This window comes from Macrotis lagotis, chromosome X (genome assembly GCF_037893015.1).
Source record: "Macrotis lagotis isolate mMagLag1 chromosome X, bilby.v1.9.chrom.fasta, whole genome shotgun sequence".
NCBI lineage: Eukaryota > Metazoa > Chordata > Mammalia > Peramelemorphia > Peramelidae > Macrotis > Macrotis lagotis.
In genome coordinates this window covers 289,156,824-289,228,912 of record NC_133666.1, presented here as the reverse complement: position 1 = coordinate 289,228,912, position 72,089 = coordinate 289,156,824, and the positions used below count along the sequence as shown (strand labels likewise).

The 72,089-nt window shown below is 36.3% G+C and overlaps 1 long non-coding RNA gene across 1 annotated transcript; it reads right to left on the bottom strand.

The window, feature by feature from the left end:
- Nucleotides 1-13,891: 13,891 nt before the first annotated feature.
- LOC141503041 (uncharacterized) lies at nt 13,892-67,163 on the bottom strand. The gene is made up of 3 exons (XR_012472750.1): nt 66,556-67,163; nt 64,476-64,578; nt 13,892-14,069 (listed from the first exon to the last, which is right to left on the bottom strand). It is a non-coding gene; the product is annotated as an uncharacterized LOC141503041 (long non-coding RNA).
- Between the last annotated feature and the right edge of the window lie 4,926 nt (nt 67,164-72,089).

Below are 72,089 nucleotides of genomic sequence, written 5' to 3'. Positions count from 1 at the left end.
CTTCTCCCCAGGAACTATCAGAATGCATATGGAAAGAGACTTGAAGTATTTGAAACCAAACTCCAGAGTCATCAGAGAACAGTAGGGATTTGCATTTTGCCTGTCCCTCTCCTCCTGAGTCTCTGGTAGCAGACACAGCATCCCTGGATCGCTTGGCACAGTTTCAGAGGCCTCCCCAAAGCCTAGCTGGAAGATAATGCAGGGAGGATTTGGAGTAGCAAAGGAGGTGCTGGGGTTGGGAATTGTCCATTCTCAGGGGATCATTGCTATACCATGGGCACCAGCTTCTCTAGGTTCCCAAAGACAGCTCCTTCTGACAAATACCTGTCCTCTTCCCAGCAATACTTTTGTATCTAAATCTGTGTTTTCTGAGGTGAAAAAGAGTATTGGGTGAGGAACCTCCATTTACTAATGTAGATCAGCGACTGATCTGTAACTTACAGTCTTAGAAATGGTCAGAGCACTGAAAGGGGCTGAATGACAGGACCAGGCGGTATGTATAGAAAGGCAAGATTCCAATGCAGGGGGCTCTTGATTGAAGCAACTATTAATCTACCAAGTTGCTACATTGCATCTCCTTAATCATCTACCATCACCCTAATCATATCCTATCTTCAGACAAGATACGAGAGGTATAAAGCTGCCAAGAAATCTATAGCTGTACATATTTGGAGACTGGCATCCTGAAATGAATGGTCAATAGGAAGAACTTGCTTAGAATGATTAACACCTTTGCAATACCAGGGCTCTTGGAACATTAAAAGGAATGGATGACAATAGATTTAGAAAACATTTAAACCAAAGTCTGCCTATGATATAAATGAAAGACAGGGCCCATCATTCCAAAACAGCTATAGAAAGATGGTCAAAAAGGAGGAAAGGATTGATTGCTTTTCTCAGAGCCTATAATAAATAGTTTGAAACTTTACAGAGTTATATATGGAACAAAAAAGAGTTATGTCTGGAACAAACAGGTACCAAATTATACTATAAATCCCTATTCTATAAATTCCCTTCCTCCGATTGGCTTCCCAGAACATGCATTTTAAGACTGGTGCTCAGGTCAGCCAAGTCTTTCTTCCTTTTTGAGCTCCAGTCTCACTTGATGGACTTTCTCTGCCTAGTAGAGAAATTTACATTTTCTCATAATCTCCTTCTTTTCTCCCCTTACCTCCCTATAGACCTTTCACCTTCCTTTGATATGCTCTGTTAAAATGTAAGCTCTTTGAAACTATCTTCCTGCTGGTATTTGTATTCCCAGCCCTCAGCTCATAGTAAGTAAAAAAATTAATGCTTGCTGGCTTGATCTGACCTGAGGAAACTGAAAAATAGGTGACTTGCCTTTTTGAACATAACCATATAAACTCCAGTCTTTCTGATTCTAAGACTATCAGATGAGGATATAATCATTATTTGTTGGTTGATTGAGAATAGTAGGTAGTTTTTCTCTCTTCCACCTCCCTAACCATCTCAGTCTTCTTTGTCTCTCTCCCTAATTTCCTCAAATATAATCTACATACATACAGAAGATACTTAAGGCATAACCTGATTCATAGAGGAGTTGTGCATGTTCTGATGTCACATTCTACTCTACTTTCTCTTTTTTATATTAAAATATTTTATATATTTGTTTTTCTAACTACAATGATGATAGTTTTTACCAGTCATTTTTTGCAAGGTTTTGAGTTTAATATTTTTCTCTCTCCCTCCCTTCCCTCCCCTCCCCCTTCTCCTCCCCCTGCCCCCTGGCAGAAAGCAATCTGATAGAGGTTCTATATTTATAGCCATAACCATGGTAAACAGAGAACTATATAGAATATATTGTGAGAGAAGAATCAGATCCAAATGGAAGGAAGAAAGCATTAGAAAGAATAAAATGACTTAATCAATAAGACAACTTTTAAAAATTGAAGATAATAAGCTTTGATCTTCATTTAAACTCCACAGTTCCTACTCTGGATATGGATGGTATTTTCTATCACAAGCCTTTTAAAATAGTCTTTGATTATTGTACTGCTGAAATGAACAAATCCATCATGGTTGATCATATCACCCCAAATGGTTGTTAATGTGTGTGATGCTCTTCTGGTTCTGCTCATTTCACTCAGCATCAATTCCTGCAAGTCTTTCCAGGTTTTTCTGAAATCCTGTCCCTTATGATTTTTTATAGAACAATAGTATTCCATCACATACATATACCACAGTTTGTTCTGTCATTCTCCAGCTGATGGGAATCCCCTCAATTTTCAATTCTTTGCCATTACGTGCTATGAATAGTCACTTTGTACATAGAGGATCCTATTATTTCTTATGGGAGATTATCAGAGACTGACAATTTGGGGCTCTTGTGAAATCATAATTTGAAACATGAACTGCACTTGGCATTGATTCATCTTATACCCTAGAGATATACACACTCTGCCCAGGAGGAGAATAGCATTTTTTTTGTTAAGTGACCAGGAGTTTGGGTTTGACTAAGAGAGGCAATGCAGGGAAAAAGGAAGACAGGGGCTGCTGTATAAAAAAAAAACACCAAAAAAAAAAAAAACAACAACAACAGTAGAATGGGAAACATCTAATAAGTTTCCACATCCTCTGGAATACTATTCCCTGGCACTCTAGAGCAATTCTGAATCTCTCAGATCCAAATGCAAATGTTGATACTCAGAGGAAGGCCAGGAACTCCCACAGGCAGCTGGTGAGCTGCCAGAAGCCACTGAGGCAATCACTCCAGCATGTTTACAAACCTCTTTCTCATTAATGCTCTGAACCTTGTTCACTGCTACACATGACCATCCCTAGGGGATGGAGGGGAGGAGCAGAGAGTGGCCCAGTAAAATCCTTTATCAGTATCTGGGCTGTGGAATATGCACCCAACTTAATGTTTTCAAGATGGGTGGGAAGGCTAAAAATGAACCTTAGACATAATCCTAGCACTCCATATCTCTACTAAAAGGATGTGGCTCTGGCACTAGAAACCTAGGTGACTGAGAAAGTCATTTAAACATTCTAGGGTCAACATCCTCATCTTTGAGAACAATGACCCTGAGAGAGCCAAGATGACTTTTAAGATCTCTTCCATTTCTGAATCTGTGTTCTTATAAAAGGGAAAAGGTTTCTCAACTGGTAGTTTTAGACTGAAGGATATGAATGGATTTTATCAATTAATTTGTAAGTATTTATTAAGCACCTATTATATTACCTGTCAGGATCAGCTAGGTGCATCACAATGGGTACAGCACGGGGCCTGGAGTCTGGAAGATTCATCTTTCTTAGTTCAAATCTGGTTTCAGACACTTACTAGATGTGTGACCATGGACAATTGCTTAATCCTATCTGCGTCAGTTTTCTCATCAATTAAATGAGCAGGAGAAGGAAGTAGGAAACCATTCTAGTTCCTCTGCCAAGAAAGCCCAAATGTGGCAACAAAACGTTGGACACGACTGAAAAATGATTAAACAACAACCTGACAGGCTCCTTATGGCCTGCTACAAAAACCCTGCCCTTGAAAAATTTACATTCTATGGAAGCCAGGAGCATATGTCCCATTCACTTAGCCTTAGCCAGAAAGGTAGGAAAACTGTAGGTTAATTATATGCCATTTTTTGAGGTTCAGCTGGCAAAGTTACCTTCTTTGGCACCTCCTATTCAATCCTAAAGCTGCCTTTCTGAATCTCTACCTGCCTGAATCCTAATTTTGCCCCTAAACTGTAGGACTTCATGGATTGCTTGGATTTTTCCATCCTTAAGAATATCTCTTTTAGTTGATGCTTCATTTTCCTTGAGAACCCCTCTGCTCACTTACCTCCCACTGGTCTTTGAAGGTATCATATAGATTACATTTGTAAAATAAGCAGGCTGGACTTTGTATAACTGACAAAATTCTCACTTAACTGTTAATTTCTATGATCTGATCAGTCTAATTAATTAAACCTGAAGTCCTCCACTTTCTCTCACCTGTCTCTGTTGTCTCTGGTGAAGTTTTGAATGGCTAAGGCCTAATGTTTTAATAGGAAAGTTAGGATAATTCTTTTGAAAAGGCAACTTGTTTTTTTTCCTGAGAAAATATTGATATATCCATGACTAGTTGACTGCTGATTAAAGAATACTCTGAGAGGCTGAAGTCATAGTTCCAATCTCTCTTCTAAAGTTCTTATTGACATTAGAACCTAGTCCACAGAAGCATAGGTTTAGAGATAGAAGGACTCTTAGAACTTACCTTATTCACCCCATCCCTGGTTAGATAGTTGGAATTGAGGAACTGAGGGTCATTTATGTGATTTGATTTGTACAAGGTGACATAGTCGGAAGTAGCAGCATCAAGGTTCAAGCCCTAAATCTAGAACAATTCTGTTCTAGAGTGACATATACCTCACAATCTTGGCCAACCATTTTATAAAAGTATGCTTTTTGCCACAATAAGGAATATAAGAGTAGGAATGGATGGGTAATCGATGATGAAAACCTATTCAAAATGCCTGCCTTAATGGTGAAGAGTTGCTGCCATCTTTATCTATGAAAGTAAATATGATCCATTTAATTAATCTAGAAGCTGTCTCCCATGCCTTTTTTCAATGGTTCAGTTGTTAATGCTCACCTATCACCCCTTTTCTCCTTTGGATTTATTCTTTATATGCTTTGCATTTGCCCATCAGTTGCCCAATGTTTTCCCAGTGGATTGTAAATTCCTTGCATGTCTCATTTTGTTTTTTGTATATTACTTGTCTACCAAAATGACTGTCAAATAGTTGGTGCTTAATAAATCCTTTTCAAATTAAATTTAATATAATTCCACTCCTTGTAGGTGATCTCCTATCTCAGCATGGATTAATCAGAGGAATGGTAGCAGGGACTTCATCCCCTATGACTTTATTCCTCTTCCCATGCAGTGTTAGCAATTGGCTTATTTAAGGTAAAGTATTATCAACTCTTAAAATTAGCTTGACATGCCAAGAAAAATGTTCAGAGCCTTTTATCATCTAGTTTTCTTGACTGATTAGGAACTTTCCCCAACATACCTGTAGAGCTGTAAAGCTGGTAACTTATAGGGATCTTCCTGAAGAGTAGAATCAATCTCTGCTTGGAGAGGTATTTATATCCAAATGCCCGGAAAAACAAGGGCATATTCCTTTGCATTTTCTATCCCTTCTTTCCTTTTCTGTTAATTAAGCTAGTATTGATTGTTGACTTCAGTTTCCCTGCAATCTTTTTTGGGAGCCTGTCCTTTAATATTTTTTTTTAATTTTACTTATTACTTGTGATTACTTTGGAGACACCCATTTTCTAAATGGGAAAGTATTTTGACTGCTGAAAGAACCCTTGCTTTTATTTTCTGTTTTGTTTTCATTAGTAAATGCCATCCCCTCTTTGTATTCTTCACATCACTTCCTAATCAACTATTGGGGAAAAATTTAATTATGCTTTATTTAACTTATGAATTTGGTCACTCGGAGAAGGTTCTCAGAGCAGCTCTAGTCCAGAATCAGACATGTAGTCTTACTGAATTTTGGAAACTTTTGCAGCAACTTGATGACCCAGTGACTCACTTATAGAGGGAAAAGCTAATGAGCTAGCCCCCTCTAAGGGAAGTCTTTTGCCAGCTTTGCAGCTCAGCACAGACTGAAACCATCTTGTCTCTTTTCAAAACATGTTTTCTTTAACAGAAGGAGTTAAAAAATCCACATATGCTTAAATGAGACAAACATATGCCTTCTGTCTGTTAAGGTAAGGCGCTTCTGTCAGTCTGGAGCTGTTCCTACAGTGTCTAGCCTTGAAGCAGTATTTCTATGGAAGATATTGTTTCTGAGCATAAGGATCAATTCTGCTCACTTATCCCACCTACTCTTTCCTCTGAGAACAGCAGAGGGCAAAATAAGAGAAATCTCTCTTATTCTATCCTGCACTAAATTTATATCCTTGCCTCCTCCTTCTATCCCTCCTTCATTCTGCAAGGGCTGAATTCTCATCTATGATTTCTATTCATTAAGTGTAATTGTTGAATTAAGAAAGAGTTTTGGAGTTTTTAGTAATGGTTGCTTCTTCACTTAGAATTTGCAAAGTTCTGCTTCATCTCTACTTCTCTTTGCTGAGTTTCTTCCCTCTCTTTCCCCTCTCCAGACCACCACCCTCTCTTCCCCAACCTCCATAGCCTTCCTTCACCTTGGAAAAGTAGGGACATGAGTGGAAATCCTGACAGTTCTGGCTGGTGCTAGTTATTAATATGGCTATAGAGAAACTTGTCCAGAAAATAGCAAATAATTGGGAAGTTTATTTTAACCCTGCCTAGAAGTTGGGCTTCCATGACACCTGGAGGTCTTTCTAGTACAGTGGCTGGCAGTCAGTGATGTGAAGTGGTTTCAGTCACAAAGTTCACTTCCTTCCTCTTTTATCTCCTCTGAGATATGTATCTGATTCAACAGGCTACTGTCTGAAATAGTTTCAATCAATAGTCCTTATCCATTTGCTCCTTAAGTTCTATTGAAAATTGCTTTGGGAGAAAAAAGAATAATACACATTCTAGGGTGAATGAACTTGTGATACTTTCCTAAAAGCTAGTTTTTAGAGGGAACAGGGAGGAGAATTTGAAGGTCTTAGGAAACCAGGAGGTAAGGAGATTTCTGACTTGGTACTGACTTTTTATGGGTTTCCCCCCCACCAACAGACTGGAAGGGAGAAGTGAGGGTAGGGGAAGAGGATGGGTAGGACTTGTGACAATATCCCAAGGAATCCCATCATTCATATTCATTGGCAGCTATTTCTGCCATGCTTCTGATCTGGTAAATTTTTCTTTTTCATCCCCATGTTATGCTCATGGCTTCTCTGTTCCTTAGCTTATAAAAAATCTTTCAGATTTAAACACACTCACCCCCAAAAAAAGCCAAGTCAAAAAAAACCCCTCAAAACAACCAAAACCCTTTTTGTTTGTATTTCTAGCAATGCATGATTATTTACTTTCCTTCTTTTCTCCATGACAACAAAAACCAAATCTGTCTTTAGGTTCACAAGGAAACTAAGTCAGTGAGTTTTGAATGATATCTGAGTTTAGGTGAGAATTGAAACATTCAACTTCTAGACTTCTTTCTTTAAGTCAACAGATTTCTTCTAGTAAAGCACTGCTGGCAACTCTGAGCAAACATTATGAGATTACAAGTGGGCCTTGTAATTCTTACTTACAAAACTTAAATGGAAAGAAATCAACCCCATTTGTGTTAAAAGCTGGGAATACAAATACAAAAAAAAAATTCTTTGCCCTCATAGGATAATTATTTTCTTTATGAAAGAATTTATCTCAGGGATCTTCTAAATTGTGAGATCCCTTAGGGCATATAATATCTAATTCAATTTCCCTTTTCTTTACCCCTTTATCCTTCTTTACCCCTACTGATGAACACAAAATTTCTCAAAAACCAATTGTTGAGTATTCATTGCATATTTGTGAAACTGTGGATGTCAGAGCCTGGGAACACCCAGACTGAAGTACAAACCATCTTGCCCCATAATTTGTGCCAGAAATTTGCGTCATAGTTGCCTCCAATTTTGCACCATATTTAGCAAATTTTTCTTGATACTGGTAACTGAGTGGGTTTGGTGGTATACTTTAGTACCTGTTTGTGTGTGTCAGATGTTCATGTAGGGTTAGAAAGAATTATTTATGAAGAGAAGCTTGGAGTGGATATGGAACATAGCAGTGTGAAAAGTGGGAGAGTAGAAGAACAGAGCATCACTATGTGTTAATGTTGCTAGTATGAGCATGTCCTGGAGCTTGGAGTCCAATTTCTGACTTTGTGAATAGAAGAAAGTGAGCCAATGTATCCAGGATCTTGGGAATTTGTGTCTAAATCAATAATGACCTGGAGGGCAGAAAATATGAAGATTAGCACCAGTACCAAAGTTGAATCTTAAAACTCTGGGTTCTAGTGCCTTGCTAATGCAGTAATGATGGTTTTGGGAATAGTGTTGAGAGATCGATAAGATTTTGTATTTGACTGGTCTATTTCTGCCTCCTGTAATTTTTCTCCCTTCGGAAAAGTTCCTAGAACTTGGGAGCAGAGTGAAATTAGCAGGAATGGGTTCATGACAATAGATGAGTATAGAAAATATAAAGTATGATCTTTTACCTTGAGGAACTTTAAATTTGGATGGGGAAAAGACATGCCCCACCACCTAAAATAGTGGCTTAAATCAAGTTCTAAATTATGTGGGAGGTAGTCTGGTGCAATGAAAACTATACTGGGTTTGGAGTCAATGGAAATGAGTTTGAACCTAGACTTCAGTACTTTCTTTTTTGGGATTCGGCAAACCACATATCCTGTTGGAGACTCAGTTTCCTTATCTATAAAATGAGAGAGTTGGGCAAGAAATTCTCCTATACTTTTTCTACTTTCACTTAGGTATAAAGAACCTGGCCTTGGAGAACACAGAAAGACCCAGCTCTAAGTCAGCCTTGGTCACATACCCCAATAGTGGAACCAGTTACCTTCTCTAAGACTGTACATATGGTAGAACAGGTACAAAATTTTCATTGGTAGAGGAGATTTCCCCATCTAGTGCTCCCTATCCCTGATGAAATGATAGTTCTGGACACACACACACAAACACATACATGCACACCCAAACACACAAATATACACATACACACAAATATACAATGCATATACACAAACTCACATACAAATACACACACACACACACACACACACATGATCTGGAACCCTGAGATGATCTGGAGCAATCAGAGCTGGCTTCATATTGTAATTGGTAATTGAGCTGGGACATCTATGACACAAAGTAAGGCACATACCTATGTTCAGCAGGCAAAATTTATAGGGTGTCTAAATTACTCTCCAGTTGTGAGGAACCCTCAGAATTTACATCAGCTCTTCTTATCTTCTAGGATGTTCACATCCACATATATTTAAGCTGGAAGGTGCCTCAGGGGTCATTGAGTCCATCCCTAACATTATGATGGGTGCCCTTCATTCTCAAAGAAGACCATGACATCAGGGAGATGATGGCAAGACAAGCACATGTATTAGTTTTGAGTGAGGGGGTGCTATGCCAAATAACATTATAAAGAGGAGGAAGAGGCAGCTAGGTGGTTCGGTGGAGAGAGCACCAGCCCTGGAGTTAGAAGAACCTGAGTTCACATTCAGATACTTGATACTTGACACTGTATGACCCTGGGCAAGTCACTTAACCCTGACTGCCTCAAAAAAAGATGAGGAAATGGAAGCCTAGGATGATGGGGACCTAGTTCACATGGGTAATAAGGGTCAGATGATAGGATCTGAACCCAGCTACTGTTCTTTCTACTGTAATACAACCAAAAACAGTATTTTATTTTGGAGAGGGAGGGGGATGGAGGCAGAACTTTGAAAGAGCTTCTATATCTGCCTGCTTATATATTTTACAAGATCAGGAGAACTTGATTTATAGATATGGAAACATTTCGAAGTATCAGAACAAGAAGAGCTAGTGTAACTTATGATACAAAGCTTCATATTGAGAAAGTGCTTAGCATAGAGTTTAGACAGATCCTTCTTTTGATTTAGAGAAAATGCTATAATACAAGGAAGGTATTTCTCTGGTTCAGTGACATGCTATGTTGTGGGAAGTGGAGTCAGAGATCCCAAGAGAGAGAGAATGAGGGCGGGGAGAGGGAGAGAGAGAGAGAGAGGGGAGAGAGAGAGAGAGAGAGAGAGAGAGAGAGACTGAGACAGAGAGGCAGAAAGATAGAAACAGAGAGATAGAGATGCAGAGAGTGATTTGAGGTAAAGTCAGCTCCTCACAGAGAAAGAGAAGCAATTCAATTGAAGATTTGATGAAACTATAAAGAGAACTGTCACTCATAGAGGGAAGAGAGAAAAGCCAAGGGGAAATCTGACAAGAGGAGCAGAGATAGGCCCAACAGAGGGTTGAGTACAGATTAAGTGGATCACAGAAACAAGGTTCTAGACTAGATGAAGCAGGCAGATGTATTGGACCTCAAAAGAGGAGAGCTTGCTGAGAGTGATGATATAGGGAAGCTGTAGAAGTGATACTAAGGAGCAAGTAAGAACATGCTGTTCCTTATCTAGTTCAATTTGTCAGTCTCTAGGAGATGCTAAATAATTAGCATTGAATATGGTGGTCAAACCAGCAAAGTAACTATAGAGAGTTGGGTTTCTGTTGAATAAGAGAATAGGAAGATTATTAGAAGAAGAGATTTAAGATAAAAGGGAGACTGAAAGTTCACTAAGGAGAATGAAAATAAGTAAATAGAACTTATGAAGAAGTTAGGTCTGTGTTTGACCTTAGAAATTTCTAATATGAAAAGTTCATGGATTAAATCTCCATGGTGGATGAAGAAGACTGAGGAAAAAATGCCATTTTAGTCAAATTCATTGTTGGAGTCAGTTAACAATGGGGTCAGGCCATGATAGGAGAGGTGATACTTGAGTCACAGAATGGCTTCAATTCAACACTGGTCTTGAGTTGCTTTAATTCTCCTCTGATAGTCATGTCTGTCATACTCAGCATATTAAAACCCTAAAGATAAGGCACCGGCTTTTGGTTTGGTATCTAAATATTGTCTTATCCTACACCCCTAACAGTACTTTGGAAGGGAACATTTAATTTCATTTAATAAACTCCTAGACCACAGAGATTGAGATCTCAATAAACCAATCCAAAGGTTATTCGAACAGTTGTCCTGGGTATGGAAGTTCTGATCTTATAAGCACTAGGTCAATGCCAACATTGGATAAAGAAGATGAAGAATACAGACCCCGAGTTCAAGTTTTACTACAATTATCTATTAGTTGTGTGACTGGGAAAGTCAGTTGATCTCCATGAGTTTCAGCTACCTCTCCTATTTTTTTTTTTTAGCTTTTGCAAGGCAGTGGAGTTAAGTGGCTTGCCCAAGGCCACACAGCTAGGTAATTATTAAGTGTCTGAGGCCAGATTTGAACTCAGGTACTCCTGACTCCAGTGCCAGTGATCCATCCACTGCACCACCTAGCCACCCCTACCTCTCCTATAAAAATGAAGATGAAGTAACATTTATAGAGGCCCTTAAGGTTTACAAAGCATCATATATAATAATAATAAAAGCTAACATTTATGTAGAGCCTACTATGTGCTAAATACTTGAAAATTATTATTTCATTTAATCCTCAAGGCAATTGTAAGAGATAGGTGCTATTATCTTTTTACAGGTAAGAGAACCGAGGCAAATAGAGTTTAAATGACTCATCTAATTCTGAGACTGGATTAGAACCTGGGTCTTCCTCATTTCATCCTATGGTCATTTTTCTAAGTGCTGAGGATACAAAGAAAGACAAAAGATAGTCTTGTTTTCAAGAAGCTTACATTCTAATGGAGAAAGATAACCTATAAAAGGAAGCTGAGAAAAAGGGGGAAAGGGAAGAGATACCAGAGAAAGTGAGGCAGAGAGACAAAGAGATTGGGTAAGGGGCCATCCACTTAAAACATAAATCCTTATATCATTTCCCCAGATTCTGCTGCTACCTTTATAGACAAAGATGCATTATCTAATGAGGCAATCGATTTCAATTTTGATGATCTAAAAGCTGTAGTTTTGGGCAGCTAGATAACACAGTGGACAGGGCATTGGAACTAGAATCAGAAAGATGAGTTCAAACCCTGAGCAAGTCACTTAACCTGTTTCCTCAGTTTCTTCATCTGTAAAATGAGTAGAAGAAAATGGTGAAGCACTCCAGTCTTTTTTTTCCAAGAAAAGACCAAATGGAGTCACAAAGAGTTGGATACGATTGAACAACATAAACAAGATTATAGTTTCTTTTCATATTGTAGAAAATCAGAGAAGTGTTCTGAAGGACTTATGATAGAAATAAAGTCTTAATTTTCAGGAAGGGAAATAAGTTGGAATTTTCAAACTAAAGCTGGTTTGGTTGCCATTTGTTGAGACAGAACTAGAATTCAGCCCCAGCTCTTGCTCAGACCAATGTTCACTCTACTACCTCACTATTTTAATTGATAAGACCTTAAATCTTAAGAAATATGCCTCTTATAGTTGAAGTTTCACATACTTGTGACCAGACAATGGAGACATTTTACACATAGGTAGTCATTTGATTTATTGGTAGGAAAGATTTTAAAGAGATATTATTATTATCCTCATATTACAGATGAGGAAATTGAAGGCCACACAAATTCCAAGTGTCAAAGGAGGATTTGAATCAATGTCTTTCTTAACTTCACTTACCATTACATTACAGGGGCTTCAGAATGTTCCTCTCATGGCATTAATACTGAGTAGGAAGGACACTGGTCAAGGACATACTAAACCTAAACCTCTGTCACTAATTATCTGTGTGAAGGTAACTTTGACTTTATTTGCAATATGAGAGGACTGAGTAGATAATCTAAGGCTGTTTGTTTAACCCCAACATTTTTGAATTCACTGTCTAGGAATGTTCTAGAAGTAGGGTAGGGTTGTCAATCTGGTTGTGGCTATATAGGAGAAGAGGTTGCTCCGAAGCTGAGGTAGAAGGAGTTGATAATCACAAGTCTCATTAGGAAAATAGAGGATATATCTTATGGGCACCTGTGTTGTTCAACAAGAGAACAGTGGTAATGTGGAGACATTTCTTAAAGGATCAAAGGATCTGAGTTGTAGAAATTGTTTTAAATTCAGCTGATAGAAATTGATTATATCCTTCTTTATTCACTTTTGGCTTCTGAGAAGGTAGGACACAAAACATAGTAATTGGGTATATATATATATATATATATATATATATATATATATGTATATATATGATTTGCAGGGCTCTGATATAATTGTGTGGCTTTCTCTGGATACTTAAGAATCCTTGCCCTTCCACATACCCCTCCTCCTCCCCCCATGACTTCCCTATTCCTTGCCAAAAACCCTTAATCTTACCAATAAATCAAATGACTACCTCTGTAAGATGTCTCCATTGTCTGGTCACAAGTATATGAAACCTCCACTTTAAGAGGTAGATTTCTTAAGACTGAAAGTCTTATCAATTCAAAATGGTGAGGTAGTAGAGTGAACACTGGTCTGAGCAAGAGCAGGAGCTGAATTCTAGCGTTGTCTCAACAATTATATATGTGATCTTGAAGGAGTAAAATGCCCAACAATACCTTGATACTTAATAAATGTTTGATGAATAAATGGGCTTTATGCTCTTGTCTGTAAAATGTGTGGAAGATCTTTTTTTGATTCAAAAATCCTGTGACTTCTCTATTACAGACTCATTTGTTAATAATACATTCCTGTATTAGATAACACATCAATCACCCAAGGGTGAATTTGTTAACTGGTATGAAAAAGTAACTAATTGAGAGGATTGGGGCTTTAAATTACTACAGACACCAACGTAGGGAAAAAGCATTAGAAGTCACCAAGTACTGACCTCCATCTCTTTTCTTTCTCCTTGTGTCTTGAAATGTGCTCCCATTATATATTTTTTTCTGCCATTTTCTAAGGAAATAAGGGCTTGATTCTCTTGTAGACATGGATAGCATGTCTAGTTGTACTACATGCAAGGCAGGATTCTTTCCCCATCTTGGGTGTCTAGGTGACTCAGCCTTCCTTTGAATACTAAAATGTTTTCAAATGATTCAGCTCCAAGGGCCCTTCAACTAAGATCATTGAGGGGGCACTGAGAGGCATGGGTTGGGACAGATGGACTGCCAATTTGATCCCAGGAGTTTTTTAACTGCAGCAACTTTAATAAACACTATTGGAGCTGGAATTACTGTGGTTGCTGGCAGCAGACTTGGTTCTGTTTTGTTGGTTTACAGAACTGGCGCCATGATTAAGAAGGATGGTAAGGGCTGTTCATATTGTGCCATTAGAGGTGAAATTCTTGAACTGATGCATCATGAACCAGAGTGAAAACATTTGTCAAGAATGTTTTTATTAATCAAGTACAAAAGTTGGAGGTTTGAAGACAGATCCCCCATAGTTCTGACCATAAATGAAGTTGATAGTGGTTCAGTGGCATTATCCTATAACCTGTTGGGCAGCTTCTGGGAAACCACAGTCTTTAGGTTCTGGGGATGGTATAGTTGCAAAGCTGAATAAAATAGAACCATTGTGAAACAGGTTAGGTCAATACTATCATACTGATATTATGTCGCCAAGCACAAGTGGAACCATAATTCCATATGTTCTATACATAAGATATATCTATACATAAGATATACTCTACAGGGGTGCAGCTTTGACTGAATTCAGTCAAATCCAAACCCCTAAGCCTGGGATTACTGTAATGCCATGGTGCCTCTATGATATGAGAAAGACCTACATCTAAAAGGCCAAGGTTTCTCACTGTATCCAGAAGCTCTGTTTCCTATACTATTAGGCTACAGGCTAAGGCAGTTCTAGAAGAGGAAGGTGAGAATGATGTCTTTGCACAACACTCCCCTCACTTTAATCAAAATAATATTCATGTCATGATATCATTTATTTGATGTCCTGGACTTCTTTGTATATGAAGGACAATACTCAATCCCTTTTGCTTTTCACTGAAAAGATTACTTAATTTGAATTTAAAGGACTGGAATTCAAATCTAAGCTCTGATATTTTGATATTAGCAATAAGATATGGATATGGTTACGTATGGACATCCATATGTAGCAACTTATTCCATGGAACAATCTTCAAAATTTTATGGGTCTTGGTTTCCATGGATGGAAAATAAGGGGTTTGAACTAGATGGATCTTCAAGGTTTCTTTCAGTTACAATTTCTGAGAAAAAAAAGTCCTTGAAGGTGAATTCTGAAAAGGAGGGCTTAGAGTGGTACATTGAAGAATTTTTTTTTTGAGATGGGGAAATGAAAAAGCAGGAAGCTATATAGGGAAAAAGGAAGAAGAAATAAAGATCAACTGTACCTACTCAAGTCTTGTCAATGGTAGACCCTTTACATACATACTCATGATATTCCTAATTTTTTTTTTTTGGGGGGGGAGCATGGTTCTTTTTATCCAGCAGCAAAACCCTCAGGATTAATATAAACTATGCTGGAAACTTCTCTTTGTATTTCTCTTAAAGGGACAGGCTAGAGACATTTCCAAGGTCTTTGCTAAAGCAGGAACCTGTGTTCTTTAAGACTGATTCCTTATTGACACTAAATACTAGTATTTTTCAGATTTATTTTTACTGGCAACACAAGAAACTGTTAAACACACAGACATAACTTTAAGATCCTAACACTTACTTCATTACTTCCATTGGAACCTATGAATTCAAAACAGAAGAGTCTGAGTGATCAGAGTCAGCAAGAATTTATAACCAGGAGATAGATATTGGACTGTGATGAGAGTACAAAGAAAAGCAAAGACAGGATCCATGGCCTTAAGAAGCTAATATTCCAATGGGGTGATAACAAGTAAATGATTGTTTATTTATAAGATATATTTAGAATAGAAGGAAGACAGTCTCAGAGGGAAAGCAGTGGGGTATGAGGGGAATTTGAATTTGAACTGAGTCTTAAAGGAAGTAGGAGAGACTGGAGTCAAGAAATGAGAAATTCTAGGTAGGGAGAGAAGACGATTGAAAAGGCACAGAATTGGGAAATGGAGCTTTTTGTGTGCTTAAAAAAACAAGATGGTAGGTCAGTCTATCAGTAAGCATTTATTAAGTGCTTACTATATACCAGGCACTGTGGTATCACTTGGTGATCTCATCAACCACCATGGGTTTAATTAGTGTCTTTTAAAAATATTTTAAACATTTTTATTTAAAGTTTTGAGTTCCACATTCTGTCCCTCCCTTCCTCCCTCCCTCCTCATCCTCCTCCTGAGATAGTAAGTAATCCGATTTTGGTTAACGTGTGCAATTATATAAAGATTTCCATATTAGTCATTTTGTATGAGAAGACTTAAATAAAAGAACAAAATAAAAGAAAGTGAAAAGTAGAATGCTTCAGTCTGTTTTCAGTTGATTTTATAAGGTCTTTCTCTGGAAGGGGTTGTATGCTTACTCATTAGTCCTTTGGGATTGTATTGCTATACAGCTATTCCTCAAATAGTACTGCTTTACTGTGTAATACATTTTGCTCACTTCACTCAGCATCAGTTCATTTGAGTCTTTCTAAAGTTATCTTGCTTTTCATTTCTCAGGGCACAATAATATTCCATTAAATCATATATCACAATTTATTTAGTCATTTTTTAGGTTTTTTTTTTGCAAGGCAAATGGGTTTGAGTGGTTTGCCCAAGGCCACACAGCTAGGTTATTATTAAGTGTCTGAGACCAGATTTGAACCCAGGTACTCCTGACTCCAGGTCCCATGCTTTATCCACTGCACTACCTAGCTGCCCTATTTAGCCATTCTTTAATTGATGGACATCCCTTTGATTTCCAATTCTTAGCCAGTACAAAAAAAGAGCTGTAATATACATTTTTGTACAAATAACTCCTTTTCCCTTTTTTGAGATGCTTTTAGGTATAGAGGCAGCAGTGATATTGCTGGGTCACAATTATACCATTTTATAGCCCTTGAGGCATAGCTCCAAATTGCTCTCTGGAATGGTTGGTTCAGTTCACAACTCTACCAATGGTTCATTAGTGTCCATTCCAGCATTTCCTCCAACATATAACATTTTCTTTTTTTAAGATACAAGTCTCTCTGAGAGGTGTCAGGTGGTACCTCAGAGTTGATTCAAATTACATTTTTCTGATCAATAAGTGATTTAAAACACTTTTCCATATGATTATAGATAGCTTTTGATTTTTTTTTCTGCAAAAAATATGTTCACATTCTTTAACCATTTATCAATTGGAGAGGGACTTGTATTTCTGCAAATTTGACTTGGTTCTCTGATGATGTTTCTCTTGTGTTCTCAAAAAAGAACATGACATCAGGAGAGATGAACCATGACAAGCACATGAATTGATTGTGAGTGAGGGGTGCTAGATTAAGTCATCAGCCTCACTTTCTCCTCCAGAGCCATCTGGGTCCTGCAGCCAGATATGAGTCAGGATGACTGGAGGTTGCCCTGCAATCCTTTCTCCTTGGTTTGTGAGCTGTGGAATTTGGCTATGATGCTCCTGGGAGTTTTCATTTTGGGATCTCTTTTAGGTGGTGATTGGTAGATTCTTTCAATTTCTATTTTGCTTTCTGGTTCTAATGTCAGAGTAGTTTTCTTTGATAATTTGCTGAAAGGTATAGTCTAGGCTTTTAAAAAAAAATTGTTCATGGCTTTAGGTAGTCTAAGAATTCTTAATTTTTCCAGGATCTATTTTCTAGGTCAGTTTTTTCCAATGAGAAATTTTACAGTTTCTTCTATTCTTTTTACTTTTTTGATTTTGTTTTATCTTATCTTGATGAATCATTGAATCATTAGTTTCTACTTGTTCAAATCTAATTTTTAAGGAATTATTTTGTTCAGTGAACTTTTGTACTTATTTTTTTCATTTGGGCAAGTCTATTGTTTAGTGAGTTATTTTCCTCAGTAAATTTTTGTATAATTTTTCCCATTCTATGACTTTTTTTTCATAATTCTCTTGTACTACTCTCATTTTCCCCCCAATTTTTTCTAATTCTTTAATTTGCTTTTTTTAAAAAAAAATCCTTAAAAACTCATTCAGGAATTATTTTTGGACCTGAGACCAAATTACAGTTTTCTTTGTAATATCACATGTAGCCATTTTGACACTATTGTCATTTTCTAAGTTTTTGTCTTGATTCTCTAATTTTAAAATTTATTTTCTGTAGTCAGTCTGGGTTTTTATATGATGGAGGTTTTTTGTTCATTTTTTTCCTCCCTTTTTGTGACTTGGTGTTTTCCAGGTAGAATTGAATTCTAGTCCTGCACTATCCTAAGATTTTTCTGCTAGAGGGCTGAGTCTAAGAGAGAGGCAGATCAACATAGAAAGGACAAAGAGGATATAAAAAACATTACAAAATGTGAAATAGGCCATTTTGACTTTTGCCTTAGCTACTTGTTGTGGAGGGTAATCTTCCCTTCTGCCTTATCCTGAGTCTCCCTCTTGGCCTCCCCTGGGTATGGGGTTTAGCTATTGAACTGCTTCAGGAGTATGGTCCAGCTGCTGAGTTATTATGGTAACAGAATTTTTCTGGTGGCTGACCCTGAGAAAGCTTGTCCTGATCAGCCGAGGGTGTGACCCTGTTGCTAGGTTGCTATGGAAACAGACCTTGGAAGAGTAATTTTATTACTGTTAGGATCTCTCTGCTAGTTGACCTTAGGGAACAGTCTCCCTGTTAGCTAGTCCTGGGGTGGAGTTTTATTATTGGTCAGCAATGGGCTTAAGGCCTCTCTGGACCCTTGCTTTGAAGCTAGCTATTGATGCTGCTCTTGGACCTCGCTTCCTCCCTCCCCAGTGACAGAGATCTTTCCTGTCATGCTGACAAGCTGTTTTCCTTTCCTAGACCAATTCTTTTTTATTTTTATTTTTTTTAGGTTTTTGCTAGGCAATGGGGTTAAGTGGCTTGCCCAAGACCACACAGCTAGGTAATTATTAAGTGTCTGAGACTGGATTTGAACCTAGGTACTCCTGACTCCAGAGCCGGTGCTTTATTCACCACGCCACCTAGCTGCCCCTCCTAGACCAATTCTGAGGCAGTTTTCTAGCTATATGGAAGGGAATTTGGGAGGGCTCTAGATGGTTCCTTCTTCACTCCACCATCTTGGCACCAGAAGTCTAATTATTATCTTAATAGTGACATTCTCAAATCTAACTATTCTTTCCAAATTTTCTGCTGATCTCTAATATTTCATCTCCAACTCTCTGTTTTCTTTTTTCTTTTGGATTTTTTGCAAGACTTGCCCAAGGTCATACAGCTAAGTAAGTATTAAGTGTTTGAGACCAGATTTCAACTCAGTTCTTCCTGACTCAAGGGCTGGTGCTGCTTCTTCTATAAAACTATCTTTTAAAAAAATCCAAACTGGGTGTCTAGTAGACACATCTTAAATGCAATATATCCAAAGCAATTTATTATCTTTCCCTTTAAACTCTCCCCATCTCTTACCTTCTCTATCACAGTGGAGAACAATACCACCCTCCCAATGCCTTAGACTCACAGCCTAGGAATCCTCCAGGATTCCTCACTCTCTCACCCTCCTTATTTAAGCTGTTGTCATGGTCTATATTTCATATTTATATCATCTCTCAAATATTCCTTTTTCTCTGACACTACCATGCCCCTCATACTGATCTTACCCCCTCAGTTCTGAACTATTAAAGTAGTCTGTTGGATGATCTGCTTGCCTCAGTCTTTCCCTGTTCTCATTTGTTTATCCAGCCACCAGTGATTTTCCTAAAGCACAGGTCAGAATATGTCACTTTCCCTACTCAATAAACTCCAGTGGCTCCCTACCACTTAATATGAGCCAAATTTAAAACCCTCTGTTGAGCATTTAAAGCCCAGTTTAACCTAGCCCTTGATCTGCCTTTCCTGCCTTTTTAGTCTTTATCACTATTCTTTAATCCATTGATACTAGCTTCCTTAGTTTCCATGAAAAAGACTCCAACTCTCAACCTTGGCATTTTCTCTGATTTTCCCCATGCCTGAAATATTTCTCTTTTCCTGGCTTTCCTATTTTTTTAAGTTCTAAATAAAATCCTATAACACCTCTCAATTCTAATGCCATCTTTCTGTCAATCATTTCTTATTTATCCTGTGTATAACTTGCTTGTTATTTATTTATTTTCTAGTAATCTTCTTCATTGGTTGTAAGCTCCTATAACAGAGGGACCAGTTTATGTTTATTTTTGTAACAAGTTCTGTTTTGGATATGTTGAATTTAAGTGGCCCAGGGATAATGAATTTGCAATGTCCAGAAGATATTTGGTGATAAAAGACTGAATCTCAAGAAAGAGACTAGGAGTAGATATTCAAACTTGAAAATTACATGGTTGACATTTTACAGACGCATCAAAAGTACAATGTGATCTAAGGGAAAGACAGCTGCATCAAATAAGGGGCAATAAATTGGAGTTTGTCTTCTAACAAACCACATAACCTTACTAGCTGAATAGTCTAGAAAGGATTTTCCAACTTTGAGGCCAAGAGGGAGGAATTCAGAGTTGGAAAGATTATAGAATTATATATATATATATATATATATATATATATATATATATATATATATATATATATATATATCTGAAAGAGACTTTGGAGAGGTGATCTAGTTGAACTTTTTATTTTATAAATAAGGAAACTGAAGCCTATAGAAGTTATGATTTTCCTAATGTCGTAATAAACAGCAAAAGAAGAATCAGTATTCAAATCCAAGCTCTTGGACTTCAAGTTCTATTATACATGTCTGGGAAGTCTTATGCATACCAAATATAGTCACAGAAAGATCCAAGTTCATATCCTGCCCTTAAGTCTCCTAATGTCTCTGAATTTCCAGGAACTAGATTAGATTATACTTTTCTATTTAGTTAAGTTTTAAACAGCTGAACTCACATGCCTTGAAGTGCTGATTCAGATCTTTTTTTTTTTTTAGTTTTTGCAAGGCAATGGGGTTAAGTGACTTGCCCAAGGTCACACAGCTAGGTATTATTAAGTGTCTGAGGCTGGATTTGAATTCAGGTACTCCTGACTCCAGGGCCGGTGCTCTGTCTACTGTGCTACCTAGCCACCCCTCTGATTCAGATCTTGAAAGCTTTTTGCCATTATTTGTTTTCTCAACCAATGAATACTTTTGTCCTGTGAGGGGCTATGAAATTTTTCAGTATTTAAAAAGTGGACCCAAATTGAAGAAGTCAGAAGACATTAAGGAAGGCCAAATCTCAAATTCCTAACTGCTCTGGGCTTTAATGTTTCAGGGGTGTAGGGATAATAAATCCTTTCACTCTTTGCCTTTTAGCAATGTTATAAAGATAAAATGATATATAGAATATGGGGAATAAAAGAACTGTATGGATGTAGTTTAATAGATTAGCTGATGTTTATAGATGAAGGTAGCAAGACCTCATCTATGCCTTCCCCCAATTTCAGAAAGATTAATGATTTATTTATCTTAAATCACCTCAAAGAGGTCAAGATGGAATCAATATGGCAGAGTAAAGGCAGGAATTCCTGTGAGCTCTTCCCCAAACCACTCCAAGTACCTTTAAATAATAATTCTAACCAAATTCTAGAATGGCAGAACCCACAAAAACACTGAGTGAAACAATTTCCCAGCCCAAGACAATTAGATCTGTGGGAAGGGTCTGTTATACCTGGATTAAAAAGGGCCCACAGCACAACCTGGGCCAGGCATCCAGGAATAGCCCATGGGGCACTTTGGTCCCTGGGGGTGCCTGGGTCCATGAAAGTAGTGGTGGTTTCCAGACTTCTCAGCCCAGGGAATGTCAAGGACAACTTGGAAGGTCAGCAAGAATGAATACCAGAGTGAGTGGAACTCAGTTCAGCACAGGCCTTAGGGCAGACCTGGACCCAGGGTCCCAGGAGCAGACTTGGGGAACCACTAGTAGTTGCTTCCAGAGTGCTCATCCAATGGATGGTAAGGGGGTCAGATGAGATTGCAGATGTCTCTTTGCTATCCCTGAGGAAGGACTCTGTTGCTTCACCCATACTCAGATCCAGGTCCTAGTCTCAGGAAAATGAACTTTACTGCCGTAGTGGCACAGGGAGGGTCAGCTAGGTGGCGCAGTGGATAGAGCACTGGCCCTGGAGTCAGAAGTACCTGAATTCAAATCTGACCTCAGACACTTAATAATTGCCTAGCTGTGTGGCTTTGGGCAAGCCACTTAACCCCATTGCCTTGCAAAAACCTAAAAACAAAAACAAAAACAAAAACAAAAACAAAACCAAACATAGTGATGCAGGGACCCTCCTCATAGCTCCAGGTCAGAAAGGATACTTGTGGTCATCCACAGAACATAGCACAGGACAGGAGAGCAATCAAAGCTTCTCATAAGACCTTGGAGGAATTGAGAAATTGCAGGTCCTTGGGAAGCGTGTCCCTGAAAACAGCTGAAAAAACCCCTCAAAAGCTTGGGATGGCGTATCTTCTACCCTGGAAGCAGAGACTCACCTTAACAAAGAGTTAACATTAAGTCATAAACTGGGATAATGAATAAACAGCAGAGGGAAAAAATCCTACCATAAACTATTACTTTGGTCTCATGGAGGATCAGAATACACACTTAGAACATAACAAAGTCAAAGCTTCTTAATCCAAAGTCTCCAAGAAAAAAATCAGGCTAAGGAAGAGCTCAAAAAAGATTTTGAAAATTAAGTAAAGGAGGAAGAGGAAAAAATTGGGAAGAAAAATGAGAGCTATGAAGGAAAATCATGAAAACCAAGTCAGCAGCTTGGTGGAGATACCTAAAAATACTGAGGAAAATAGCATCTTAAAAACCAGTTTGGGTCAAATGGAAAAAGCTGTCCAAAAGGCCAATGAGGAGAAGAATGCCTTAAGAAAACAGAATTGGCCAAATGCAAAAGAGATAAGAAAGTTCTCTGAATAAAATAATTCCTTCAATGTATAATGGAGTTAAGGGAAGCTGATGATTTTTTGGGAAATCAAGAAAAAATAAAATGAAATCAAAAGAATGAAAAAGTAGAAGAAAATGTGAAGTATTTCATTGACCTTCAAAACAGATCCAAGAGAGACAATTTAAAAAAAATATTGAACTATCTGAAAGTCATGGTTAAAAAAAAGAGCCTAGACATCATTTTTCAAGAAATTCTCCAGGAAAACTGCCCTAATATTCTAGAAGTAGAGGGTAAAATAGAAATTGAAAGAATCTGTCAATCACCTCCAGAAAGAGATTCCAAAATGAACACTGCCAAATATTATATTATAGCCAAATTTCAGAACTCCCAAGTCATGGAGAAAATATTACAGTCAGAAAGAAACAACTCAAATTGTGGAACTACAGGCAGGATAACTCAAGATTTAGCAGCTACTACATTAAAGGCTCATAGGGCTTGGAATATGATATTCCAAAAGGCAAAAGAGCTTTAATTACAACCAAGACTCAACTACCCAGCAAAACTGAACATACTTTTTCAGGGGAAAAGATGAATATTCAATGAAATAGAAGACTTTCAAACTTTCCAGATGAAATGACCAGAGCTGAACAGAAAGTTTGGTCTTCAAGTGTAGGACTCAGGTAAAGTATATAGAGAGGGTGGACAGGAAGGGCAAATCATGAGAGACTTAATGATGTTGAATTGCTTTTATTCCTGTATGGGAAGATGATGCTGATTACTAATATGAACCTTTACATTTATTAGGGCAATTAGAATGAGCACATATATATATATATATATATATATATATATATATATATATATATATATATATATATATAGACAAGGTACAGGAGGGAATTGAATTTGAAAGTACAATATATTAAAAAGATGATGTTAATGGGGGAGAAAGGAAAAGGAGAGGTAGAGTGGGGTAAACTATTTTACCTAAAAGAGTAAATGGAGTGGAAGCAGGGAAGGTGAGGGGGTACTGAGTAAGCCTTATTCTCATCAGAAGTGTCTCAGAGAAGAAATATCAAGGCATCAGGACTGGAGCCTTGTACCCCAGTCCTAATAACTGGGCTTTTTGTCTCATCTATGGTATCTAAGTCAAACATTATTTCACACTCTCAAACACTGAAAGTTTAGGACAGATAATTCACCTGAAGAGGGTAACAATTCAAATGAGGGAAATAGGGAAGATTATGATGAAATTAAATGCTTTAATATAAGTCTACCTTTTTATGTAATTGCTTGTTTAAGGATTTGAGTCATTTTCAGAAGATAGACCATGATATCTCAGCTAGGTGACTGCTCTTTTCTTCCTTGAACTATTATTTCTTTTTTCCTTTGCTTATGAATGCAAAAAGAGATAGACAAGATCAATGTGTTGTTGAGGACCATGTTGATCAATTTCATCTCACCAAAGAGAAAAACACAGCTACTACTTGTATTTTGTTTATAAATAAGATCACCAGTGAGGACAAATATGTTTCTTGTAAACATTGTTCTATGGGACAACTTTGAATCATCATTCCTTAGGAAATAAATGCGTCAAAGACTGTATTTCATGACATTTGTCCTTCAACTATGACCTGTAATTCAATTCTTTACCCTTATCCTTTCATTTAAGAAAAAACTGTTGACTTCTGGAAGCATTGCTGTTGAAATGATAGTATTATATCATTTATTCAAGGGAGTGATATATTTTATGATTTCCCACAGAAAAAAGTGACTTGAAGTTCTGCTTGGACCTGCCATAGCCCTAGCTGGATCAATTAGTGCTATATTCTGAAAGTTCTGATTCTATAGGTCCTTACCCCAATTGGTAATTCAGTATAATTCTTTTCTGGAGAATTATAAGAAAATTTTGAGTGGTTTGAGGGGAAGAGGGGAGTACAGGTCTATGAAAGAAAATTCAGATCATTTTGGGAAATTTCCTTTGATTCTATGAAAATTGTTGAACCTATCTCAACCTCATGAACCATAAAGTCAGAAATTGAAAAGAGAATTCAAAAACAGTTCTTAGGTTGATTGTTAGATACTAGTACAGTAGTATCTACTGGGATCTCCTAGTTACTAGGAACTATGGTAGGTCTTTTTCAGCAGAAGTGATTTAGCTCTATTGACATTTTGAAAAATGAACAAGACAACTGTAGGTCAACTAGCTTTAAACAAAACAAAATGAAACAAAAGCTTAAATTAGGCTTCTCAGATTCATCATGTCTCAAATAGAATTTATTATCTTACTCTCTGTCAAATACTGCCATTTCTACCTTTGTAACAGCTCTTATATACAGAGCTTTCTCTCCACTTAGTCACAATCATCATTTAGTTATAATTACCTTCTAATTGATTTTGCTGCATCCAATTTTATCCCTACTCCATTCACCCAATCAATAAACATTAAGTGTATACTATGCAATGCTTTCTGTAATGTGCTAGTCACTGGAGATATAAATACAAAGTTTTTACAAAGTGACAATCTGTGCATAAATGAGTATGTACAGAACAAATGTATACACAATAAATACAAATGAACCCAAAGCATTTAAACATAAGGTATTTCAGGAAAGGATTGGTGTTGGCAGAATCAGGAATGGCCTCATATAGAAGGTGATACTTGAGCTGTGCCTTGAGGAAAGTGACAGATTCTTTGATGTAGAGATAAGAAGACTGTATACTTCAAACTGCCAAAGTGAAGTCCTAGTGATGAGAAATGGAGCTCCATGTATGACAAACAGAGAGAAGGCCAGTTTGGATAGATTTTAGAGTTCAGGGAATAAGAGAACAAAGAGACAGATAGATGGGATCATTTTGTGAAGAGTTTAAAAAGCCAAATTGCCCCTCTTAGAGACATTTGTCTTACTTGTTCTTTCTAGGACTGACTTACAATCATTTGCTTCTAACTGTGATCTGACTGACTGAAGGTCTGCTCTTACATAGTCACCTTTCATTACTTTCTCCTGACCAATACAGAGAGTGCTAACCAAGATTCCTAGTAGAATTCCTTCAACTGGCATGAAATCAAGGTCTATCAGTACCTTAGTTGCCAGCTTATGAATGTTCTCCAACTTATCAATGTCCTTTCTAAAATGTGCTCCCCAGGGACGGAACATAATGCCCCAGATATACTCTGACAAAAGAAAAGTACAGAACAACTCTTACTTTCCTAATCCTGCTCACTTTGTCTCTCCTAAAGCAGCCTAATCCATCCCTCACTTAGCTACCAAGATTTTCCAAAAGTGAAGTTCTGACCACATCAACAACCTGGTCTATGAACTCTTTTGGCCCTATTACCTTTAGGATCATCAGGCCTCTGGCACTGAAAGTTCTTCTTAAATTGATGTTTTGTACCTTTTTTTCCTTCTTTATATTATGGGACACCATTCTTCAAACACAACATCCCATTTATCACTTCTGGACCTTTCCACTGATCATGCGCCATTTCTGAAATGCACCTCTGTGTCTAAGTATCTTTCAACTCAACTCTTATCTTTTGAAGGAGGCCTGTTAATGTCTTCCACCCTTATATTACCCTTTATATACATGGTATATATTTTGTATGTACCCAGTTATTTACATGCTTTCTATCCCTTCAGAAAGTGAGTTCCTTGAGGTAAAAAATACTTGTGTTTCTTAGTATTCCATACAATGATTGGCAAACAATGCCTAATATTTGTTTGTTGACTGATTAAAAACTAGAATGTAAGGCATTACTGTTTTGGAACAATGTATTCCTATCAATGCTTTCATTTTCATTCTGTCTATAAAGGCATGTTTTATTGGCTTCTATAAAAACTCGTTCTCAGTGGTAGCTAGGTGGTACAATGGATTGAGCACCAACCCTGGAGTTGGAAGGATCCGAGTTCAAATTTGACCTCAGACAATCATTATCTAGCTGACCTTGGACAAGTCACTTAACTCCATTACCTTGCAGAAAAAATAAACCTACCAAAAAGCCATGATTCTATAAACTTGAGGGACTCAGTCAGGGCTCTTGGTGGCTACTCATACACAATTTTTGCTCACTTTTTTCAAAATGTCAGTTGTAATCTAACATTTAAAAATAACAACTCTGATGAAAGTGAGAATTCTTTCATGTTGGTGACCCAACAGGGGCCTTAAAATGTATTGCTCTGAATAGATTGATCCTGAGGCCAAGAGGCTTGGCTTATTGATAGATATGATTAATAGAGATTAATAAAATGGTATCTGAGTAGTGCAGCTTGAGCAGATAATGGAGCAAGACCTAATCAGCTACTTCTTCAGTTTTTTAAGTATGTGATGCAATAACATTTCATCAAAACATTTTGTGAGTTCTCTTTCATTTCCAAAAAAACCAAACCCCCAACAACAACTGGACCACTACTTTCTAGGTATGTTATAGATAGGATGTCTGTTTGTGTGTATGTGTGTGTGTGTGTGTGTGTGTGTGTGTGTGTGTTGTATTTGTGTTTTATGATTTTTTCTGTTATAAGATACAATAAATCTGATTTTTTCCTTTCTCCAAATTAGTCCCCTCTTACCATTTTTGATGGCATTGACATGCAAATCAAAATCCCACGGTTAGATTTGATCCTATCTTCTCTATAACCAGACTGTATTAGACTATTGACTCTCCTTTTTTATTTCCTTGGAATCACTATCCCTCTTTTCTGTTCTCACTGTCATACTGAAGGATGTACTAGAAAGAAAGAACTCTTGTTTTGAAATCAAATTCCATTACTTATGATAAAAGTCTTTCTGTATTTGAGTGTTAGGAAAATTTCCCTTATATTAAGCCTGTACTTCCTCTTTGTAACTTTTATCCATTATTTCCTAGTTCTTTACTCTAAGAACCAAAAAGAAAAAGTCAGCTATCACAGTCCTCCTGTTTTCCTCTTATTCAGGGCTGAATATTCTCAGTTGATTGGTTAATTATTTCATAGTCATTCACCTCACTTGAGCACACTTAGATTGGAATTTGCAATTGGTTTAATCCTAGGCATCTAAGAGTCCTACTATTGGTATTTTTAATTAAACACTACCAATGGAATTCATCAAAACTCAAGAATTGTTTGTTGGTTGAGTTGTAGGAGGGATTCATATGCATCAGATCAAACACTGGAAAAAATGACATCTAAGATTCCTTCCAACTCTGAAATTCTTTCTCTGACCACATCCCAATCATAGCTCTTGGGTGTCACAATGTATAGGAATTCCTGGGTGAATCAGAATGCTGGTTTTGTTCTTTTGCATGTCAACACTCTATTATTCTCTATTGTGGTCATAGTCAAAGTTTTAAGAAGTTATTAGAAACATGAGCTATGCTCACCACAGCTGTTGAGGGCGTCAGAGTTTCCCTTTTACTAAGGGAGTTTCCTAGTTCCAATAGTTCTCTGATCCTGCACTTTTCCCCCATTATTTCCACCCTTCTGGCTCAGCACAGTGTCGCATGTTGCATCCCAAAAGGTCAGCATCATTCTAGTCATCATTGAGGAAGAGAATTGGAAGCATAATAGTGGTGAAAAGGATTTTATGCTAAATTGTGGTATTTTCAAATTTGGGGTCATGAATATCACTGGATGTTATACCTTCAAAAAGTCATAATGGAATTGGAGAAGGTTCCAAAAAGTAAATTTATATTGAGTGGTATCCTGAAAGGCATGGAAGCTGTTGACCATTGTGTTATGAAGAGAGACACAAAGGATTGGAAACAATCTGATTTAAAAATATAAAAACTGAGATTTTGATCAAAATCTCCAAAAAAGGATAGAGTAAATAAAGACCTGAAATTGAGAGAGTTAAATTTAGGACTGAAAAAAATGAAACAGGCATCTAGGTGGCACAGTCAATAGAATCTTGGGTTTGGAATTAAGAAGACTCATCTTCATTGGTTTAAATCTAATCTCAGACACTTACTGGTTATATAACCTGGGCAAGTGAATTAACCCTGTTTGCTTCAGATCCTCATCTATCATATGAACCAGAAAAGGGTACTGCAAATGACTCCAGGATCTTTGCCAAGAAAGTATCCAAAAATGGAGTCACAAAGAGTTGGCTACCACTTGAACAGCAGGGAAAGGAAGCTCTTTGAGTTTATTCAATAGAGAGTAAATTTCTTTGTTATCTATTAGGTTAAAAATGTGAGTTTTTAAATAATTTGACTCTATATGATTATAATGATCAGGATTAGCCTTGAAGAATGTCCTTCCTTTTCTTTGCAAAGATTTACTCAGTTGGCACTTTGGACAATTTTATGGATTATTTTCTTCTCTCTGTCTCTCTCTCTCTCTCTCTCTGTCTCTGTCTCTCTCTCTCTCTTTAAATTGTTTACAAAGGAATTCTTTATGAGGTAAGGAGGAATATTTTTGGAAATAATGGTGACAGAAAAATGAAAGTTATTAATACATTTCTTTTCAATAGGAAGGGGGAGAGAAATTAATAAATGATGAATATACAATGAAGTTCTAGGGAACCCAGGATATTTGAAGTCTTCAGAGCAAATTAAGATGATCTCCTGAAAGAGTTTCTTAAGGTCCATACAATTAGATTAAATGACAGTTTTTATGCTTCCATTATCATGTTGACATAAAAATGTGTTTCCTAGTGGAGATACAATCATTGGCAACATGCATAATGGCACTTTGTCAACAGATATACTGAAAAGAGCTTTGGTCTAGGAGGTAGGATACAGGTTTTAGTTCTCTGTCAGTCATCCAATGTATGATCATGGGTAAGATTTTATATACAAAACAAACAGGTTGAACTGAATAACTTCTAATCTCCTTTCAGCTTTAACTTCCTGTGATTCTAGGTAAACACTCTGGCTTCAGAATGTACTTTTAATATCCCTCCAGTGACATTCTTCTCATGGACTCCATATCTACTTAGAATCATAGGACCACACTATTATGGACTGAGCTCCTCTCAGCAGTTCAGAGACCAAGGATAATCCTAAAAGACTTGTGTTGGAAAATGTCATCCACAATGAAAGAAAAAAAAATGAAGTCTGAATACAGACTAAAACAAACTATATTTACTTTTTAAAACTTCTTTTGTGCTTTTTATTTCTTTCTCTTGTTTCTTTTCACCTTGAGCTCTGTTGTTCACAACATGACTAATATGGAAATATGTTAAACAGAGTAAACACCTAAAACCTATGTCAGATTACTTGCTGCCAGGGGGAAGGGGAGGAGGGAAGGACAGGTAGTGAAAAAAATGTGAAACTCAAAAACTTACCAAAGATAGTTGAAAACTATCTTTGCATGTAATTGGAAAAAATAAAGTAGAATAACTAAAAAAAAAGAATCATTGGATCAGGTTAGAAGAGAGTAACCCTGTAATCCTCTTATTTTGAGATGAGAAAAAGTCTAGTTGACTAATTAGCAACAGAGTTGTTGCTGTCTTGTCTCCTAGATTTTGCTTTTTTTCAAGTGTACTAGTTGCTTCAAAAGGCAGCTAGGTAATTAAATGGAGAGAGTTCCAGGCCTGAAGTCAGGAAGACCTGGGTTCAAATCCTGATTCAGATACTTAGTAACTATGTAACCCTGGGCAAGACAGTTAACCCTATTTGCTTCAGTTTCCTCATCTGTAAAATGAACTGGAGAGATAAATAGCAAATAGCTCTAGTTTCTTGCTCAAGAAAACCCAAATAGATTCACAAAGAGTTGAAATGAGAATGACTTGAACAGCAACGATTTGGATCAAAGTTACAAACCTCATAGTCAAATACAACTAATATAAAAGATTTCCAAAATGACAGTCATTCTCTTTTCCAAGAAGACATCCTCCTGAGATTTTCTCTAATTCAATCTCTGTATGTAGTCTTCATCTCCCCCATTAGACTGTGAGCTCCTTGATAGCAGGGCCTTTAAGATTTTTCCATTTTCTGTATTTCCAGTGCATATCCCAGTGCCTGAACATAGTTGACGCTTCATAAATGCCTGTCAGTCAACCCCCTTCCAAACAAATCCAACAATTCCTAAATCTAATGAAAACTAATATGAATACAGACTTCAAAACTTTTAAAAATCTTTATTTATATAATGAAATTGTGCTTCAGGACTATGAACTGTGAATCAGGTAGAATATTATAATCCCCATTTTGCAGATGAAGAAATTGAGGTTCAGGAGAAGTTGAATGAGTTGCCTTGTGTTACATGGCTAGTTGCTACAGAGAATCAGGATTTGACTCCCATGCTATCCCACATTGTCTTTCCCTTTCTTTACATTCAACAAAAAAGAACATGATTCTATCTCCTAAGTTTTTCACTTCGATCACAGGACATACTTTTAGACATAATATTTGGACATAATCACATCAGTGTCCCTGGTGGAATTTTCCCTCATGGTCAATGCCTTTACTGGTGAGAGAGAACAGTGGTATAAACTACCCATAAAGTTAGATAAGTAGAGATATAAATGAAATTCCTAGCTCACCAGAGTTCAGATTTAACAAATCTCTACCAAATAGTGGAAATATAGAATTTCTGTCCTGTGTTCTGGAACTATGATGATTATTGTTTAATTTTATATCATCCTAAGCTCTGAGACTCAATTTTCCTTTGGTGTCAAAACTAGATAAAAATGCATTAAGAAATGAGCCACAGTCAGTGGTCAAGCTCTGAATTTCATAACATCAAGAGGACTCTATCACCAGAAAGATGCTGTGACTCAGCCCCAAAGTCAAAATAGGACATTTATTAGGACACTTCATTTTTTCTGTTGACAATCTTAATATGTGCCAGACCCTCAAAATATAATATTTCCCATTTATGGGGCAACTCCACAAAGACAAAGTCTCACTTGCTAGTGTCAGCCTTTGAGGGAGAAAGATTACCTGCCTTGACAATGGTTCTCATTTCCTGGCTATATCCTATTCTCTGATGGCACTGAGGGTGTGATTTGATGGCCCCCAATAACTAGACACAGCCTTCACTTTGTGCAATATATGACTCTCTAAAATCCTGAGCCTTCTGCCAAAGGAGGCTAGTGAGAAGAGTACAGTCCATTTACACTTTAGAAAGGGAAAGTTAATTGTATTTTCTCTGAGAGGCATAGCTGTGAGGAGTTAAAGGATGACGTTTAACAGGTCTTTATAAAAGCCCTGATATTTCCAAGACCAGTCTTTCAGGGATCGCCTCAGTGGGAATCTGTCAGTGTCCAGAACAGTGGAAATCAGTTTTTCTATCTAAAAAGAAAACCACAAACTTTTGAAGTGATTGTGCTTTTACTATTGCTTAGATTTCCAGTTATATTGAATTCTGACTTCAAGCATGAGTTTCAGGATAACAAGAACCTGGAGCTATAACCAAGCTTTCTCAGAATTACAGAACCTCAGTGATAAAATGGACCTCAGAAGTCATCTAGTTCAAACTGTTCCTCACCAATACTATATTAGTATTAAAAATTCTAGAGTGAGTTTTGTTTAAATTTGTTTTTAGTGTGAGTTTCAAGACTTGAAAAGTACTTCACAAATGCCTATTCATTTGATCCTTACAGCAATCAACAATGGGAGGGAGGTGATATTATTATTCCCATTTTACAAATTAGAAAACTGAGGCAGACAGAGGTTGTGTGACTTGTCCAGGGTCATCCAACTAATAAGTGTTTTTAACTGATCTTCCTGACTTCAGATCTGGTACTCCATCCATTGAGCCACCTGCTTACATTGCTGATGAGACTATATGTCTTCTTTTTGAAGACCTTCATAGATCTGACAGGTGAATTATTCCTTGTTCTCCTAATGAATAGTTGATCTGTCAGATCTATGGAAAGGGGAGCAGTTTATGACTAAGGAAGAGATGATTACATTAAATTAAAAAGCTTTTGCACAAACAAAACCATTGTAGCAAGATTAAAAGAAATGTAACAAATTGGGAAACAATTTTTACAATTAGTGTTTCTGACAAAGGTCTCATTTCTAAAATATACAGAGAGAACTGAGTCAAATTTATAAAAAAAAAGTCATTCCCCACATCCACAAATGGTCAAAGGATTTACAAAGGCAATTTACAGATGAGGAAATCAAAGCAATCTATAGTCATATGAAACATTGCTCTAAATCATTACTGATTAGAGAAATGCAAATTAAAGCATCTCTGAGGTACCACCTCATACCTCTCAGATTGGACAATATGACCAGAAAGGACAATGATCAATGTTGGAAAGGATGTGGGAAATCTGGGACACTAATACATTGTTGGTGGAGCTGTGACCTGATCCAGTCTTTCTGGAGAGCAATTTGGAATTATGCCCAAAGGGCAGTAAAAATGTGCATACCCTTTGATCCAGCAATGCCACTGCTAGATCTATACCCTGAAGAGATCATGAAAAAGAGTAAAAATATCACTTGTACAAAACTATTGATAACAGCTCTGTTTGTGGTGGTAAGGAATTGGAAATGGAGGGAATGCCTGTCAATTGGGGAGTGGCTAAACAAATTTTGGTATGTATGTTATGGAATGCTATTGTTCTATCAGAAACCAGGAGGGATGGGATTTCAGAGAAGCCTGGAAGAATTTGCATGAACTGATGCTGAACAAGACGAGCAGAACCAGAAGAACACTGTTCACCCTAACTGCAACATGGGGGTACTGGTCAGCCTTAATGGACTTGCTCATTACATCAATACAATAATCAGGGACAATTTTATGGTATCTGTGATGGAGAATATCATCTGTATCCAGAGAAGCAACTGTGGAGTTTAAAGACAAGACCAAAGATTATTACCTTCTATTTTTTAAAAAAAGTTGCCTTATGTACTACATAATTTTCTTGTCTCTAATATTTTATTTCTTCCTCAAAGATATGTTTTTTTTCCTTTCCACACATTCCATTTTGATCAATGCATAGCATGGAAACAATGTAAAGATTGTCAGATTGCCTTCTGTGTGTGGGGGTGGTTAGGGGAGGGAAGGGAGGGTAGGGGAAAAATTGTAAAGTTAAGAACCTTACAAAAAACAATAGGCAGAAACCACTATTGTATATAATTGGAAAACAAAATATTTATCAAAAATATCTCCAGTCAAAGGCAATTCGTTATCTCTGAATACAGCCTATTCTACCTGTAGTGGTTGTGGCATGCCCATAACATTGAGCTGCTATTTCCTCTTCTATTCACAGATGAGTTTCTTCAAGACCCCAAAAATTCTTGGATATTTGGCAGGAGAATTTTTTATAATGGTAAAGACAGAAAGAGACTCTGCCCTGGAAGGCAGGAGGAAATCTAGCTTCTAGTGGGCCACTGACTAGTGACGTGACTTGATTTACATGTTATCCACCCCAACTTTTACATATTGCCCCTTGCTAAACCCACAAACACTGCTGGCACTCAATCAAATCAGTTGGACCTTTTAGAATCAGAAATGACCTGATGAGTTTTAATCTGAGAGGGGTTTAAAGTGACACTAAACCACAGGATAGAGAATCAACATCTAAGACCAAAACACAGCTTCCATATTGTATGCAATCAATTAAGGTGAATAAGCTTCACTTATGGCTCCTACAAGCATATTTATGACTATCTGGTAGGGTAGGAAGAGTCCTGGGATAGGAATCAGGATCCTGGGTTCAAGTCCCAGGACTGAACATTTACAAGATGTATGATCTTTCTCTTCCTTTCTTCCTCCCTCCTTCCTTTCCCCCTTTCCTTCCTTTCTTCCCTTCTCTTATAATTTGAAATCATCTTCATCATTTTTTATGTCTTTTCATTTTAGCATCTGAACCTAAGCAACTATTTGGTTTATTTCCATATGAGTCTCTGATCCTGGCAGAAAGTATTTCTTCTCAGAATGGGCTCTCATTTAACGCATAGTGACTTTTGCTACTGGTTCTTACTATTACCAGGTTATGCATTTGCCTTGGCTTTGGTTTAGGCAGAACAGGAATTTCTCCTCCTACTGCCTCCTCCTTCTTGAAATCAGCAAATTATCCAGCCAGCACTAGTTTACCTACTGGCATTGAATGTTGGGCAAGTGGTAGTGAGATATGAGGTTCATTTTTTACTTCAGGCTTTGGGGAGCTGTCCTGCCTACTCATCCAATTTGGGAATCCTAGTATTTTCAAATACTCAGCTCTCCCAGTCACCATCTGTCAAGGGTGATGACCCCTGGCACATGCTATTGGTGGCCTCCTCTGTAACTCTCCAAATGAAGAAATCCTTTGATGGAAATCTAGAACTTTTTCTGTGATTTTCTCCTATAACACTTAACCTTCCGCAAATCATAATGTGTGTTGGAGTTTAGAAAAGTACTGACAACATTGACACAGGCTAAGATGGGGATCTGAGTTATGGGTCTGCTAACAGTGATTTAATTCTATGCCATTATTGACAAGCTTAAACTGTAATCTAGTTAGAAATCAAAGTAATACGATTGATTTTTTTTTTTTAGATTTTTGCAAGGCAAATGGCATTAAGTGACTTGCCCAAGGCCACAGAGCTAGGTAATTATTAAGTGTCTGAGGCTAGATTTGAACTCAGGTTCCTGACTCCAGGGCCGGTGCTCTATCCACTGTGCCACCTAGCCGCCCCAAGATTGATTTTCTTATGTGAGTCATAAAATGGCCCTGAAAGCAATTTTCATAATGGGATTCCAGAAGTTAGGCTCTGATCTATAACCCATTAGCTAGAATAAGTGCACAGTCTTCCAATGGGACTATTTGGGAGGGAGCAATGTTCATTTACATGTTTAAGTTCTGATATATTTGAAAAAATAAGGTGAATTGGTTTTAGTATTATATTCCATGTAATTGATATATTTGGGAAAATGTGATTCCTAGCCCATTGGAGTTGGCAAACAGTTCCAATATGGACTAATATATGTACATTGGAGTCATAAAAATGAAATAATGTCAAAATCTTTTCCCTTTAAAGGGCAATGTAATACAGAGACAAAACATAATAACTATGACATTTAGAAAATGATTCTCAGCTTTTCTATTCTGTCAGTTAATATAAGACCAGGAGCTTATTGTGGCTTAGATTATGAGTGTCTTATTGCAAAATTTATACTTAAATTGATGGAAGCAGGGAAAAACTATCAGGCAGTAAAGGTATGACTTAAATACCATCCCCTATGAATATGAAGTGGAAGTGATTAATAGATTTAAGGGATTACAACTGGTAGATAGAGTGTCTGAATAACTATGGTCAATATTGTACACAAGGTAGTAACTAAAAAAACACAAAGTAAAACAAGAAAGAAAAATGTCTGTCTAATGAGGATTTACAAATAGCTGAGGAAAGAAGGAAAGTGAAAGGGAGAGGAGAAAGGGAAAATATATTCAGCAGATTGTAAAATTCCAAAGATCAGCATTGAAAGACAAGAAAATATTGTTAAATCAGCAATGCAAAGAAGTGGAAAACAATAGAATGGGAAAGACAAGAACTCTCTTCTAGAAAATTAGGCTGTTAAAAGAAAGTTTTATGCAAAAATGGACATGATAAAAGACAAAATGGTAGTGATTTAATAAAAGTAGAAGAGATTAAGGAGAGATGGCAAGCTTACACAGAAATACTATATAGAAAGAATTTACTGGCAATTTACTGGTAACCACCAACCACGTTGGTGTGGTTACTGACCTAGAGACATTTCCTGGAGAAGCATTGCTAACAACAAAAAGGCCAGTAGGAGTGGTGGAATTTCAGCTAAGCTATTTAAAATCCTAAAAAAATGGTGTTGTTAAAGTGCTGTATTCAGTATTCCAGCAAATTTGGAAAACTCACAGTGGCCACTATTTTAGAAAAGATCAGTTTACCTTCCATTTATAAAGAAGGGCATGCCTAAGAATATTCAAATTACCTAACAGCTGAACCTAGACAGTGAGTTTATTCTTAAGTTTCTGCAAGGAATGCTTCAGCAATATATGAACCAAGAATTTCCAGACTGGTCTGGTTTTCAAAAAGGCAGAGGACCTAAAGACCAAATTGCCAACTTTCACTGGATTATGGAGTAAGCAAGGAAGTTACAGAAAAAAAAATCTATTTCTGCTTCTTTTGCTGCACTAAAACTTTTGATCACAACCAAATGTGACATGTCCTCAAAGAAATGGGAGTATCAGATCATCTTACTTGCCTTTTGAGGAACTTGTATTTGGTTCAAAAAGCAATGTTTAGAACCAAACATGTAGTAACTGATTGGTTGAAAAGGAATTTGACAAGCTGTATATTGCCACTATATTGTTTAATTTATATACATAATATATCATGGTTATCAAGAGAAATATAAACAATCTTAGATATGCATATGGTACCACTTTGATGACAGAAAGGGAAGAAGTCTTAAGAAGCCTCTTGACAAAGATGAAAGAGGTGAGTGCAAAAGTTGGCTTGAAGTTTAACATCAAAAAAACTAAGATCATAACTGGTCCCTGGCACTTGGCACATAGATAGGGAAGAAATGGAAGCTGTGTCAGATTTAGTCAGATGGTGACTATAGTCATGAAATTGAGATACTTGTTCCTGGGAAGGAAAATAAAGTATAATAAAAAAGCAGAGATAGCACCTTGCCAACATGGTCCTTATAGTTAAAACTATGGTTTTTTTTTTAAGTTTTTAGTTTTTGCAAGGTAATGGGGTTAAGTGGCTTGTCCAAGGCCACACAACTAGGTAATTATTAAATGTCTGAGGATAGATTTGAACTCAGGTACTCCTGACTCCAGGGCTGGTGCTCTATCCACTGCACCACCTAGCTGCACCCTAAAACTATGGTTTTTCCAGTTGTAATGTATGACAGTTAGAGTTGGATAACTTTTAAATTGTAGTGCTGAAGAAGACTTTTGAGAGTCCTTTGGATAAAAAAACGTCAAATCAGCCAATATTAGAGAAAATTAATTCAGGTTATTCACTGTAAGGTCAAAATTCTGAAAGTTGAAGTTAAAGCTTCTCTGGAAGAATCCCTAAAGTTGGGAAATATAGAAGACAAAAGAAGAAGGGGATTACAGAGGATGATATGGATAAAGAGTATCAAGGAGAGACAATGCCATCCACAGCCAGTGGGGAAAAAAACTATGGAGTCTGAATGTATACTATGTTCACTTTTAAAAATTTCTTTTATGTTTTTTCCCTTACTTTCTCATGGTTCCCCCCCCCACTTTCTTTCAATTCCAATTCCCCTTTTATAATATGTAAATATGCTAAACATGTATAACTTTTATCTGTTCCCTGCCATGGGGAAGGGGGAGGGAAGGGAGGGTGGTAGAAAAATGTGGAACTCATAAATTTGGAAATGAATTATTGTTAAAAAAACACCATTGCCTGTAATTGGAAAAATAATATAAAATTTCACTAAAAAATCTCATAGAAGCAAGGAACATAAATTTGGACAGATTTTGGGAGACAGTGGAATATAGAAGGCTCTGATGTTCATTAGGTCATGAAGAGTCAAATAAAACTTGAAGAAAAACAATGGTGACATATACCCTTCCCACCTAAGAGAACATCATTAAGCATTTTTAATGCAAAATAAAAATAAAAAGAAGTGAAGGAGACACAAAGAGAGAAGTTCTGTTACTTTCTTGTTAAATTTAATATTTAGAGAAATATGCTTCTTTAAAATGTGAACTATATATAAACAGGTTTTTCCACCCAATTTTATTCTTTGCATTTTCAAATATTTATATTTGTTCAGGATTAAATTTATGTTTAAAAAAAGAAAATATAACCACCAAAATGATTACATGCCATAGAAAGGACATAGGGAAACACGAAGGGATCTTCCTGGCATGGGGAGATGGGCAGAATGAAGTCAGGAACCAGAGAAAATTTCATGAAGGTGGAACCTAGCCTGAATATAAAACCATATTTCTCATACTCTGTGAGTACTTAGCACATTTTTGCTGGATAAATTAATGATGATTACTTCTTCCCAATGGATATGTTTGGGTGTGAGGGCTAGTATAACTAATTGACATTTTAATGGTAACCAATTTTTTTACTCTCTAGAAGTTTATATTAATTGTATTAGATAGACTTTTTCCCCCTAAAATAAAATTCAGCTCAATGTGGTGATAGAATAGGTGGCTCCTTGAGGGCATTAAGTTTTGGCATTAAATTTTGAGGAATTTCCTTGTTTAAATTTAGGTTCTACATGTTGCATAAAAACTCAAACATTTCAATTTTCCATTTTAGTTTATTAAATAATATCACTATTATATTTAAATATAATTAGCATTACATAATAATAAATATTAGTTCTATAATCACTTAAAACAAACAATAATCAATCAATCAATCATTAAAAAACAAAAACTAGTGTATGCCTATCTGTGTGGGATTATTCAGTATATGAATACTGCCCTATAATACTATCACCTCACCTAGCTAATCACTTAAGAGTTTTTTGATTGAATGTTATACTGATAGATGCCTACAGGCAGGAGATGAGGTTAAGCAAAAAGATAGATTCTGGAGCAATACAGTGAGAAACTGTTAATAATTCTGTGTCAACTTGATGGTAATTTGATGTCTTGAGGTCATAGATTTAGAGCTAGAAGAGATTTTCATGGTCATCTTGTCCAATCTCTTCATTTTACATATGAAGAAACTGGGGCCCACAGAGGTTAAGACATTTCCCTAGTGTCATACAAGTGATGATAGACAGGACTAGGATTTGACCTCAACTTCTTACATTCTATCTCCCTAGGATACCTGCTCTCCTTAGGGATATAGTTAAGAGTCAGGGACTCTGAAATTCATTTTTTCATCATTTTTTTCCTAGGGACATCCCTACTCATCTGTATTTTGGAATGAATTGTTCTAGAGACTTGCTAAATTTTCTAACTCCTCAAGATGCTGTTTCTTTTAGGGATGCTTAAGAACAGTTCTTGGTCCTGGGTGAAACCAAAAGAACTCAATTTAGGCCTTAGAATCTATGCCTACATCAATTTATGGTGCAAATAATTATCCAGTGTGTCTGACTATACTCAATAAGGTAAGCAATTAATTGCTAGCATTCACTTTAAGTATTATGACATAACTTTGTTTAGAATAGAAGTGGACAGGTATGTAATGCCTTTGATAGGGCATCTGTGGCTATTAGGGATAGAGAAAACTTTTATACAGTAAAATTTCAAGTGAATTTACATTCAGACTTCTTGTTTCCATTTTTATCTCACCCATTCCTCTCTACCAACACTTTACAAAAGCAACCAATAAGTAACTGGATTGTCTGATTATCAGTTTCATTTCCATAGCTCCTGTATATTGGGCATTCCTTGCCTCTACGGAGTAGCTCAAGGTCAGTGCTTTTGTCTGGAGGGGCCATTGGCTCTTTGAAAGAAGAGGTCTAAGGCAGTGACAATGTGTCCTGCTAAAACTCCATTTCCCTTTATATTCTGGTGCCCTTGAAGGAGGCAGAATAGAGCTCTGGTGTGCTATGATTTGATCATACCTATCCTCTTATCTGAGAATGAGGATGGTGTGAAAATCTTTTTCTTGACACACATGCTCCCTGTTAGTTTTTTCCCCCACAGGTCTAACATCTCCTTTTCCTCTCATTTCTTTTTCTATCCTTGGAAGCTGATTTTGCCCTATTTTTCTCTGTTGTATTACTGCCACGTATCCTTTTAACCACCACTCTGACTGCTAAGTTGATTGTCAGCTTTGTTAAGCTCTGTGGGAGCCAAAAGATCAGAATGGTGAGTGCCCAGGACCACACATTATCAAAGCAATGTTCTGTGAAATGTATTTGGGCTTATGTATGGTTTAGTAATGCTATTCTGAGTCATGGATTTTTTTAAGGTAGCAGCTTCCACCAAATTCAGCTAAAATTTTCTTACTTATTAAATATTTAACCAAAATTATACCTTGAAGAGCTTACATTTTTTGAATTAGAGATAATTTAGAGGTAGACTTTTCTTTTTTCCTTTTTTCCTTTGTGGGGGGTGGTGGAAATGCAATTCTGAGCTATTTCTAGATCATCTGGAGAGGTAAACTGGTTTTTCCACTTGTCTTGATTAACTGATGCTATCAAGGTTGGTTAAGCGAAGAGATTCAAGTTATATTTTGGCAGAAAACAATTTCTATATCTTCTTATTTTCCTTCTTAAATTTTTAGCTGACAAAATTAACAAAAGGCATCTGCTCTACATTTCCATGTAGGAAATTAATGTTTTTCTGGAAAATCTATTTCTAAATGAATGATTTAGTCAGATCATGGAAATTATTTAACCTCTTTCAATTAATCTAAACAAATCTCCATATATAATTGCCTGCAAAGGAGTGAGCTATTAAAAAAATAAAACACTTTCCTTCATTTTGGCAAAATTCATCCCAGCTTTGAAAACTACAATTGAGCTATTAACTACATTTCAAGTTTTATAATCCTTATGGCTATGTAGACTTTATACACATGAAGTGAAAGGAAAAGAGACTCCTTTTCTTAGGATAAATATCACTCCTTACAAATTGGTCATTGTCACTAGTTTAAAGAATGTGGATGGAAAGTCATTGGACTTATTTTATTTTTATGAGATGTTTATAATTTAAATTCAAAGTATCTTGACAGTATTTTTAGACACTAATTAGAACTAGTATGAAGAGGTCTGTGGACTGCTGTTGGAAGTTTTAGGCTACTTTGAGAAATTAGGCTAAAAAAGAAATTTTTAAAAATTTCTCCATGTAATTGAGATGACAGATCAGACAAAGCCTCTTTGCTGGTCAGTTGCCTTGTTTCTAGCTCCCTCCATTGGAAAGAACAGACCTGTAGTCTAAAGACTAGGATCTGAGAACATGGTTGAGTAAATAGAATTTGTCCTGTGACTTGGGCAACAACTTTCACTGATTTTTCAAGTTGAGAAAGTGGTGGATATTGGGAGAGTTGGAAAGACTCATGAAAAAGGAGCAGAGTTCCAACTTGGCCCTAGAATGTCTTTCCTCTCCTGGGGAGCCTTCAGACTTCTTTCCTAATAGCCAGGTTATGCAGTGGAGTTTTCTTGGCAAAGAGACTGGAGTGAGTTGCCATTTCTTTCATCACTAGATTAAGGCAGAGATTAAGTGACTTGTCCAAGATCACAGAGTTGAGAAGTGAAACCAGATTTATACTCAGGTCTTCCTCACTGCAGGCCCAGGACTCTATTCCTGAGCCATCTAGCTGCCTTCCTATACATATTAGCTTTTATTTTATTTTAATCTTTAGGAATGTTGGAGTTGGAAGGGCCTCAAATCTAATCCCTATCCAAAAGAAATCCCTGTAATAAAATCCATATATAGTCATCTAGTGTCTCCTTGAAAACCTTAAATATGAGAAGACCTACCATTGGTCCAGATAACTCATTCCATCTTTACATCAGTCAATCAACAAATGTTTATCAAGTATCTCTTATTACCAGAGATTGTGGGAATTCAGGTACCAAGAATGGGACAATGACTATACCCAAGGAGCTCTCATTCTAATGAATGAGACATTCAATACATATTTAAAGACAGGCAGAATCAATACAAGTACAATTAATAGAAACAAAAAATACTTTCTATTCAAGACATTTTGGAATGGACACAACTAACAGTTGGGGGGGATCATCTAAGTTTGTCAAAGGGAATTAAGGTCAACAAAAAGGGTAGTTTCTAAAAGTTATATTGAGAGGGAAAAAGGTGTATCAAAATTGGAATCAGATCTTTTTGGGTGGAAGGACATAGTATAATAATAACTGACCAAAGAGAAAGCAAAGCTGCTTCTTAGTTTGCTTCTGATTTCTCTCCCTAGGAGAGTTATTTATATAGGGATATAACATAATAAAATGACAAAGAGAGATTCATAAAGAGGGTCCCAAAGTAATTCCAGCTGTAATGGCTGAATCTACTGTCAATGGTATTAAATAAACATGGAAAATATCTTGCAAGATTAGGGGATAGTAAAATATAGTCCCAATTTTTTAAAAAAGAGAGGAAAGAGAAGAGAGTCTTTTTGACTTTCTTTATTGACAGGTTTATTAAAGTAGCAGATAAAACGAATAATGTGAATATGGATTACCTAGATTTTAGCAAAGCTTTTGGTAAGGTTTCACATACTGTTATTCTGGAGAAAATGGAGACAAGTAGATTAGACAATAATATAGAGTTAAATGGATTAAGGAGTGGTTAGATGGTTTGACTCAAATATTAACTGTTAGTGGTTCAATATCATTCTAATATCTGACTAGAAATGTTGTCCTCTGGATGTCTTGCTCCACTTAATTACCTGGAATATTGGGAATTTACTCAAAATAGTGAGTCTGATTCTAAATATGAGGCTAGCACTGGTATTAGGGAGGATGGAAAGTATCCCTGGTATACAGAGGAACAAATCTCTTTGCAAACATCTCTACAAATAGACATCCTGCTCCAAATTAGCAAAAGCATTGTAGGCCATTCAAATCTAATTGAAGTATCATCAATTTGGAGAAAAATCTCAACTATCAATAAAAATCTGTGGCTGCTTGCACTTGTGGAAAGCACAAGAGATAAAATAAAAGGTCTAAAAAATTATACAGAAAAAAGAGAAAAAAACTCATTCTTTCTCTTACTGGTAGAGATAGAGATTGTGGAGATTGGTGGATTGTGCACATGTCAAGGCTGAAGCTAAATTGAGGATTCCTAAGGTCTATGAATAGATTTCAGGAGGTTGGTGAACTTGGATAGGGGAAAAAACATCTATATTTCCATTAACCTTCACCTGAAATTTAACATTTATTTTCATTAGAAATGTAAGCAAAAAATAATGAGTCTAAGCAGATTATCCATGTCCACCATTTAAATGCATAGGTACTGTCCAAGGATGGACAATGTTGGACAATTCATGCTAAGTGGCTGGGCAAACTTCTATCATATTTTGTAATTAAGACCTCTTTCATCTTCCCATGATCTTTCTCCCAAATCTGTACTCCAGAAGTATGGAAGTAGAGGTTAAGCAATAGACTCTCAGAAAAACAGTCAAGTGTCCTGAAGTCATATATATGCATAATAGACAGATTAGGGAATTTAAACCAATTTGCATTATTGGTATCTCCAGACTGAACTACCCTATTTCTCTGATTCTTCTATATCAAGTAGGACTAATTCTGGTTCAAATTCTGCTTTTTCCTCTTTACTACCTGTGCAATTTGGGGGAATTCTCTTAAACATTGTTTCCTCATCTGTCTGTTGGAATTGGACTAGATTTCTAAGACCTCTTCCAATTCAATCATATGGATCTCTGATTATATATGTTGACTAGGGTCTTCATCTCATCTCCTGGATCTTTTCCTAAATAGAGTAAATTGCTAGCCATCCTATAATCAGAATGTTTTCTTGGGATTGAGAGCATTCCAAATAACATAGGAAACTCTCAGTCAAGTTGTCTTAGTAACATTTATCTAATGAATGTGTGTCTGTATTTACTTATGTGTGTATATAAAGGGTTTGAACAAGAATAAAATGAATTGCCTTTGAATTAATGAGACAAGAAAGCTGTGTATTGATTAACCAAAGGATATGTAGTATTATTGGGAAATTTAATACAGGGATAGCAGTGAAGCTTAAACTTTATCTTTTCATCTTATAATTATTTAAGCTGTTGGCAATCTGTTTTCCGACTGTACACATTGAAATTTCAGGAGCAAAATGGCAGGAACTTGAAGTGTGTGTGTGTGTGTGTGTGTGTGTGTGTGTGTGTGTGTGTGTGTGTAGATTTCTGATCAAGCTACTTTCTGAAATCTATTTGATGTCAAACATAAAAACACAATTCCTTTGGATTGTTTTCTATGGTCTTTTGACCAAATCAAGGAGGAAAAAGAATAAAGAGGAAATGGTAAGTCAGGAGCTTATAAGGGGTTGAATAGAATGTTACTTCTCAACCTATAAAATTATAAAACTTCTGGGGGAATTGCTCTTCAAGTAAATAGTGGATTCAGAGACAGGAATTCAAATTACCAATAGCAGAGGGGATGAAGTTGATATGTTCTGTCTCAATTCAAAAGCATGACTGACCATGGCACCCTCTTTTTCCTTGAGCTTGGCAAAACTCAACCACTCAATCCCTGAAAAGGATATAGATCTTCTCTAATATACCAAGCAAACAATTATTTTAGAAAGTATTTTTTTTAACAAGCATACACTATTGTATATAGGAGACAGAAAGATATTATCTCAGTTTTATGACTTGTAGAAACATAGATTTAGATCTGGAAGAGGTCTTAGAAGACATCTACTATCCCCCCCCCCCCCAAGTCCCAGTCTTATAGAGGTTCATGGAAGCTTAGACCCTTGTCTAAATGACCTCAGGAAATGTCTTTCATTGAGTTGGAACATTAGTCTGTTGACAGGATCCAAAAGGGACTAGCTGGGATGCATCAACAGAAGTGGCAGAATTATTTATACCCTGAAAGGGTTGGTGTTATTTTGGGAGAGTCTCCTGTTTTCTATTTCTTTTTAGGACACAGATAATTAAGAACTTCAAATGGAAGCTTCATGGAGACCATATATATATCTTGCTGATTTAGGTACCTAATCAGTGAACATCAACAGCATCAATCATAGAGACCACCACCTAACCAACAAGCTCCTCAATCAATGAGCATTTATTAAGTATTTATTACAGCGAGGTCCTCTGCTAAAGATCTAGAAAACAACTAGAGTAGGAAAGGGTTGATCCTAGGTATTGATTTCTCAGATATAGCCCCCCTCAATATTTCATAGTATTTAGCTACCAACAATCAGACCAAGGGCATCAATCAGTGTCTAACTAACTGCATGGACAGAAATCATTCATTAAACTCCTTGGGCCTACTAATTTTTAAAGTGTCAGTGGGGGGGGCATTGAAAGGTGATGTGTAAAATATAGGTTCTTATTTAATATTAGTTGCTGGGTCTAATAGAAATTATTATAAAGTCCCTTTACATATATATGTAGAACATGGAATATGCTTTTTTACTTATATCTGCTCATTAGCTTCAATCACCTTTGAATGATAATGTATAAGTAAGTGTGTATATTCTATAAACCTTTGTGTGATCATCACTACCCTCAAAATGAAGTTTAAAAGTTTGGCATAACGGGCATGCTGTCTGCACCCTTTACCTCCCTTTACCTTACAATAAGACTTTAGATTTAACATTTTTTACATTGTGTTTTTAGCATTTATAAAAGTTTGCAAAAGCTTTTACAAAGATTATTTCATTTTATCCTCAAGATAACCTGAGAGATAGATCCTACTATTATTCCTAGTCCCCAGGAAACTGATGCAGATAAATAGTAGTCAAACACAGCAAGTGTCTGAGGCTAACTTTGAATTCAGGTTTTTCTTGATTCCAGGTCCACCTGGCTCTTCATCCACTGCTCCACCATGGCTGTGAGATAAATGATTATTTCTCTCTTGTATTAATAACTAATAATTGAATTAGGATGAAAGCTTTTCCCTTTTTCTACTTCCTCATCCAAAAATTAGAGTTATGGGAAATCTTTCTCAAAGACTATTATTTCTGTTCATTGTGTTTGCTCAGACAGGTTTAGGAAAATATGGATTTTCCCTTTTGTCAGACAGGTGATCTGAAAATCCATAAGTGTCTGTCATAAAGGCTTGAGTGATCTAAGTCAGGAACTCTCAAGACTCTCATTGGAATATAGTTCAGTCTTTTCATTGTAATATTCATTTTTTCATTGTTTAACAAATCAGAATTGCTTGCCACATTCAGGATCACTTGCTCTTCTAAGGGTAAACTTAGAGCCCACCACCACATGGGGTCTTTGGCATTCAAAAATGTCACTGTTCTCTTTATTAATAAACATGCTATCAATATTGAGAAGATGATTAAATTACCTACAATGGCCTTGAACTGTAGTAATTATCTAGACTAATTCTTTCATTGTGCAGATGAAGAGACTGAGGTGTAGATGTCTAAGTAACTCATGCTTTGGTAAATAACAAGAGTTGGGATCAAAAGTCATATTCTGGGTCTCCTTGCCTACAGCTCTTGCCAGCCTTATCTCCCACTATATCTTTTCACAAATCTCTGCTTGGACCAAATCGCTCTAAGGGATTTGTTTCTCAGAAACACCATAGTTATTTCCTGCTTCCATGTGCTTCCTTTCCCTCATGCCTTGAAAAGCAAGTTTCCTCCCTTCTGAAGGTCCCCATTCCCTGTAAAGGCTTCACTGACCTGCCTGCCCTGGATGCTCACTTGCTTCTCTGAACTTTTAATACTCATTGTTGGTACCACTCCCTTGACATTAAACATATGCTTCCCTGTACTGTTATTTATCTTTTTATGTACATTCTCATATTCCCTCACATTGTAAGCCTCTCAGGGCAATGGATTTATTTCCCCTCTACATCCCTCAAGCCTCACACCACACCCTGGATATAACATATGTTCAACAAAGGTTGATTAATAATGATGATGACAATGATGATAATGTAGATACTTTGAGGCATTATTGAGTCTGGTGTTTTTATTACATCTCTTCCAGAATTAAACTCATCATGGAAATGACAAAGATTAAATAAATATCATAACCAGCATCACTTGTACTTATGGTATTGAACTTTACATGGGGTATTGTTGTAATTAGCTAAATTAGTACTTGTAGCCAAATGAGTTCAGCAATTTCAACATGGATGGCATCAACAATCAAAACTTGCATTAATGAAGTCCTGAGTTTAAAGACACATCATCTCTATTCTCACATCATTGGGTTTGGATTGGGAAGAATTGAGGTTTAGGGCAACACACATTCCTATCAGATGTAACAATCCTAGATTTTGAGCCTTAGATACCATTTGGCCCCATACACTTCATTTATAGATGAGGAAATAGGTTTGGAGAGGGGAAATTGTCAGTAAGCATGACAGTTGTTTCCATCATCTCTACAATGAAACATATCCTCTTTACCCTGGCATTCAAGGCTTCCCAAACTTTGCAAGTCCTATTTTACTCAATTGCCAAGTCCTATTTTACTCGATTGCTTTTTGTTCAATTATTTTCAATTATGTCTGACTTTTTGTGATCCCATTTGGGGTTTTCTTGGCAAAGATACCATAGTGTTTGACCATTTCCTTGTCCAGCTCATTTTACAGATGAAGAAATTGAAGCCAACAGGGTTAAGTGACTTGCCCAGGGTCATACAGCTAGTGAGTATCTGAATTGTGATTTGAATTCAGGTCTTCCTGATTCCTGGGCTAGGGCTCCATCCACTTCACCACCTAGCTGTCTGTCTCTAAATTTGTAATCATTCTTTATCTGAATCTCTTCTATCCTCTTATTACAAATGAATTGAAGAAGATCTGCTGGCTCAAATGTTTCCTCAGGTGCTTACTACCAATGGAACCTTAGATAAAACATTTAATTTTTCTGGATCACTGTTTTCTTACCTGTAAAATGTAGACAATTAAACATATCATACTTACCTCACAGGATTCTCCTAACACTGTATATCTAGAGTTGTGAGGAAAATTCATATTAATGATGCATCATTTAATAACCAGTATTACCCTGTAATCCATCCTATTCCCCATTTTATCAAACTCCATTTCTCTGCTAAGCTCAAAAGACAGTCACTTCAAGTCTGAACTAAAGTCTGGTTGGATAAAGTGATCACTACTGTGAAAAGTGAGACCCCTGGTTTATTTACAAGCTACTCAAAGAACCAGTTTGGGATGGTCCCCTGCTTTCTGATTCTCCCTTTTCTTTGTCAAAGTTAGAGATGATTGGTCTGCAAGGAGGTTAAGGAGTTTTTGTGGGGGTGGGGATAGGGATCATGATTTGGATGTTCCTGATTTTCTGGTCAAGCTTACTAGAGGCTGGAAGGACCAATAAAACAAATGGCATTCCTTAAATGTCAGAGAAGAGCATGTTCAGTCACACCTGCAGTGTTGAAGGGCAACCAGCCACAGTTAATCCTAAGGTTTTTTTGACTACACCTATCCTGCCCTTCCTTTGGGGATTCAATAGGATCTCAATAAATATGATCTTTTCAGTTTCTTCATGGTAGCTGGTCCAACTAAAAGTGTGTGTGTGTGTGGGGGGGTAGTCTTAACTCGTTGTTGATAAACTGTAATCTTATCCTAGAGAAATCATGCTCAGTTTACCTCAGGGTCCTCCATTTGTCACATCTGGAAAGGATCTCAAGGACATATACAATATTCCAACCAATCCATCATATGGATTAACTGAGGCCCAGGAAGATTTAAGTGATTTGTCTAAAGCCATATAAGTAGTAAGGGCTCATAGTGGAATTTGAACTCAGTGCTCTTTCTAGGTAAAAATTCTGCAAGTTTTAAGGGACTGTATAAATTTTAGTTATTATTATACTTTTTGTGGATGTTTCATTCTTCCACTTAATAAAAATAATACTATTTATATAGCCCTTTGAGATTTGCTAAGCCATTAACAAATATTATCTAATTGTTTCCTCACAACCACTGTGGGAGATAAATGTTAACATTTCTCCTTTTGTACAGATGGCGAAAGTGAGACCAGTGGAGGTTAAGTGCTCTATCTAGGTTCACATAGTTAGAATTTGAGACTGAGTTCGAACTCATGTCTTTTTGACTCAAGTCCAGCATTCCATCACTATACCAACTAGGTATTTCATAGTCAAAGCCCTAAGAGTGACCTAAGTCATGTTTATATCCTCAGCACTTAGTACTCTGTTTTATATACAACAGGTGTTTAATAAATGTTTGTAGATTTTAAAGTGCCAGTGCAGAGCCTGCCTCTATTCAACATCTGAGTGTCTTGGAAAAATGAAAGTATATAAATAAATAACATGGTATGTCAGACTATTAGTATTTTTTTTGTGCCCAGAAGTCAACAAATATATCCTCTCCATTTGCTACCGTGGTTGTTTGCCTGAGGGAACCCTCTCAGAAACTGGGACTGATAGTTATTCAACCTGCTTTTGCTAGGAAGTGATATTAGAAGGAGAAATATTTCTTATGACATTGAAATAGGGAATCCTGACAAGTTTGGAATGGGAGAAACATTGACTAGGTTTCTTCCTCTTATTCAACAAAGAACTATGAAAGCAGAGATAATGATTTAAAGATTGAAATCCCAGGTATGGACCTTTTTCAACAAGTATTTAATATGCATCTAATCTAGACCAGATGAGGCACTTAGGTGGCACCGTGGATACCTCTGGGTGTGGAGTTGGGCATAACTGAGTTTCTATCAGATCTTAGTAGCTGTGTGATCCTGGCAAGACACTTCACCCTGTTTGCCTCAGTTTCCTCATCAATTAAATGAGTTGGAGAAGGAAATGACAAACCTCTCTAGTATCTTTGCCAAGGAAACCTCAAATGGGGTCAAGAAGAGTTAGACTGAAATGACTGAACAATAACAAAAATTCCAAGTTCCCCTTTACAGGAGCCTTTCCTTCTTAAGATTATCTTTTTTCTATTCCTCTGCTATCATGAATGCGTCTATTTATTTACAGGAGGCTGCCCTGCCTATACTTCCAGTATGTGCATTCCTCGAGACCCAGATTGTTTTTGTATTTTTATCTTTCTTTGCATCTCAAGAACTTAGCACAGTGCCTATTCATGGAAAAAAAATGTTTGTAGATCTGATAGACTCTGTCTCTCTTTCATGTAGCTCCCCCCCCCCTTTCTTTCAGGACTCTAATTTTTTTCCTCATTGAAAATGTATTAATGGATTTTAAAATACCTTTATAATCCAAAGTATTATATTCTTGCATCCAATAAAACATAATTGTAGTAATTCCCTCTGTGTCTCTCTTTGTCTCTCCTTGCCTCTCCCTCCCTCTTTCTCTGATTCCCTCCTCCCTTTCCCCTCTTTCCTGTCCTCCCTTCCCCCCCCCCCCCCTTACTTATATTCACACACATCACATATCTATAGAGTCTGGAAGACATGGTTTCAAATCCCATCTCTGACATCTTCTAGCTCTGTGACCTTGGGAAAACCATTTAAATTCTAAGTATACCCTTTGAACAACTCTCTAAAATTTAGCCATTAAAGCAGGAATTGACTGCCATCTGCCTGGGAAAGGATACGTTCTCCAAGATAGGGAAAATATGGAGCCTTCAATAGTTGGCAAATGGTGAGATAGTATACTCAGCCTCAAGTCATCTATAGCAACTATGAGGAAGGAGGGAGGTTTTTTCCTTCTTTGTTCTCTCCTGACTTAGCTGGGTCCTGAAACTGAGTCCAGAGGGAGTTGGGACCAGGAACCCATCAGGTGAGTGTAACTGTGGATGTATTATTAACAATTGAGATACTGCTATTCTTTGTTACCTGTTTTAAACATATGTTGGAATTGTGGGTAGTAGAAACAAAACACCGTCAGCTTTCAGCTAGCTCATACAACCTTTAGTGTTTTCCCAATAATGTCTCTTTCATTGTTCCTCCTATGTGATGATCTCCAAACACTTAAGCAACTTGATTTTAAAGAACCTGTTTTCCTGTAACTGAGGCTCAACCTGAGCTTGGCTCTTTCCTTTAAATTTAGGAGATTGCTAACTCCTAGGTAATCAGAAAAGCAGAATGGAGCTTTCTCCCCTTTGCATATTCTTCCCTTCATCTTGGCATCTGTGTCCTCCCACAGTATCTTATATTTATTTTTTATTTTCACACATATGCATGTAAACCCAGGTTGTTCTACTTCATGGAATGCTTGCTTCTGGAGGGCAGGAACCATTCCTGTTTTTGTTTTTGCATTGCTAGAACCTAGTAGGTGCTTCCTAAATGTGTATTAATTAACAATAGCATATAGTTGCATTGATAAGGACAGAAATTTGTTATATATTGATATAGTAAGCACTTTACCTATATTAATTAACTCATTTCTTTGATATCATATTGAACATGGGAGGAAGAGGATGAATATTTATTCTGTACTTTGTGAGGCTCTACTTTGCCCTTCCCTGGTGTTAAAGAACTGAGCTTCTGAATTCATTATTTAATAAGCATTTATTCTGGAAGACAAGGACCAATGGGGCCCTCATCTCTGAGAGGTAAGCCCTATTTACTTCAGAGGGCTATTTGGAGAAAAGTACTAAAATGATGAGCAACTAGATTAAATTATCAGGTCGTGTGAGTGACAGAAATATACCCAGTCAGATTATTGTCCCTAAGGCCAAATCTCCAAGTATTTACCCTTCTAAATTGGGGTACTTTCTAACTCTGCTGACTGTTACCTTTGGGCCTTGGTTTCTGGCTAGTATTGACTGCATATATTCTGGGCTTGTTCTTTGCAGCCTTTTCTCATTCTTTGTGTGACTGCTAGTGATTTCTAACTGAAGATCATTTCAACTAGCTAACAAGTAGTTATGGAAACCTTTGTTTCCATAACTACAAATGACTACTATGGATTTAGGATCAGGGAGTAAATGTTTAAGCCAGGAAAACAAGAGCGTGTTTCTGTTTCTCTCCTTTTCCCACAGTGTCAGAGCTAAGTCATCTACAGGTAATTGGGTAGAACCAATAGATGTGGCATTCAAGGAGCAGCTGGAGGTACAGTGGACATTTCAACTGGACTAGAGTCAGAAAAACCTGGGTTCAAATATTTCCTTAGATCTTACTATCTGGATGACCTCGGGGAGGTCTGCCTGAGGTTCCACATCTGTAAAATGGGGACAATGATAATAACTGACCTTTCAAAGATAGTTATAAGGATCAAATGAGATAATATTTCTTGTCTTAAAGTGCTATATAAATGTTAGCTATTATTATATATGTAATATATAATTATATAATATATAACAAATTATATTACATACAATAATTTTATATATATATATAAAAATTATATAGCTATATAAATGTTAGCTGTTATTATTTTTATTATTCTTATATCAGTCAGGGATTCAGTGCTAAGAGTTCAACAAATTCCAAGGCTGGGTCTCTCAGTTCATTAATTTACACTGCTTTTCTGTATTATTATTATTATTATTATTATTATTAATATCTGTCTGTATGTCTTTCCTCCTCTTGTTCTCCTCTCCTGCTTCTCCCTCCCCAATGAATCTATATAGTTGCAGAGGCACTGCTAATTTACATGGGCATAGTTTCTTCATTTGGGTAATCCCAATACTAATGAAATTACAAGCCCCTATAATTATATATAAAGTTACAGTTTTATATATATATATATATGTATAATATATGTATATATAATATGTAATAATATAATATATATACATATATAAACTTACAAATATATATATATATATATATATATATATATATATGCACGTTTATATATTTATATAAACTCATAGTTTTAAACTCTTCTGGTTGTACCAAGAAGTTAGAGGTCTTTCCTATACTGATACAGTCAGCTTATGTCATAGGCTACACTTGAACTTGGGTCTTACTGACCTTAAAGCTTGCTCTCTATCTGCTATGCCATAATACTTCTTAGGAATACATATATATATATATATATATATATATATATATATATATATATATATATATATATATATATATCATGGATAATAGCCATGATGCTTTGCAACCCCTTTCACAGGATCATAGGGAGAAAAATATTTCTGTGATACTAGATGAAAGTGAGTTGTTTGCTTGAGGTTTAGGAAGGACCTAGCAGTGTTTACTTAAATTTATTGACCCTCCCCACATTTTTTTTAGCATGCACCAAATGCCCAAGGCTTCATGTACACAACTGAAATACACACTGACCTTTGAAAATAAATAGAGTTTATAATTAAATTCCTTTCGATGCCTCTAAGCAGCTGGACCTGAGATTTCTTGATGGGGCAAAGGGGCAGCTTTGGGTCATGGGCGATGGGAGGAATTCTAATCCTGACTTTGGTTGCTGGACCCTTTAATCCACTGGGACACATTGAACTTTTGCACATTTTGTCAAATTCCTTCTCAACAGAAATGGAACTGATACTGCAGTTCTAACTGCTAAGATAATAGCATCTTGAATTTTGAGGGTACTTTGAAATCCATTATCTTATTTGCTTCAAGGAAAAGCAAAGAAAACAGGAAAGAAGACATGGTTAAAAAAGGTGCTAATCAATCTGTTTCTGCTCATATTTGGTCAGGGTCATCCTAGTGCTTTTCTTTGTATTTATTTTTTTCTTTGCATTTATTTTGTTACTATCTATGATATTTACTAATGAAAACATATTTTATATAGCACTTTATTGCTACCAAACACTTTCACATACATTATCTCATTTGATCCCCAAAGGCCAGTAATGGAAGGAAAAAATATGCTTAGTTTGAAGTAGATTCATCTTTGACGTATTGAGGAAAAGGAAAAAAAAAACTTGCCATTTATCTTCATTTAGCAAATAAAACCATTGAAACTAGAACCAAATCTACCTGTCTTGAGTGACAATAAGGAAGTAATTTTACCTCTGGGTTGGCATTTCCTCATTTGCAAACTGAAGGAGTTGGGCTTTGAAAGCATCTCCTTCAGCCCAGAGATTCTATCTCAAGGAACCTAAATATATTTTCCCTCTGGCCATTTGTATCACTCAAGGCTTCTCCATTCCCTAGGTCATAGGAGCCACAAAAAAATCTGCAGTAAATTGAAGAAAGAATTATTTTCTTGCGAATTCAAATTTCCATGAAAATCAAAGACAAGATGACTTATTAATCTAACCTGAAGATGAACTAAAGCTGGAAGAGATAATAAATATATGAACTAACAGAATCAGAGTTTAAATTAACACCAAAAGGCTAGAACCCTGAATCAAATCTAATAAGATGAAATTAACTAAGACTATGGATATAGAAAGGCCACATGCCGAATAGCTGGAGTCAAGGAGGCCTGAATTCAAGGTCTATTTCTCATACATACTGGCATGGTGATCTTAGGCAAACCACCAGACATACATTCTAGGTCCCAAGCACCGCTCTGAGGGGTTAAGTTGCAGAGTGTGCCAATTTGTATTGGTGGAGGAGGCTTACTAATTGGGAGAGACCGGCACAAATAAAGTCAAAGTTCTATAACAAACATACATATACATGGTACATATGTATACATACTATATATCTGCAACACATATATATATACCTATAGTATATATGTATACATATCTACAGCAACATTTATGCTTACACATGCATCTATTATATCATATGTTTATAGTGATATATACATAAGCATATAAAATATATTTATAGTACAGGATATATCTAACTATATCTGTAAATATATATCTACGGCAGGACAAGGAACCTCCACCCTGCTGGCCATATTGGTCCAATGTTGCCCAGGCAAAAATCTCAGGCAGGACTCTAAATTAAATAAATCTAGGAGCTTTTTAGGGTTGAATTAACTAAATTTTGTATAAATAGAGCCTGCATATGATGTTATAAATTTCCAAATGGCAAGGCCCTTGGCAGAAAAAAAAGTTCCCCTCTGATCTGCAATATTATATATAAACATCCATACACATTATATGTATTTATGCAAACATATGTCTAAAAACTTGCATATAGATACACATGCATTACAATACTCACAATTGATGGTGTACACATTTATGGTCAAATATGCATATGCACATAACTCTTGAGTGTGTGTGTGTGTGTGTGTGTGTGTGTGTATGCACAATACACACCGATCTATAATACATCTATACACACTCATAAAATAGTCATATCATACATGTATGTTTATGCACACATCTGTAATGCATGTATATAACAACATATAACATGCCTATAGGAACACACATATACATCTAGATACATATACATTAATGTACATATTTATAGTATATATGCCTACTATATATGTGCTTGCATGTATGTATGAATGCATATATACACACTACACACCTGTATATGTGTATATACACACAAGATCATCATAGAACATGTTATATAAACTCATGTACATGCATCTGTAGAACATGTACAGATACATAGAATACACATATCTATGCATATATATAATAGAAAATATATAAATAACACATGAAATCCACAGTACATGTGTGTATGTATATATGTGCATGGGTTGTTCAGTCATTCATGAAATTAATATATGGATGAATGCATATAATTATACATGTATTCATTTAAGTTTAAAATTATATTTTAAAATATTTTATTATTTTACATAAAATTGATTTTATATTGATATAATATATATTATTTATATTTGTTAATACTACTATATTTTATAAAATATGGGGAAAAGTTCATTTCTAAATAATTTGAGTAGAATATAAGTTCAATAGACATTAATGCATGGATCTGGATAAAGAAAACCTGCTGCAATTTTAGGCCTTAGTGATTAGAATAGTGGTATGTAGAACAAAAAAAAAAGCAAAGGATCAGAACAGGAGAAATGTGTTATGATGGTAAGAAGTCTAGCCTTTGAACCCATGGTCTTCAATTCCAATATTGGTTCTTCAACTTAGTAGCCATGTGACCCAGGGCAAGATTTTTAACCTCGGAAAACCTCAATTTCCTCTAAGTAAACAGGGAGAGAATTATGACATATTTATGTAATGATTTTCTTTATACCAAATCTAAGAAGTAGGCAATTCAAGTTTCATCTTCATATTACAGATGATCACACTGGCTTCCCAGGGTCAGAGTGAAGCTATAGCGATATGACATAACAAAAAGTTCTTTGTAAACCTTGCAAAGAGGGCTCTGACTCTGCTCCATACTGCCTCCCACCATTTAAATGACAGCTATGTTATGAACAGACTCAAGTTCTCAAGAGGAGAATCACAAATTATTTAATAATCATTTTTAAAATTCTCAGTTTTACTAATAAAGTGAACAATTAAAGCAACTTTGAAGTCTAGTCCATCAAAAGAGCAAAAATAACTAAAAGAAGCAAAAATTCATAGTGGTAGAGTTGAGGGAAAATAGATACATTTATTCACTGCTGGTGAAATATGAAACTGGAAGAATTTCTTGGAGACTAACCTGCTAGAATCTTTCAGAAGAAACAAAAACAGAGTAGCTGTTGATGCAATGGGTGGAACTCAGGGCCTGGAGTCAAGAAGACCTGAAACTCAAATCCCCGGCAGTCACTTGCGATTAGAAAATCGTTTAACCTCTGTTTGCCTTAGTTTTCTTAACTGTAAAATGGTGGTAATAATAATACCACCTTCCAGCATTGTTGTGAGGATCAGAAAGATGCTATTTGGTTTTTAAAAAAAAATATTTTATTGTTTTTTTTTATAAGGCAGTGGGGTTAAGTGACTTGCCCAAGGTCACCTAGCTAGGTAATCATTAAGTGTCTGAGGTAAGATTCGAACTCAGGTCTTCCTGACTCCAGGGCCAGTGCTCTATCCACTGTGCCATTTAACTGCCCAAAAGATGCTATTTGTAAAAAAAAAAAGTGCTTAGCACAGTGCCTAGCACAATAGAAAGTATCATATTATGTCATAAAACAATCAAATGATTTAACTCAATAATTCTACTGCTGATAAAAACAAAAATTGTATCAAGAGGAAAAAAGGTTTCCATTCAAAGATTTTTATAATAGTATTAAAAGTAATTTAAAAAACCCTAGAAGTCACCTCAATTATCAGTTGGGAAATGGTTAGATAAATTATGATCTTTTATGCAATGGAATGTAAAAATAAAACCTTGAAATACAAATTTAAAGTAGGAAGACAAATCTTCCCCAGTTTAGACCTGATTCACTGTGCCACCTAGCTGCTCTTGGGGATCCTTAACCTGTAGAAATCAGGGTGAATGTGATAGGTTGTCAAAGAGGCACTTCACTTGTTCTACATATATCTAGAGGGATATCAGAAAATTCACTTATAGTCAAAAGTGTGATCTCCTAGGCCTCACTTTCCTCACTAATAAAATGAAAGAAATGGAGTCATTTCTCATTTGATAAATGATCAAAGGATATGAACAGGAAGATTTAGGAGAAGAAATAATGCTATTTACAGTCATATAAAAAATACTCTAAATAATTATTCATTTGAGAAATTCACATCAAAGCAACTCTTTGCTACCCATCTCATTCCTGTTAGATTTACTAATATGAAAGAAAAGGAAAATGATAAATGTTGGAGAGGACACAGAAAAACTGGAACACTAATACACTATTGGTGGGATTATGAATTTTAATCCAACCATTCTGGAGAACAATTTAGAACTGTGGCAAAATGGATAAAACTGTGTATAACATTTAACCAAATAATGCCACTACTAGGTCTATATCACAAAGAGATCAAAGAAAAATCAAACATTTATAGAAGATTTTTTAGCAAAGATTTAGAAATAGAAGATATGTCAATCAGTTGGGGAATGACTGAATAAGTTGGGATATATGATTGTGATGGAATACTCTTGTGCTGTAATAAAGGATGAGCAGGATAATTTCAGAAAAAAAAAAAACTTGTGAAGAACTGCTGCAAAGTGAGGGGGCAGAACTAGGAGAACATTGTACATAGTAACAACAAGGTAATACAATAATCAACTGAATGCCTTAGCTATTTTCAGCAGTAAAGTGATTAAAGACAATTCCAAAGGATTTACAATGAAAATGCCATTCACCTCCAGAGAAAGAGCTGTTGGAGTTTGAATACAGATTGAAGCATATATTTTCAAGGTTTCTACTTTTCTTGGGTTTTTGTTTTGACTTTTTTTTGTCTGTTTTCTCTTTTACAACATGGTTAACATAAAAATATGTCATGTTTGACTGCATGTGTACAATCTATATCAAAATGCTTGCCTTCTTAAGGAGGAGGAAGAGGAGAAAGGAAAGAAATTTTATTGTTAAAATTGTTTTTACAGGTAATTGAGAAAATAATATAAAAAAAGTTCTTTTAAAAAAAAATGAAAGGAATGGACCAGTTGATCCCTAAAATTCCTAACTCTAAATCTTAGTTTAGCAATGTAAATCCTGAATCAATCCATCAGCCAACAAGTTTTTATTAAGTGCTTAGTACATGCCAGACACTATGCCCAATACATGTGATACAAAAAAGAAAAAAAAACCTATTTCCTCAAAGCATATACATTTTAATCTCATTATGATGAAACTCCATTCTATCCTGTATCTATTAAGTTGAGTATTACATGAGAAGACACCTTAGAGGAGGCAGATTAGTTAGAAATACAATTTGGTAATCTGAAAAGCAAATAATTCACAGCTGCATAATATAGAATTAATAATATTTTACTTTCTTTAAGGCTTATTACCCCAGGAGTATTACTTATTTTGGCTATTAGGCAATGGTGGCCCAGGGCATAGGATATTATCCTTGGACTCATGAAGACTGAGTTTGAATCTTGCCTTATTCAGTTTCTAGATATGTGACCCTAGGTAAGTCACTTAACTTCTCAGCCTCAGTTTCCTCTTCTGTAAAATGGGGATACTTATATCACTTACCTCCCCAGACTGTTGTGAACATCAAAGGAGTGAATGACAAATATAATATTCTATGTAAACCTTAAAACTCTTTATAAATGTTATTATTGTTGTTATTGCTTTTGTTGTTATTTATGATCCTCACGCCCTGATTTCTTTTAAACACAAGGTATGAATATTCTGAATTGCTATCAGCATCATTAAATTATCATGTGATAAGACTGACCTAATGCTTATTACCTCAGCATCCCCTGGCAATTTAACACTGTCTTTGCTTTACTTTAGGGACTGTGAACTTGTTTTTGAAACTTTTCATAATTAATTTTAGTTTAACATAGAATTTCTTTGTAATCCTATATATTTTATGCATTTAAAATTTCTTATTAAAATGAATAATAAAACAAATATAATACAACAAGCATTAAATATAATATAAAATAAAACAAAAAATAAGATAAATAATATAAGTATAATAAAATAACATTTTATTTTAAAATTCTTTATCTTAAAAATTCTATTCTTAGGATTCCTAAGGACTGACAAGGAAGAATACACATAAAAATGGTGATGTATTCCTATTTTTACTCATTACCTACCAATATAGCTTCTAGGAAGGATTTCTTAAGCTTACAATCTAAATTCAGATCAAACTTAAGCTAAGACTTTATCCTCTTTCCCAACTTTAGCACTCTTTTAAGAAATCTGTGACTTTAATGCTGAGTTGTTAAATGTAATTTGTGTTTATTTCCATGTTGTTACTTAAATAGATCTATGATCTTTTTAATATATATATATATATATATATATATATATATATATACATATATTATATATATATTTGTTCCCTTCAGTTCAGGTTTCAACTCATCCTCATTATCTTATCTTAGGCAATTGTTTTCTATGTTTTCTCACAGTGTTTATTAGAGAAGATACCCAATAAACTGGAAAAACTTCTCTAGTCCTTTTTAATAGTTTCTGATTACATTATATCATTCAGTTTGGTTGTTATTATTATTTGATTGTTGTAGTTGTTTCTTTCTTTTTACTTTTTTGTATCCTCAGTGTTTAGCATATTGTAAGTGCCTACTAAGTGCTTACAGATTGATTAATGAGTCCATCTGTTATCCTTCACTTCTGATTCATGATTAAGCAATTTAATTTTCTAATCACAGATTTCCTTAATTATATCCTTCATACTTAAATATCATGCATGGCACTGTGTCTTAAAGTCAGGAAAACCTGAATTCTTCCTGCCTCTGACATATATTAGTCATGAGCAAGACTCTTGACCCCCCAGTGTCTCAGGCAATGTTCTAAGAGTATAAAAGATACAAGCAGGGAATTTCCAAAATGTACAGTCTTTGCATTGATTAATCATATATCCAAACCAAAATAAAAATTTCTTAATACCAAGCCACTTCATCCTTTTAGATCATTGTTAGGTATATGCTTCAGCATATTTGCACCTACTTTATTTCTTCATTGTCCTTTGGTCACATACAACTTGAATTATTCAGAGATCTTTTGTGTTCAAGATTCATTCTTTAATGAGATCCACTAAAATCCCAAAAGGGATCAATTTAGCAATGCTCCTAAGAAAAACTAAATAGCTTAGACTTTATCACACAATTAGATGATCAGTTTAGTGAAACAGTTCAAGTATATCTAAATCTAGGTCCCTTATAAACAGATCCCTTTTGATTTCATATCAACAAGGAGTTACATCTAAAAATTGCACTTGAAAAAATTTCCAATAGTCTTCCACAGTTCCAAATTTCTTGCTTTCATTTTCTAGTCCATTTATAAAATATCAGTGTTCTGATGATGTTATGTGTTTATGAAAATTGAAATACTACCATTTCTGAGGAATCCATGAAAAGAAGTCATGTCAGAAGTCATTTTATAGAACATTGACAGCTTATTTACAAAATAGTTTCTCTCAACAACTCTGTCTAAAAATCCTTCCAAACCTATAAGAAACAGGTGGCATAGTAGTAGTAATAACATTTCAAAGGCAATCCCTACCAGCAGGCAACTTAAGTTTGGTACTTGGGTTCAAGAACTAAGATTTCTAGTTATACTAGAAGGCATCCTACCATAGCCCAAGGACTTACAATCAAATTCCAAATTCAGATTTGATAAACAAATTTAAGAGCTTATTATGTTAGTTAATATAAAGAATAAAGTCTGCACAAGAGTCTTTGCTCTTGTGGAACTTAACAGTTTCATATAAGAATAAGACATAAATACAGATAATAATAATACAAAATATTAAAAAGTGCAGTCATACAAATTGAAGACCTTTTTTATTTTCAACAAAAAGAAAAACTTCCTGCGGGAGATTGTATTTGTGTTGGATAGAAATAGAACTCCCACCATGGTGGGACAGGTAAAAAGCTTTTTCCCAAGCACTGTTGAATTTAAAGGGCTAATAGCCAATTCCATGCCTATCTCCTTTCTGATCTGTATCCACAATAGTCCATAAAAGGTGGGGTAAGACTACCAATTAACACAGTTTCTCAGGAGAGTTCAGTTTGTCTAGCCAGCCACTGAATTGGTCCTATTGTAAGACACTACAGCTCTCTACTGACCTCTGTAGAAGTTAGAGTCCGTTATCTCTTTTTCCCTCCAAGTTCTGCCAATGTTCCAAAAAAAAACAAAAAAAAAAAAAACTGGGTACTTTCCATCCAAATAAAACTTGGAGAGGAATGGGAATAATGGGACATTCCAATTTTCAAACTAGGGCTGGGCTATGTACCTGGATATGGGAGTGGAGAGGAAGAATGGTGCTACCCATTTTGGATTAAGGTTTGAATTGAGGAAAATCTATCCATTCTGGCCCTAAACTGGTCCAGGAGTTTCTCTAGTGTTACAGTACCCAGGCAGGGTGGTCAGATCAAGACTAGAGAAAGCTGAGCAGTGGCTCCTCGGTGTCAAACCACCACAAGGTGGGGCAAGAGAGAACTTCCAATTAGTATCATGGCTCCTACCACTCTTTAATTGCCATTCCTCCTACCTTGAGAAAGTTTTGACTCTGTCCCTAGCAACTGAGCTTTTCTAAAATTTGGGATGAACCTAGATTTTCACCTGCACATGGACAACAAGTGAAGATGAGAGTTATTGCTTTTTGCTACCCAGTGCTTGGGTCTGATTTCACCAGCCCAAAAAAGAAGTGTGACTGGGGTCACAATTGCATTCTGATGCTGGTGATAGAAAGGAGAGGTAGAAAATGGTATTGGATTTCCCACTATCTCCATGCCAACCATTCCAGGACCCCCTGCATTTGGCATTAATGGTCTAAATAGAAATTACTAGATCAATCTCAGGTGGAAGCTCAATGTTTCTCCTCACATGAATGGGAGACTTTGTCTCCCCCTCCCTTTTACACACCTTCCTCTCATCTAACTGGGAGCACTTTTCTTTCCTGCTTACTGTTTTAGGTAAAAAGATTTCTGTTATCACAGCTGTTGCACTGATTAGGAATATAACAAAGGAAGAGAAGGAAGACGTTCTAGGCATAGGAAATAAAGCAAGAAATAAAATTGAGTAGGAAAGCCCAGTACATATGTGAGGGAATTCAGGATTTGTAAGAAAGCTAGTTCTCAATCCATTTAACAAATGACAGTTATGTTTAAGGCACCAAAAAATATAAAGTGAAAAGCAAAATCAGTCCCTGTCTCTAAGGCATTTGACTTATGTGGCTGAATAGAACATATAAATAGATAAATTAATGCCAGACAGATTGATGAGGAAGAGTGCCTGTCAATTGGAAAAGTTTACGCAGGAAGAGGATTATCAGTTGAATCTTGAAGAAGACAAGATTTTATGAGGCGAAGCCAAGAAGAGAATTTCCACAGATTTTGAGGCCTGTATGAGCAAAGGTATGGAAGTGGAAGATAGAATGTTGAACTCAGGAAACATTTAGTAGTTCAGTTTTGCTGGAATGTAAAGTTTATGAAGGGAAGTAGTATGCGATAGGTCTGGAAAGATCAATATAAGTCAGAATGTGGATGGATGGCCTTAAGTGCTAGGGCAGGGAATTTATGTTTTATTATTAGAACATTGTAGAATCAACTGAGAGTTTTTGATCAATAGAGTAGAACTGTTAGACTTTTATCAGAAATATTAGTTTGGCAAAAGTGCTAGATAGATTGGAGAAAGGAGAGACTGGGAAACTAGACTTTAGAGAAACTATAGTCCAGTAAGAGATGATGACCAGAACTAGGGTGGTAATTTCAGAAATGAATAGGAGACAGACATGTGGTGTGTTCTGAAGGAAAAAATAAGTAAAATTTGATACCTAATTGGACTTGTAGATGAGGGAGAGGAAAGAGTATAGGTGAAAAACTTGGATTATAAGAAAAATGGTGGTATCTTCAAAAATACAACAATTTGGAGGCAAGGAAGACTTAGGGAATGACAATAAATTTTATTTGGGATGTGCTGAATTTGAAATGTTTATGTGAATTCCAATGGAAATATTAAGTGGGTGTTTGATAATAAGGGTTCAGGAGAAATGTTATTATTGGTTATATAGACTTAGGAGTTATTTGCATAAAATTAAAATTGAAATCACTGAGCACTGATGGGGTCAGTAAGAGAGAAGTTGTAGAAATGACACTGTTTAGGATAGAGATACCCATAGGGTTGTGAGATGGATGATGATCCAACCAAAGATTCTGAAAAGGGGTGGCCAAACAGGTTGGTGAAGAAATAGGAGAAGCAATGACCTATTTTTAAGTCATTGAGTTATGTCTGATTCTTCCTGACTCCAAATGGAGTTTTCTTGGCAAAGATACAGAAGTGGTTCACTGTTTCTTTCTCCAGTTCATTTTATAGATAGGAAACTGAGGCAAACAGGGTTAATTTACTTGTCCATAGTCACCCCAACTTTTTAAGTACCTGAGGCCAGATTTGAATTCACATCTTCTTGACTCCAGGCCCAATTCTCTATTCACTGAATTGCTTTGCTATTTACTAGACTACTCATTTTCTTTTCTTCCTATCCTGTCTTATTCTTCTAATCTAGGCTTGTGTTGTGAAATATGATAGTCTAAGTGGTTGGCAGCTCATCTGCTCCTCCTCTGAGTTACCTTGGTGATTTTCTAACTTCCTTGCCTAGAATGGACTTCTCCCCAGCAAGTCCTCTAGTTGAAATGCATTCCTTCCTTCAGGGTACAACTTAGGTCCTGCTTCCTCCTGGAAGCCATTAAATTGGAAGGGATTTCTCTTTTCCCAGTCTTCTCATGGCACTTCTTTTTGACTGTTTGTCCTAATAGGCTATAGGTCTAAAAGTAATGCAGGAAGCTAGTTATAGTATAGTTCATTCATTTTACATTTATGGAAATGGAGGCCCAGGAATTTAAGTGACTTGATTAAGATCATGAAGGTAGTAAGCAGCAGAGGGAAGATTTGAATGAACCTAGGTCCTCAAAATCCAGAGACATTTCTTTTTCAATTGTACCATATTGCTGCTATCTATCATGTTTTGTCTTAAATAATCATAACAAAACTAATAACAACAACTAACATTTATATAGAACTTACTATGGACCAGGCATTGTCCCATCAGCTTTAAAATGATTATCTCATTTGATCCTCATAAGAACCCAAGAACAATAATAACACAGTGACAATTGCATTCATATCTAAGCTCCCCTTCTTGAGACTGGAGTGTGTATCTATCTTTTTTATCTTTTTCTCATATTCTCAATACCTAGTACTGTACAGAAGCCAAAGCTCAGAGTTAAGTTATATTTGTTGAATTAAGTTAAAGACAAATACCAGGGTGTAGTAGAAGCACTGCTTTGGGGTGGTGGTGAAAAGAACTCCAGAACTGGACTCTGCAGCAACTCACTTCCCTTTTGATATGACTCAGTTTTCTCATCTGTAAAATGAGAAGATCAGACAGGATAACCCCTTTCAGCTCTATACTCTGAGCCTATCAATTACCTTGGTGAACTATGATAAAAACATAGCCTAGCTTATCTGTGTCAGAGGCAGAGTGATTTGCCAGATATGTGAGGAATTAGAGTAATTTAGGGGGGGAAAGCTAGCTTCCAAGACAGAAAGATCAAGAAAGACAGCCTCTCACATAAACTGACTGGAACAACTTCTCAGGATTTTTGGTAGTTTTCTGAAAGAGGGAAAATAAATGCTCATCTGCTCACATAGAAGGAATTTTCTAATGAGGAGTTCTCTAATGCCAGTGAATTTACAAGTCTAGCTATTTTTTTAATAGCTAGCATTGATATAGAATTTTAAGTAATTTTATATACATTATCTCATTTGGTTATTGATAGGTAAAGATTGCTATGGCTCCTCCAGGAGCAAATCACTTCCTCTCAGCAGACTTAGGTATTAAAAGTCAGCACACCTTGCTCATCATTCTCTCTCTCTCTCTCTCTCTCTCTCTCTCTCTCTCTCTCTCTCTCTCTCTCTCCCCACACACACACATGCACACACACACACAAAGCCTTGAATAGACAACACAGCAATGAACCAATCAATAAAATTATGACAGCTATTGGATGGCTGGAGTGGTTTGCCTAGTATAGGGTTTCCAATGGAAGGTTGAAGTTTTGGACAGTTTCTCCATCTCTATTCACTCCCTTCATCCCATAAAGAATCATATAATTTAAAAATTTGGAAAAGTCATGGAAATCATATGGTCCAACCCTTGCATTTTATAGAGGAAACTGAGACTAGGGGAAGGAAAGCAGCTTATTCAAAGCAATACAACTCATAGGGTAGCAGCACTAGGACTAGAATGAATCCCCAGAGAGGACAGCAGTGAGAATGAGAGCAGGGCTCTCTGCCAGACAGTCAGATGGATGGAAATGAATGAATCCATCTGGACTTAGCTCACATGATTCTCCTATGAATTATTGTTTTACCACACATTTTCAGATACTGGTATGGAAAACCCTAAGTCAAGATTATTATTTAGGCAATGTAAACTGCTTCCCCTGGATACAGGTAGAGGTCAGTAAAAGAATATTTTCCTTAGGAAAGAGCTCCTACTCCAATTGCTCTTTTTTTTCTACTGCTGCTCAAGTCAAGTGAGTTTGTTTTCCTTCTCTCTCTCCCTTCCCTTTACCTTTACCTCTTCCCTGTTCCCTCACAACATACTTTTTTGGTTCTTTACTTTGCCAGTCTTTTCCATATCATTTACAAAATACTCAATCATGCCCCCACCCCAACAGAAGTAACAATCCTCAGGTTTTTAAACCCATGTAACTAAACTTTTTGTAGTTAGTCAAATGATGGGATTTCTTACAGGTAGGCACTCCATATTTACTGCCTGCCTCATGATGCTTGGGAATGTAGTGGTCCTTGAAGCTAGTCTGTCATTGCCAATCAGCCTTATGTTACTGGACCTCTTCTTCTCATCCTCATCCTTTTCATTTTGACATAAATCATTTACATCCTGAAAAGCTCCAAAATCACAGCAGAATTTCCTTCTCCAGGGTGCATCTGAAGACACCTTTTAAAAGATTAATGCATCCATGTACAGTTATAAAGCCATATCTGTGTGTTTGAAAGGGAACCAAACCTTCTTAGTTACAGGTTATTTTTAGTGCCTTAGCATAAAGGATGATTCCCAGTCTGTGGTCAGAGCCCTTGTTTTCCCCACATGCTCTTTGGAGAATTAATTGCATTAGGCATGCATCTGCTAAGACCTTGATCCTTTTTTTTTTAACTTCAATAGCCCTTGACCCTTTATCACCAGCCAGTCCTTTTCCCACCCTACACACATGCAGACTGGAAAAACCTACAGTCTAATTTACAGTTTGGTACATTCTAGCAGCACTAACCCAGGTCAACACAGCTTTTCAAACAGGTTTAGCCACACAGTACTCACTTTTGCCAGAGAACCAAGTCAGGCAGGAGACATATCAATCCAGGGACACTTCCTGAAAAAGGACGTGAAAATCCATCGTAGGTAAAAACTGTTTTATCAACAATCCATAAATCTTGAGAGAAGCAGGGGGGAGAGAGAGAGAGAGAGAGAGGGAGAGAGAGAGAGAGAGAGAGAGAGAGAGAGAGAGAGAGAGAGAGAGAGAGAGAGAGAGAGAGAGAGAATGAGAGAATGAGAATATCTCTGGATTACAGTGTTGACTACTCTGTATCCAGCCTGACAGCTCTGTGAGAAATACTACTCTTATGCACTTGTTCACTCTTTCTCCATTAGAGGAGGAGTCAGTGTTGCAACATTTATGTTCCTTGCTTGAGGCAAAACACTGATTTTCTTCAGCATGCAAAATGTCCAGAGCCTGCCAGATTTACAAGGTTACGGACGTAGTTAGGACAGTAGGAATGCAGCAGAGTAGAGAAGAAATAACTGATTCTCCCCAAATCAGCTTTGTATCCTTAACACTACCGATCATCCCTTAAGTCTATACTGGGAAAAATACACACATACACACATACACACATACACACATATGCACACAGATGCACAATCCTCAATCGTTTCTTAATAAACCTAATAAGCTCTAAGAGGCAATTTCTTTGGGCAGCCAAGACTTGGAGCAGCAGGGTGTCAAATTGCTTTCTTTTTATTCAGAGTGATTCGTGGGCAGCCACGGATGTCCATGTCTGAGGGGGGATAATAGGGAACCTATTGGAACCTGGAACCCTAATGAGGTGGTGTTGGAATAAGAAATGGGAAAAAAACAGACAAGAGCTCAAAGAGCATTTTTGTTTCTCCCTGGGCACCAAAGATTCACGAACACATCTCAGAGTGGAGGGTTTGTTGTGTGCATAACAGGGACAAGAAGTAGAAGAGAACCCAACGACAAGTGTTCTGCTTTCAGTGCAAAGATGCTCTTGGTTTTTCCAAAGATCTGAAATGTAGTTTTTTCAGAAAGTACTTCATGATGTGGCTTTTTATTTTTAACTTAAAACAAGAACAACACAAAAAGAGAGGTACTTAAAGCTGCCAGTATCTGTCTGATGTCATTTATTTCATATTGTTCTGATTGTTACATATTGGTAAAACACTTCCCAAAGTTATTTTAAATAAATGATATTGGGATTCAAGAAAATTATAGGAATGCTGGGTTCTACCATTTTTAATCCACTGCTTCTGGGGAATGACTGACAAGTCTCCCTGGCAGGGGCCACTCACCATTCAACACTTGGGAAGCCAATGAAAAATCCCATGATGCATCAAGTGTCTATCTAATGTGCCAGAAGCCTAGGAGCAGCTTCAAAGGCATAACCTACTCCTTATAATGTCCATACCTTATACCTAGACTATGTTTGGCCCAACTGGTCAGTAAGTAGTATCCCCTGTCTGTCAGAAACCACTGGGAGGGAAGATTCATGTGTGACATAATGAGCCTGTTGTGACATAATGATCTTGGGAAGTATTTCCTTACTTGAGGTTAATTTTCTCATTTGAATTTTCAAGTGTTATGATAGAAATCCATGATTTCTGGCTGTATTTATCCAGTCAGAGGAACACTGGACACAGGCTCAGGGATGGACTGTGTGTCTCCCATCTGGTATCTGATCTAGCTAAGTTTGCAAAGCTTTCTTACCACATTTACTGAGGTAGATGAAAGGTTTTGTCTATAGCAGTAATTGAAAACCATCTGCCAAGTCATATTGTCATTGAAATCTTCACTGAGGAAGGGACTATTGACACAGACAAAGATTATAGAATTTATAAGAGGGTACAAATAATTTTACTGAGTTTTGGGGAAGGTAACAAAACTTTGGTAAGATAGGGTAACTTTTCTCTTTAACTTTCAGTCTGACAAGGGATATGATATATTGCATACATATTTTAATCCTGATGCTTGGTGAATGAACATTCCATGTAACTTATGTGACAGTAAGGGAATAAGCTTTTATTAAGTACCTTTTTTGGTGCTGTTTTACAAATACTGTCTAATTTGGATCTCCCCATATGTTGGAAGGTAGGTGCCATTATGATACTCATTTTACAGTTTAGGATAGTGAGGTAGATAGTCATTTAGTGACTTGCCCAGGATCACCCATCTAATAAGTATCAAAGAGTGGATTTGAGCTTGTCTGTCTGATTCCAGACCCGGAGATCTTCTAGTGGATTTCACCTCTGTACCTTGAAACTTTTGGTTTTCAGAGTGCTATATTGGGCACTGAGAAATGAAATAACTTTTCAGGGTCACAGAGATAGGACTTGATCCCAGGACTTCCTAATTCCTAGGAAAGTAGTTTATCCATTACAACACAATGCCTCACACAAGATATAATACAAATAATACATGGTAAGAGTAATAGTTCCTATTGAACCCATAACATATCAGGTAATGTGTCCAAATGCAGTGAATTCTGGTATTGTCAGTGATGAGAATAGATGACTATATAAATGCTAACAAATATACTCCAGTTTTCATCTTTAAAAATTCTTCTAGTTTCATCCATAGTTGTTCTTGGGATGATCTGGTTTAGTTGGGCCTCCTGCCAATATTTCTGCAAATTCATTTTCCCTTTCACTACTTTTCACTGTTTTTATTAGCAGATACTGATTACTATCTTATTGCCACTGTGTTGTGCAAAGCATTTTGTACTCCTAACTATTTGTCCTTGGATGCAGGCAAAACATTTGCTGACTGACAAAGGCCTCCTTTTCATGGTAACTATTTAAGTTTATAGTCATAATTTTTGATCCTTGTCTTTGCTTTTATCCATTTCTTATTTTTCAGCATCAATAGTATTGCAAATGAGCAATGAATTAGATTTATAATTGAGCAAGAAAAAGGGAGTATATTAGTTTGCATCTGGGAAACTATAGGACCTTCAACTACTCCCTACCATAAGCTATCTTTTTGATACAAATATCATCCCAGAGATGTTAGATGTTTGTGAAACATGGAACACTACAATCTCTAAAAAGAATGGTGGGTCAGTCAAAAGGCAATGGAGAGAAGAAGCAAGGTAGTCATAATAATTAGGTTTTATTGAATTACCATGGATAATTTACAAATAATCCTTAACCTAAAAGATAATCATCCAGGAAATATACATTAGGAATACATGTTAGGTCATATATTGCAAAAGCAAGAAATAAGATGGAGAGCAGTTTTGGGACCCATCATTGTAGCAAGGTCTGAGCAAGGCCTCCAATGCATGGGGGGAGATAGACAGTGGAGGTCATGAATGGAAAAGAAAGATGATGGATTGTTGCCTGTACAACTTAGACCTGGAGAGTAGCCACATGAGCAAGACCACAGAGCCTCTGACATACTGAAATAGGTGTATTTAGATAGGTCAAAACAAAGCAACTTAATACCATAAGACACTTAGGAGAACAAAGAATAGTCTTTCTGTCAGATCTTTGGAGAGGGGAGGACCTTGTGACCAAACAAGAACTAGAGAACATTATAAAATGCAAAATAGATCATTTTGACTACATTAAATTAAAAAAGTTTTTGCACAAATAAAAGCACTGCAAACAAGATTAGAAGGAATACAGAAAACTTAGAAACCATTTTCACAGCTGGAGTTTCTGATACAGAACTCATTTATATAATATATAGAGAAATGAGTCAAAATTATAGCATTACAAGTCATTCTCCAATTGATAAATGGTCAAAAGACATGAACAGGTAGTTTTCAGATGAAGAAATTAAAGTTTTCTATAACCTTATGAAAAAATGGTCCAAATTATTAGAAAAATGCCAATTAAAATAATTGGGAGTTATTTTACACCTATAATATTAGAAAAGATGTAAGAAAACTGGGACACTAATGCATGTTGGTGGAATTATGGACAGTTATGCCCAAATGTAATAAAACTGTGCATACCCTTGGACGCAACAATACCACTACTAAGTCTATATTCCCAAGAGACCATGAAAAAGGGGAAAAGACTGACATATACAAAAATATTTATAGTAGCTCTTTTTGTAGTGGCAAAGAATTGGAAATTGAGGGGTTGCCCATCAATTAGAGAATGACTGCCTACATTATGATATTAATATGATGGAATGTTATTGTGCTATAAAAATCATGATAGTACAGACTTCATAAAAGCCTAGAAAAACTTGCATGAACTGATGCTGAGCAAAGTTAGCAGAACTAGGAGAATGCTGTACACTTTAACAGAATATTATGAGAAGATCAACTATGATGGACACAGCTCCTTTCAGCAGTTCAGTGATAAAGGACAGTTCTGAGAGACCTGAATAGAAAATGCCATCCACTTCCAGAGGGAGAAAACACTATGGGGTCTGAATGCAGAGAAATTCCCTTTAGTTTTAATTCTTCTTTCACAACATGTAAATGGAAATATGTTAAACACAATTATAAGAATGTAATATATATCACATTGTTCCCTGCCATAGAGTGGAGGGAGGGAAGGGAGGAGGATAGAAAAATGTGGAATTCAAAAGCTTACAGAAGAAAGAATGTTGAAAAATTATCTTTGCATACTTGAAATTGGAAAAATGGTTAAAAATAAATTTTTTAAAAAAGCATCTTAAAAGGTTTATGACATATATGAATGTGAAATCCACTAGAATGTTTAGAATACTAATTCTTTAAGTCTTGGGTCCATGCCCTAGGTTTCTTTGCATTCCCCTCAACATTTCTACAATACTTTTTCACTTGGGGTAGCTCCTAAATATTCATTGGTAAATCATTCCTCTCAGTTCACTATGGGAAAAAAAAAGGAGTCAGGACTATCCCTTTTGCCCTTCTCAGGTGATTGATTTACTGGTGTTATTAAACAATATCCTTTCATTTATATTAGTACAGGACTTGGAGAGCTAGGTTGAAATTTCTCTTCTGATCCTTACTGGTTGTTTGACCATAAGTCCCTTAACCCCTCTAAGACTGTCTTTTTTTGAAAAGTAGGAATAATAATAGCCATAGGGTCTATATCCTAGAATTACTTTGAGATGTAAAAGAGGTATGGGGTGTGGCCATAGTGCTATAGCTTCTTGGAGCACAGGTGAGAGCCACAGATGAAGCTAGACACTAAAATTGAAAGAGCAGTTCTGAGAAAGGTTTGGCAAGCCCTCACACCGGAGGTGCTAGTTCTCCCTGAACACCCCATACACCTCTCTCTATAATTAGAATAGATGCTTATCAGACAGTGGTAGAAGGGGTTGCTCAACTAGAGTTGATTATATCATCAAAATCATAGGTCTTGACCCCTTCCTATTTTCACCCTCCCCAACTTTTTGTTTCTCTGTAAGTTTTGACCAGCTATAAGTTTCCAAGCACAATTGCTGTCCTAAGTTCTTTATTTTTCAGTTGTCCAATAGACATTTATATTTTCCAATTGTCATCTCCAAGTTATCAAACCTTAATTTGAACTCACTCATTTTCTCTCCAAAAACTGGTTCATTTTCCGAATTTCTTATCTCTGTCCATAAAATAATTCTTTTAGTCATCCATGCA